The following is a 70,995-nucleotide window of genomic DNA, read 5'->3' on the forward strand; positions in this document are numbered from 1 at the left end:
TATACACTCAAACTACTGTTCTTTGTTTCCAGTACACCTTACTGAATTGGCTTCAGGCCAAATCACGAGGTCATTTCCAACGGGAAGATGTAGCGTAGAAAAGGCCCTAGGTCTATTATTGGGAAGGGGTGGGGGGGCAGAGGTGGCAAAGGAACTACAGGGAACTACTGCTCTCTAACACGTACTGTGCCCCACGCATCATAAGTACCAACTCATCAAACCTTCACAGCAGCTCTGGGAGGTAGGTACTGGTACTAGGAAACCTCGAGCCCACAGAAGGCTGCTTCACATTTTGCCTTCATTGTACTTTGAAGGGAAACATTCCTCCAACTTTACCAAGAGCCTCTTCCAGATGAAATGCTCACCTGGCAACTGCAACAGTCCTTCTGTGCTGTTCCCAGCCACATTCGAGCTAAAAAGAGCCTGAAGTTTTTAGTGCCAGCTAACAAGAGCCAGGAAATGCTGAACCAGACCTCTGAGACTACCTGGTACAACCACCTGCACCCCCACCCTCTGTGCTCTTCTCCTCTGTCGTTGCCGGTGATAAGAAGGAGGCCTTCGCGTAGACAATGCACTCAGTCTGGAAATAAAGCAAAGTACGGGGTCAACACCGGGAGAATTTGATTCACAAAGTAAAGAGAGTGAGGTTAATTCCAGAAGACACTCGGGGAGAATGGCAGTGCTACCTGAGAGGTGCCGTGACCTGGAGGACACAGTTAGAAAGCCAGGCAGGCCAGCAGGAGCCAGGGGCCCCGGGCAGTCCCTAGCCTCCAACGAGCAGCCTCTGATCCCACCAACTCTTAGGGGACAGCCTGGGCCTTTCGGTCTAGCACTCGGGAGGAGCTTCCTGAGAAATGACTGAGTCAATGTGTAAATTAAATTTCAGCACACAGGGTCTCAAAAGCCTCTGCTGTTTGTGTCTCCCCACATGGGGGAAGGAAATGAGCACACCAACATTCCCCATGGGGGAACTAAATGATTCCCCAGGAGTCCTGGTCTCACGTGCTCTATTTGCTTAAATGAGTTTAGGGCTACAGGCAAATGTGAGCTTGAAGGCTCATTTGCCAAAGACCTCCCTCGGAACTGACAAAGGTCATGCCAACTTCTTTGTCTGCATGCCATTCCTCAACCCTGGGGAGAAATTAGCCCAAAGTCAATTAGTCCATTAGTCACCACCCATGTGCTTAGCAGCAGGCTGAACAGAATTAGGGACATAGAAAAATAAGAGGTGGTCCCTGCCCTTATTCAGTCATTAAATATTTCTTGAGTGTCTATCTTGTGCCAAGCATTGAGCTGCGCACTTAAAAATCTAGTAGGAAAATAGGAGTCATTCACTTGCAACCATAGAGCACACGTTGCAAAGTGCACAATGAAAGAAAGAATAGCAGGACATGGGTGTGCTATTTGATGGCACTTCAGTGGGGTGGGCCTGGGGGATCCAGGAGGGATGGGTCAAGGCTTGGGGAAGGCCTTCAAAGACACTTGCATTCTGGCTTGAAGGAGGGCAAGGGAACAGAGGTGGAAGTGGCCTTGAAGGAGGTGAGGAGGCAGTGTGGAACTGAGGAGACATGATGGAGAGGCAGGGGAAAAGGGATGAGGTGGTAAGGACAGGGGCACACTGTAGAGGTGTTTGAAAGCTAAGCAAAGAAGGTTAAACTTGATGGTAGAGGCAAAAGCTGCTGTTTATCTCTTGTGCTTACTGTGGTCCTGGAAGGATCTGGTTTGGTTTGGGGTTTCTAGCCTTGGGTAGAGCTGATAAGAGTCAACTCTAAAGAGACAGCTGGAACAACAGAGAGAGTGAAGGCTTTGGATGGACCAGTATACCAGTCCTTTTTCCTTCGTTTAGTAGTGGTGGAATTTGGAACACATTACTTAACCACTCTGAGCTTCCTTTGGAAAACAGAGATAATGATTTCTATGATTGTTAAACAAGATACTAGAGATAAAAATGTCCAGCCAAAGTGGTACGTAATAGGCAGCAATGACTATGCTTCTCCAGGGCTTTCCCCTTTCTCCTCAAAGACAGAGATGAGATATACAGGTATGTCCCAATATCTGCTGCACCCCAACCAATTGGTCAAAGCCAACCACAATAATCTTGAGTTTGCCAGTGATTGTCAGATGCTACTGCCACGCCTGTCTAGAGTCAGCTGAGCCTTTTGGGGGAAGGTTTCCTTGATCCTAGGAAAGACGTAGAGGAACAAAGGTCCTTTATTCCTCAGCCCATTGCTGATTCTGGGTGTGACAACTAGGCTGAGAGATCCAACCTGTAGTCTGTAGTCATGAAGCAACCATCCTGAGGGCAGAGCCTACTCTGGGAACAGCAGAACAGAGAGATGGAAAGACCTGATCTCTGATAACATTGTGAGGCCAAGATGTGAAGTAACCTGGGAGCTGATTTTTTCATTCATTAATTCGTGAGATTCTTTTTCTTTTGTGTAAGCCAGTCTGAGTCAGGCTTTTTTGTTAGTTATAAGTGGAAACATCTTCCTATTTCACAGCTTTGGACAAACTAGTCAAAACTACGGAAGAGACAGATTCCAGAACAAGTGATAGGTCAAGACCTTTCAGAACTAGGATGTTGAATTAGAAATAACCTATTGCATCCTTTTGAAAATTATGTTTGGGGTTGGGAGAGTCAAATTAAAATACTTCCTTCTCATTTCTCCATCCTCTAGCTCAACCCTGCATTTACACTGAAGGGATTGTTAAATGATTGTCACATCAGCCTTGTCAGCTGGTGGTTGAACAAAGTCTGTTTGAATTGGAAGCTAGTTAGCGCCATTTGAACCCTGGTTTTGCATTAGCCAAGGTGGCTGGTTCACTGTTCTGTGCTCAGGGCTGCCTGCTTATGGTCTACACTGCCCAAACCAAACCACACTGAGGCATTGCATCAGCTACACGGTTTCCGAGGAAGGTATAGGATACATGACTTAGAACCCTGGGGTCCCAGTTCCAGTGAACGGGGCCCATTTCTTCTCTTGCTCTTTAACTCAGTTTTCCTTTCAATGAAAGAGTGGACATATTTCCTAAGGTAACTTGAGTGTGTCAGTGGGAATGAGTCATCCTTGAATAGGACTTCTGAAGTCAGCAAATTTTCCCCAGGGCCCCTAAGAGTTTGTTCCCTTACAACTTCCCTGGTGACTTGAACCTGAATGCAGGTTAAATACTCAGTATAAAGTTATAGGTAATCGTGCTACTGATGGTGAGGGTAATGATAACAATAAACAATTCCTGGAAGTCATGTAGTACTTTCTAGGAAAGGAGAAACACTACTTGCATTTTATCTCAGTTAACACCCCGAGAAATCAAGGAAGAGATGTTCCTCCCAATGCAAAGGAGAGTTTACTGAAGTCCAGAGAAAAGAGGTACAAGGTGCCCAGGAACATACAGGTAAGAAAGGTAAATTCTGGTTATAAGAGCAACACATCCAGGGCAATTCCAGGGGAACTGCTTTCTACCTGGAGGGAGATGGGACACAGGTCATCATCCTCTAAGATCAGCAGGCATTGGCTCAGCCTTCAGGAAATGCAGCCTTCTGGTACTTTCTTGGAGTAGTTGAGAGAGAGATGGAGTAGTGACAGCCAGTTGATTCCTGGAAGCTTTACTCAATGACCTAGCATTATAATATTTTCTCGTCTCCTTTTGGAGATGACCCAACAACCTCAGTTCAATATTGTCAGTCAGCCTTTCTTATCTTCCAACACAAGGCCCTGGATTTTTAGACTTAAAATAATATTAAACAATTATTTAACATTTTTGACATTTCTTACCACATTGGACTTCGTTGATTCTTTTCATCTTTGCATTATTGCCACAAGACAGATAGGGCACATGTTCCTAGGCCCATTTTACCAAAGAGCAAACTGAGTCTTGCAAAGATTGTGACAGGACCGCACGTCTGAAGATGTGGGAATAGTAAATGTGGGTCTTCTGTATGTGAGTCCATCCTGCTCTCCGAAACATCATCTTGTCCCCTTCATAGAGTTCATTCAAGGATTCTTTGAGTGCTTGCCATATACCAACAATGTGCTATGGATTCAATGCTGAATAAGAAAGAGGTGGTCTCCAATAGGAAACCTCCAGAAGAGTTGAAGACAAACAAGAAGGCAGGGAATTATTTAAATTTTGATAGGTGAAAATCCTTGTAAAAGACAGAGGTGTTTCTAATCCACACAAGATTCTGGGTGGGCCATGGGCCTGGTCCTATATAGCCAATCTTAGGTCCTAGAGATGAAACACAAATAAGTCAGGACACTGAGCCATTTGAATCTCAAGTAATAAGTAGATGAGGATGGCGGACATTTATTTTTATAAGAACATGCTTTGTGACCCAGCTTTCTAGACTCTGCTCAGACAAGGGAGAGCCTGAGGGATGCAGAGGTCCAAACGGGAAACCCGGGGCTCGGGGAGGGCAGCACTCCTTCCTGAGACAAAGGAAAAGGAGCCACACTGAGAATCTTTCCAGGCGTTTTAGGGGCAGACACACCCAGTCATTGCATTACCATACCCAACAGCTGAATCAGGGAGCTAATTATGGCTTTGTACTTCTGGAGACCACATTCCTGAGGCTTTTATGAACACATACACACACACACACCACACACACACACCACACATGCTATACCATCACAGTTCTACTCCCCCATTCTGCTTCCTTACTTCCACCTCCACTGTCAACGTACCCTTTAGCTCTGAAACATCCCTGCACAGGATGTTTCTGTTGTTCCCCACTGGATCTGGGTTCCACCCCTTGCACATACACCAACACACTGCCTACACCCTTTGCCTAATTCAGTCATTATAAGAGGGCTGCATGTCATGCCCTATCTTCTACCTAGAACATCTGACAGAGACCACAGTATGCCGGTCTGTGCTGCAGGAGGGCCCTTAAAGAGTTTCATCCAAACTACCCACTTTGCAGATGAGAAAACTGAGGCCTAGCAGGGGACATGGCTTGTCCACAGCATTTAAATGGTCATTGGTAGGGCCAGAACCAGCAGCAGCAGCCCTCCAGGAGCCTTTTGCCTCTTTCATGGATTTCCACATCTGAAGACACAAACATGAGTTCCCGGAGGCCACCAGATCCCTTACTCTATTTTGCAAGAGTCTACCCTTTATTTAAGGGGCTGGAATGTTTGATCTATATTAACCCATTCAGCAAATATTCTTGAGAAACTCCCACCTGCGAGGCACATCTGTCTCTCAAGGTAGATGTAGAATCCAGTCCCTGACTCCAGACCTCTCAAGGGAGACAAACCAGCAGTCACAGCACCATGCAAGCAAGCATACATATAGTGTGTCAATGACTGGGACACAGGAGTGGGGGCTTTAGAGGAAGGAGCATCATTCTGTCTGGGATGGTTAGAGAAGACATGAATAAGGATTGCATTTTAGGTCTCAGAGTTTGACAGTGAGTGAAAGACTTTTCAAACTGAGGTACAAGTACATAAAAAGGTGGGAAAGAAGAGACGAAGTTCAGAGAAGTCCTTTGGAGTTGACACAGAGACGTTGTAGGGTTTGTTACTTGTAAGAGCTACCATGTGTTAGTACTCACCACAGGCGAGGAGTTCTTATTTAACCCTCACAACAAGCTGTAAACTAGAAATTAATTTCATAACTATTTATTGAGTGCCTACTACGTGCCAGGCAAGTTCTAGGTGTTAGAGAGATACTTGTGAACAAAACAGACCAAGTCCCTCAGCCATGAACGCAAGAGAACAGTCTCTTCCCTCTCGGGAGTTTCCATTCTGGGACTTGTCACCCCCATTTTATAAATGAAAAAGCTGAGATATAAGGAGGCTAAGGCACCAGTCGGGGTCACACAGGTAAGTAGCACAGCCTAGCTGTGCTCTCAACCGTCATGCTCTGCTGCCTTCCAGGAAGCCTGCAATTGCAAGTTGGAGTCTTCAGGGCCAAGATCTGGAGGTGGTGAGGATCTCCTACACGGTATTGAGCAGAGGGGTGGCAGAAACAAAATGGTGTCGCTTCCCTTGGGCAGTCTCCTGTATTCCATTAGGTCGGTGCAAAAGTCATTTTTTTTTTTGTAATTTTTAACCTTTTAAACCGCAATGACTTTTGCACCGACCTACCACGTATAGTCAGAGGTCAACCACCTCAGTCTTCCCCCTACACACACACACACACACACACACACACACACACACACACACCCCTCTTTTGGCTGAGCCTGATGCTCCCTGGGCAGAGGCATGCATGGGTTTTAGAGGATTAGCCTCAGTGCACCTCCGGACCAGAGCCTCGTGCAACACCTGGCACCCCATTTAACTGTCCCTCCAACGCTTGTAAGTTTGGTTTTACTCATAGCTCAACTTCTGGAAGTTGAAAATGAGTGTGGTAGAGAAAATGATAGTGTTAGAAAGGTACTGGGTGAGATTAATGGCTATAAATTTGAAACAGGCCCCAGCTTTTCCCTGAAACTTAGTCCCTGGGAGGGAGGATGCTGAAAAAGTTTGCCTTTGAAATGTCTTGGGAATGGGAGTGACAGTGTTCTGGGTTCTGGTCTGTAATCCTGACATGGTGAAGTAATGCACCGTATAGGCTGGGAATCGGGTCTTTGGACCTAGAAATCCAGCCTTTTTTGCGGGGTTTGGGGCTTGGAGTGCAGAAACGTGATTGGGAAAAGGAAACTGGCGGATTAAAAGAAGGGATGATAGAGAAGGAATATGGAAGAAAATGGAGAACATGGAGAAAAGGAGAAAAAGAAGGAATGGATAAAGGAAACCTGAAGGAGTGAGAATGGAATGCAGGTAATAAAAGGGGGGAAAGGAGGGGATAAGAGCAAGATGGGAACAGTCGGAGAAAGCGAGAGAGGAAGGAGGGAAAGACAGCAGGTAGGGTCGCCCGAAGGGGTTTGCTGGAAGTCAGAGCAGAGAGATGGGAGTCCCGAGACCCAGCGCCCGCAGCGGGCGCAGAGGAGAGGGGAGATCGCGAGCAGCTCCAGCTGTCAGCTAGAAACAAAGGCGGCCGAGCGGTGAGGGCGAGGCTGCCGGCCGCGCCTCGGCCAATGAGCGGTGCCGGCGCCAACCACGTCCCGCCTCACCCTCCCTAGGCTCCGCCCCTCTCTGTCCCCGGCCAATGAGAGGCCCCTCCCCGCCCCGCCCGCCGCGCTATGCCCCACCCTGGCCAATGAACGGCGCCGGCTCCAGCCCCACCCCGCCCCGCCTGCGGCTCCGCCCCTCCCTGTCCCCACCAATGAGCGGCGCCGGCCCCGCCCCGCCTGCCCACAGCCCCGCCCGCCCGCCCGCGGCTCTGGGACCCCGCACAGAGGCCGGCGCGCCGGGAGCGGGCGGGCGGCGGGCAGCGCGCGGGCGGAGCAGCCGAAAGTTTCTCCGCTCGCCTCGTCCGGCGAGCCAAAGCCACCCGTCAGCTCTGGGAAAAGAGACACGAGAATACATTGCAAAACACACTGAAAAATAATTCTCAAGTCAGCCCGAGGCGCAGGGGGCAGGTAAGGTGCGGTGGATGAGTGGTCTCGCTCACTCCCAGCAGGGTCTGCTGCCACGGCAGGCGTCCAGGGTCCGGGGACAGCGCGCTCCCCGCGGCGTGCAGCGCGTCTGTAAGTCTTTGTCTGTGCCAAGTCTGTCTAGGTGTCTTTGTCTCTGCAGGTAACTGTCAGCGTCTCCCCTCTGCCAGGGTGGGTGCTGCTGGCTGGTCCCAGCCTAGAGGACCGAATGGACGTCTGTCCTTCTGTCTTTTTGTGTCCATCTCCTGCAGACGGGGTGTATGTACTCCCAGCCCCGAATCTGATCTCGATGGACGTAAGTGTTGGGTGACACGGATGTCAGAGATGAGGAAGCCTGAGGTGTACATGGGGCTGGAGGGGCCCTGCCCCCAGTCAGTGGGTTTGACAGCTGGAGCCGGCCTCCGAGCTTGGGCGGTCTGGAACTTTGGAGGCGTGCTGTGTCCGCACTGATGGCAGGGACACTAATGCAGTTCGAGGTTTGGAGTGATTCACTGAAGGAGTATGTCACATGGGCTGAAGGGAATGGGGGGCTGATGAACCCCGGAATTTAAGTGGCCCCCTGAAGCTGCAGGTCACCATAATCAGCCCTGGACATACAATTCAGCCAAAGTAATGCACGCACACACGCACACACACTCACACCTCCACACACACCACATTCACCTCTTTCTCTCACCCACCAGAAACAACCAGCCCCCCACTACTTCCACACACACACATCCTTCCACATGCTTAAGGCACAGAAACATCAAGGGCCAGGTGATCTTTCTCTCTCCTGCTCCAAGTGGAAAGGATTGAACTGTGGAGCGCAGGAGTATTCTGCTCGCCCACTAGGGTGTCAGGCCTAGGAAAGTGCCCCAGACGTGTTAGCTTCAGAGCCCTCAATTTCTCAGGAACAAGGAGTGCCCAGGGTTCTGATCATCTGAAGTTCATGGGTCCTTCCTCTTCCCTTCCATCCACACTGTCCTGCTGCCATCAGCCCCTCTGCTCTGGCCTTGGGTCCTGGCAAACAAGTGAAGAGGCACCGAGTTCTGGAGAACTCTTGTCAGGAGCTGTGCCAGATAAGGGTCTCCTGCTCTGCGGGAAGCACGGCCTAATTATCATCGTGGGAGCCGAGGAGCCCAGCCACAGACAGATGAGCTGTCTGCTTGGCAGTTCTTGAGAGACCCTTGAGAAGAGTTTGTGGGTGGGAGCAAGAGAGTGTAACCTGAGCTTCCTCGAAATTCAAAAACCAATTTTTCTGTGGGCATGCTGGGGAAAATACAGGTGTTGGAAGTATGCATGTATATGTGTGCACATGAAAATGGGTGTTAGAGACAGTGTTCCTGGGGGAAGGGTGTTTGCGCTCAGGGTGGGAAGAGCCGAGTCTGTGGGTGGAAGTCTGTGGGCTGAGGCATACATGCTCATGAGGCGTGGTGTCTACACCTTATATTTATCCAGCGCCTTTCTTCTGAGGCACTTTCTGCACATCACAGATGTTATCTCCTTTGCTATCTCCATTGTCCTCGAAACATAACTACCACGTCGGTATGAAGTACGGTTAACTCTCTGTGTTTACCAGTAAAGACACTGAGGCACTGGAGAGGCAGGGCTTTCCCTGAGGTCTACAGCCACCGGGAGCAAAGTTAGGCTTAGCAACCTGGGGTTCAAGTACAGGATCTCAGCTAGACAGATGTGAGTGGGGGACGTTCACTCTGCTTGAGGTGAGAAGAAACTCACGTGGAGCAAGAAGGGTGTCTCTCAAAGGCGAGCCAGAGAGAGGGTAGGATGGTTGAAATGGTTATTATTTAACATTGATGGCAGCCTCTGCATGCTGCACTAGGTGAAACCTGTTTCAACCATTCAGCTTGTGCATGTGTGTGTCTGTAAAAGGTCTCCGGTCTGTGTATGTGTCTTAGTAGATGTGTGGCTGGGTGGCCGCCATCAAAGGTGCGCTGCTGTGTAGTGTGTGCTGGGAGAGCCTGTGTATTAGGCATGTGCCAGGGGAAGATTTGCCAGGCAGTTTTGAGAAGCCATGTGTCTGCCTGTATGGGCCAAGAGGTAGATGGGCACCAGCCATAAAAAGATGCCTTTCTAATCCCAAAAACTTATTTATATGCCTTTGCAATTCACTCAACATTCAGTTAATAAATATTCATTGAGTGCCTACAAAATTCAAGGCTCTGGGCCAGGCAGCGAGGCTTCGAAGAAGAATAAGGTAATGATGGCAAACCTGTCATTAAGCAGCTTACAGACGAGACGAGCGTAATGGGTAATGCTGTGTTTCCCTGAAAATAAGACCGGGTCTTATATTAATTTTTGCTCCATTAGGGCTTATTTTCAGGGGATGTCTTATTTTTTCATGTACAACAATCTACATTTATTCAAATACAGTCATGCCATCTTCTTCTGGAACATTGTCATGACGTACTAACTGCGTCCATCTGACTGAGATCTTAACTGGGGCTTATTTTCGGAGTAGGTCTTATTTTCGGGGAAACACAGTAGTTCACAACATCTAATCCCATCCACTACGTACACTGTGTGCCCAGTACTCTTTCTTCATGATCTCATGTAATTCTCAGCGCAGCCCTGCAGGGTATATATGCTGATGGGGGAGGAGACTTAAATAACATAGCTGGGATAGCAAATGGTGGCGCAAGGATTTGAACTCAGCTCAGCCTCTGGCTCTTCCACTTTCTCCTGCTACCTCTGAGCACAGAAATACGTGTTTCTTCTCTGTAAAATGTTCTTGCCCTGTCCCCGCACCTCCATCCACCTAGTCGGGGCATGGGCCTTCCTCTGAGTTCCTGCCATCATTCCATGGTATCTCGCGTTTACCGTCTGGTTCCTGAAGAGCCCACAACGTTCTCAGAGTCAGAGATTGTGTTGTGAATTCCCAGGTCAGAGGACAATGTCTGGCTACTCGGCGTAGGCCCTTCGTGAATGCTTGTTTAGTAGAGTGATGAGAGAGCAAAGAGCTATCAGGGACCCTTGGCAGGGAGCATTTTTCCCAACAGTGGCTTTCTGCAGGGGCACACATTGCCCTGACTTTCCTGCCTCTGTTATTGGCCCAGCTCCTTCAGTGCCTCTGCCTAGACAGGGCTTCTCCATCCCAACTCTTGCCTCTCTGACAGTTCAGGTGCTTAAGGAAAACCTAGCCCCCACCCACCCTGCCAATCCACACACTCCATCTCCAGCTCAATCAACGGACAAGTACAATTACAAAGGGGGAGATGCCAGGTGTGATCTAGATTTGAGGTTTTAAAATCGCGCACAGGGAACCCTAGGAGCAGTGGTTTCAGGGCAACGATGAGGTGTTTCTGGGGCTTTGCCAACAAACAAGTGTCCAACTGCCTGGGGAATCTTTAGGCAATTTACATGGTAGGTCTTTGAGTTTGTTTTTGAATAGATCTTTGTGTTGCTGCAGTTTTGCTGAATTTGCTGTGTTGCTGAATTGGACTCTGCTGCTGGGAGGGTGAATTGCTTCCATGTTTGGGGAGGTCATCTGGCCATGACTTGCCCAAGGTCACACCGTCACAGACCCGGTGACTCTCTTCCCATGCTCTTTGCACCACCCATTATTTCTCATATCAGGTTTGCCACATGCCTTCTCAAGAATCATGATGATTTTAATTCACCTTTCAAAGATCAAATTTGAAAAACTCTGCGTTTCCCTATTTGTTCACTATTTACCCATGCCAGACCCCAAGGAGATGGGGGATTTTTTTTTAATGGCTCAATAATGGTCTGAGATTAAACTCTGTGATGAGATTTGGGAAGAGGAACCAGCACATGTGAATCAATGTCAGGTCCAGTGACAACTGGATTGTACTACCGTGGAACATGGCAACTGCTCAGCGTGAGGGAAGTGAGCTTGAAGACACCAGGCAGGACACGGTCGTGGACTGAACGTCAAGAAGGTGTGAGAGGGTAGACGTAGTAGCAGCAGCAAAATGCCAGCTGAGAGCTAAGGAGATGGACTTTCTCTTCTAGGGAGTACCCTCCTCCTTCCCCAGCTCAGCCAGTTGCCCAGCCCAGACAGAGCCAGGAATGATGGGAGGGAGGGCTCACTTCTTATAACTGCCTCCAGCCAAACGAGTGTGCACACTGGCCTTGTACCTCCTCCTCCGAGGGTTTAGAGCAGTGCGTGGGCATGTGTCAGTGGAGCAAGGTTGAGCTGGGCTTCGCGTGAGCTGCCGCTTGGCACAGCTGCCCCAGTATCTGCAATCTCCATCCTGCTTCTCTCACTCTCTTGCTTCCTGTCAGACACAGACTTCCACCAGACGGCCAAACACCATCCCTAGGCTTCCTGTAGTAATGATTTTAATAGCCTTTTTTATCTGTACAGGACTTTACACTTTAAAAGAGATGTCGTTGTTGTTGTTGTTGTTGTTGTTGTTATTATTATTATTATTATTATTATTATTATTATTATTACCAACTCTGTGGGAAGATCTCTTCTACAGTTTGACAGATGAGAAAACCAAGTGCTCCTGTCTGAGATAAAGGAGTTCACCTAAGATTTGAAGTGGAACGCTGGGATTGGAGCCCAGCCATCCTGTCTCCCAATCTGGGGCTGTAACGACCCAACCATCAGACTTCATTAGTTAAACAGATTTAGGTTCACTGAATTGTTAACAAGTGTTTAATGTGCAGAAAACAAAAAGAATTTTTTTTTTAATTATAAGAACTCAGTTTACTTTCATAGGTATTGTAATTCAAGTGTGCTGAGTCTTGGAGTTTTCTTCACTTTTTTCTGCACGCCCCCCTTATCCGTAAGCACTTGTTATGTACATATGTTAAATCAATAAACAATAAACTAGGAAGTATTTAGCATATGGGAATGTCTACTTGAGACTTATGTGAAGGAATGAACTTTATCTTGTGTAGGTTCTTTCTTTACAACTAGTCAGTTCACAAGGTTGAAATTATAGCAAGCTTTGCCTTCACAGAATCTGAATTAACGACATTTCATTGGAATAACAACCTTTATTCCATTATCTATTTCAGTGTTTCCACCTTATCTCTGGGCAGCTAAGTTCCAAACTAAAATGAGCTTTGCAGTCTCTTCCCTGGTAACATGAGCAGTGTGTGGAAACCAGACTTGGGTGCTGATCACACACGGGGGCTGCCTTCCGATGAGGAAAGGCTCTGATGGAGTGTGGACGGGGAAGAGGGTGCGGTGGGTGTGAGGGAGAGAGAAGAGGCAGGAGACAGAGTGCGCGTGTGCACACAGCACGCATGCGTACACACGACCAGCTAACATTAATTGTTCTAATCAATCCAGCAGAGAGGTGATTTTTCCTATTAAGTGATAGGCCAACTAGGTGTCGGAACAGATGTGATGTGGGTTTCATCCAGTACCTGGAACAAAGGCAGTAAAGAGCTGCCCTGCCCAGATCATCCATAGATTTTTTTTCCATGTCAGTTAATCACTGTGGGAGAAGATAACTAACTGCCTTCAGGATGGCTGCCAGCAGACACACACACACACACACACACACACACACACACACACACATTCATTCATCTAGTCTTGTCATCTCTGTCTCTCTCTGAGACATGCTCTCCTCCCAGTCACTTCCCATGAGAGGTGTCCTCAGATTCTCCATGGCAGGACCCGCAAGACCCACACCTGGCTCTCCCTGGATTGGCCTCTCTGTGGCATGATCTGAAGTGCGCTCGGGCAGCCCCCTCCCAAGCTCCCCAGAACCTCCCTATCTGCCATGCCCAGAGCAGTCTCCCTTCAGAGCTGCAGATGTCCCCAGGCCGCAGCATCCCCCAGAAGAAGAGGGAACAGTCTAAATGAAACTCTGAGCCCAGGGTGTATCCAAGGACACAGCCCCTCAAGGATGTCAAAAGTGGAGCCGAGATCCGGGTGGAGTGGGCATCACTCTGAAAATCCACTGGTGTCTAAGGACAAACCCTGCCTGCCCCGTGTATGACTCTCACCTGGTGCATAGACTGCAGGGGGGCTGAGGCAGTGCGTGCTGGGCCCCAGGCTAGGGCTGTGCACGTGGCTCACTGGCCTGCTGGTTTGGGGGCACCTGCACTCTCCTTGCTGTGGCAAAGCCGTTTGCTGCTCCGTCAGCCTCCTCCTGGCACCCTGGACTGCTAAATTGGTCTCAACTTGCTGTACTTCCACCCACCACCTTAGTCATTATTCACTGGCAGCATTCAGAGAGTGGGTGTAAAGCAGCCGAACATTATATTCCTGCAGAAAAGAGAGATAGTTGAGTATAGGCAAGCGAGGAAAAGACAGAGGGAAGGAGCTAAGAGAAAGAGAAGGAGGTAGAGAACAAAGCTTGGGTTTGCCAGTACCTTTCCCCGGGGACCCCAGTAACCCTGGATGGTGGGGCAGTGGGTGATAGTGAGTGGCTCCTGGCTCAGCAGGAGGAGGGACAGGCATTCTAGGGTGAGAGGGGTACACTCACAACTGAGGGGCTGCACCTGCCTGGTCTGGACAGAGGAAAGGCCATCAGCTGTGGGGAGAGAAAGACCCGACCCTCCATCTGCTACTTAAATTCTGCAGTAGGTGCTGTCACGCCCAGGGTGCACCTGATCCCATGAATCAGTATTTCATTCTCATTTCTCTCCTTCCTCCCTGCCTAGACTATAAACCCCTTGAAAGAGAAAGTATGTCATGCCACAGGTGTGTAGCCCCAGGCCCTGGACACAGGGCTCAGCCCCAAATGCCTGAGACTGATGCTGGTGAGGCCTGCCATGGCCCTTCCTACCCAGCCACTTCAGATGTCCCTGTGCCGCTCAAGGGCCCCCGGGGCCAGGAACCCAGGCAGCCAGGAGGAGAAGGAACGAAGATGGAGCTTCCAGGCGTGGCCTCCCCTCTTCGTGAGGACGCTTCGGGGGCAAATGGGCACAGCACGGGACAGACCAGCAAGGGGAGCAGATGCTCAGAGGCCTGTCCAGGCTCAGCGGCTCCGTCCACAAGCTCTCCCGCCCACGGATGGGGTCTCCCAGATGGCTCATGCAGCGCCGACATTGCACTGGGGCTGGCAGGAAGTGGAGAATAGTGGTTCTCCTGTCAGACCGCAGAGACAGTGTCAGTCAGAGCAGACTGACCTTGACAGGAGGTTCCCTGAGTCACTGATAATATTTGTTTGGTCTCCCAGGGAGAGGATGGAAGGGGAACACAGCAACCACCTAAGCTGGAACTTGCTGAGCCCCCAACCCAGTTTCTTCCCTCCCACCCTCTTCTCTGGTAAGATAATGGGAAAACCCTGAGAACAAAAGCTGCCACACAGCTAGGCAGGCAGGGACACTGGGGAACCATGCTTAGAATGTCAAGGGTCAGAAGTCTGGGGAATGAGCCCTGGGGCTGCTCTTGACCTTCTGCCAGTCGCTAAGAGGCAGCCTGTCTGAGTGCCTCAAGGACGCTGTGCAGTCTGTCCTACCACCTCAGCAGTGAGGTCAGGGTTTCAAAAGGACACTTAAAGCCCTCACGACCCTCCCTTATGTATTGCCATCTTCAGACTCTGCAGTTTCGGCTCCCTTCTGCTCTTCCCTCTGGGGAAGCGCATCTCAGCAGGGCCCAAGGAGGTGGGAAGGATTAGACTGGGCTCCTATCTTAGGGAGACAGCCTCCCCCGCCTTGCTGATCAAATTCCCCCAGCCCCAACGCCTCAGTGGCGCCAGCAGACAAACCGCACTGCAGGCAGGTGGGGAACACGAGAGCCCAGGCAGCCCCCAGCCTCCACCTGCACTGTAAAGGGAGCTCCGCTGACGGCCAGGAGGACTTCCAGCTGCCTGCCTCCTCCCTGGCTGGGCTAGCAGCTGCCCCTGCCCAAAGGCTCTGCACAAGCTGGGGGGAGGAGGGTAGCTGGGGGCAGGATGCGAGGCTTTTCCTGACATTTCCTCATGCACCAGGACGACTGGAGCACCAGGCTTTCAGCTTCCCCAGGCTTCCTACTAAGACCTCAACCATCTGTTGAATTAGAAATCTTCTCTTGACCATGGAGTTACTTCTGTGCTACAACAGGGACCACCAAGTCCAGGGTCCCAAGATTTATCAGGAAACTAACGAGCCTGCGTTCAAGGAATGACCAGTACTCTGCATAGAAACACAAAATCTCAGGGTTGAAGGGATCCTTAAATACCATTCTATCTGCTTCCCGCCCAAAAAAACACCTTCTCCCCCCCCCCATTGTCTTTTCTCTACTTCTATTCACCTCCAAGAACTGCTGTTCTGGACCCCAGGAATACAGTTCTTTCTATTTTAGTTCCATTCCTTTAAAGTCATTGACCACTGAGTTCATGTCCAGTGCTCTGCCTGCCACAAGGTGTCACCAGCCTGGAATTGGGGGAGGTGACAGATATATCTTTTTAAAAATCACTACACAAAGCAGTTCAGGTCTAAACAGTCTTCATGGAAAACGTAGAATTTGAAAAGGGCCCCGTGGGTTGGATGTGATTTTAAAAGATGGAGGGAGGGGGCTGCAAAGGTCCAGGACAATAAGTGGCCAGGGAACAAAGGCGAGTCAGAGTAAGGAGGACCCCTCTTACCCAGTTCAGAGTCCGCATGTCATTTGACAGGTGGTGGAGAACCACTGCAGCAATGGGAAGGGACCAGCTCATAGCTGACTTGGCTTTTAGGAAGTTCCTCTAGCAATGGAGTATAGGATAGATGTGAGGATGGAGAACCTTCTTTCTAGAAATGACATCATGTATTAGAAGGCCTTTCTATCTTCCTCCCTGTCTCCTAGTTGATGGCACGCGTTCCCAGAGATCTCGTGCTGGTCTGGAAATGTGGGGGAGCACAGGCTTCAAAGAGAGGGGAGTTCCTAGTCCAAGGTCAAAGGTCAGGGGTTAACGGGCTGCGTCGAGGACTTATTTGTAACAGGAGACATGACTAACACCTTACTTTGGACCTGGAAGGAATCACAGCAGACTTAAAAAAAAAAAACAAAAAACAGATGACCCAGAGGCGAGGCAAGACTGGGGCGGGCCTTGCCCAGGGTTCCTCGGCTGCTTAGTGGCAGAACCAGGGACCCTGCTCCCAGCTCAGAACCTTTTCCTCGCCCCCGCTGTTAATTGCAGGGCCAGTGGAATTCAGCAGCTCCTCCAACCTGAGCGCTCAGCAGGTGTGCCCCAGGGGGTGGTCTCAGTCTCTCTGGATTTCTCCCCACCCAGGTCAAGGGGATGTCCTGGATGGCAATAACAGCTGATCACCATGGCCTCTGGGTCTCTCTTCTGTCTTCTTTCTTGTTTCTCTGGGTGCTTCAGGCATTTTCTTTTCCTCCTTCCTCTGCGTTTTCCTTTGCTCTGAGGGTTCGGAGAAATTCCCAACTAATGTGACAGGGAAGGTTTACATGTCAATCGCAGTTGCTACCAGTGGGCGCCTTTCAAAAATGAAAAACAAGTTCTCTGCCTCAGTCTCCTACGTGCTAGGTATAAACCAAGTCCAAACAAAACCAAAGGTTGCAAATGTCAGTCAACCGTGCTAACTGCCCAGGGCATTGATGCCACTGGGAGTCGGGAAAGATTCCCAGACAGGAGGCAGGTCTCATCAAGCAGGGACCTCCTTCACTCTCAGAAGAACAGGGTGCCCGGGAACCCCTGCCCACAGCCATGAAGCTCTCAGAACACCATTCCCCATCTTCCTCTGGAAGGCTCCTCAGCCTGGTACCTGCTCAAGAGCTTCCCTCTTGCCTGCTGAAAAGCCGGCTAGCCAAGGGAGGGCAAGGCAGGCAGAGTGTCCTGTGAAGTCTCCAGTGAGGTGACACCTGGAGACCGGGCTTTCGTCCGGAAATACTTCTGTCCCCACCGTGCTCTCTTATTCTCCCAGAGGAGTTGATCCTCACCTGGTTGGCAACCTACAGCTCTGGCAGAGAGAGCAGGTGAATCCTAAAGGTGAGGCATGGGTTTTGTCATGTTTGTCAATCCTGTGTGCAAGTTTGGACATGGACAGTGGAACATGGTTTTGGGAATCAGAGAAACCAGTGTTTGGATCCTAGCTATGCTACCTATTTGCTGTGTGACGTTGGGCAAGTCACTGAGCCTCTCTGAGCCTCTGTTTTCTGATCTGTAAATTATATTGGGTCCCATATAGAATTTTTAAGAAAATTCCACGAGCCAATGTAAGTAAAAGTGCAAGAAACATAGTAGGATTCTCTTTGTGTTAGCCTCGGCCCCTTCCCATCAGCTCCAATCGAAGGAGACTGGGCATAAGAGTGAGTTGTCTGTGAGGGAGGATCGTGAGCCTGTGGTCCAGACACACGTCCCAGGGATCAGGGAGGGACAATTTTGGAGTCAGGCAGTACTGGCTGTGACAACTACCTTCTTATCTGCTTACTCTGCAAAGGGAGACAGTTGTAGCAGAAAACAATACGGGAGGGAACCACTCCATCTTTGTCTCTCTGCGTTTCCATCCACACTGCCAAGCTGACGAACTTAAAATTGACTTATGAAATTATGTAGAACAGTAAGTGTGACATCATGGAATGTCCTGAAGTTGAGACTCGGCGCTGAAAGTGGATCTCTTGCTCAGTTGGGCTTACGCCACATGTGTGAAGGAGAGGAGGAGGTGAGAGGAGCAGGCTCAGAGGCCCAGGGTCAGCTGGGTGTTCCCTCCGCCTCAGGAAGGACCCCACAACACCATCTCGAGGGCTTGTATGGAACAGAACAAGGGGGGACGATTTCTCCCCAGGGTGAAGAGCTGGCTAGAAGGGGCGTACGCTGAGCCTCTTTCTTCCTTCCTCCTGCCTCTTGCTTCAAAGCCAATGTCTTTCCCATCGGGATCATTTTCTGGATTACGTAGCACATAAGGTCAGGAAAGAGGGAAAAAGAAAAACAAATAAAATGAAACATTTCTGTGCATTCGGTTTACGGGGGATGCCCAGATGTGAGAGAGCCCAGGTATGGCCGCATCACACAGGAGAATGCAAACGACTGAATTCCAGTTCTGCCTTGGAAAATTAGAGAGCAATTATTCCACCTAACTGGCATTAAACTAGACAGAGGCAGGAGCCTGGGTGGACCAAGGAGAAGCTGTTCTTGTTTCAACACACATTCCCCGTGTGAAACAAGCAGGCTGGCGTGGAACGCTCCTTCCCCCTGCCTTCTCCTATTCCTCTGTGTTCTTTTTTTAAGTGGAGGAAACTTTCCACTTTAATGGTGAGGCCCCCAGTTGAGGTGATTTCCTCCACGGTGTGCAGCACACAGCTGTTAGTTCTCTGATCCCATGTCTTCAGAGTGCAGCGATTTTCGGTCCGAGCATGTTGGTACCTAAAATCTGAGAAGGCAGTACCTCCACCAACGTGGGGCTCTCACAGCTTTTAGGACTGTCTGGGAAAGGGGGTGCCAGCCCAGTTGCAGGGGCCTCTGTTCTAGAACTAGGAGAGCTTGAAGAGACCTCAAAGGGCTGCTCAGGAGAAAAGAAGCCATGGGACTTGCCTTGGGCAGTCTCTGCACTCCCCCGTCCCCTGCCCCTTTTTAAATCAGGCAGAACCTCGTACAGGATGGAGAGCTCAAAGGACTGCCCGAGGCACAGGCCCTGGGACAGCAGCCATGAATCTCCCTCTTGACTATGCTCCATGGATTGAGAAGCTGACAGAGACGTGGAACAAGAAGCACAAGGCAGTCTGGAATTAGGCCTTACTCTCTTGGACAGACAGTGGTTTTAGAGAAGCCTGCCAAAGGTCAACATTAATGGTGTATGTTGAGGTTCTTGCTTAAGATGTCTCCACCGAGCAGGTCCCTTGGGGGGTTCGTCCCAGGACAGAGAGACAGGTTGAAGAGATGGCAGCACAGACTCAGAGCCCCTCTCCCTCCCCCCCTACCCCGCCCACACACACCTTTCTTTTACACCAGTGGCTGAGGGAGAGGGGCAGGGAGGCAGGTGGGGATTTCTGGGAGCAGCCAATTGTGGATCCGGTCTCATGGAAGCGCGGTCTCCCTGCCTTGCCCAGACCTGTGCTGCCTATACCGCGCCTCTGAGGCAGCCAGGGCACCAGCTGCAGGGGCACAGTAGCAGGGGGACCCCAGGGATCGCTGCTTCTTTTGAGGACCAGAAAGGCCTTGTAGGGTCTGAATCTTCGCAGGCAAATATGTTTCCACATTAAGTTACAGAGAGGCGCCCGCAGAAGGTAGTCTGGCTTCTGAGAGTGGTTAGTGACTATTGCGGTTTCTCTTGCCAGAAAACCCAGTGTGTACCAGCCCTCGTGCTGCTTCACGGTCTCTTTTCCTGCCCGAGCCCCTGAGCTCAGATGAGACCCTGGAGCCCCCCACCCCCACCCCCACCCCCACCCCGTCCTCTCCTTGCCTCTCACTAGACTCAGGTGAAAGGACCACACACACACACACACACACACACACACACACATGCTCCTGTTTAATTCTCCTCAAGGAGGCAGGGGTGAAAAATGTGGGCTGAACAGTGGAGGCAAGAGACAGGGGAGGCCAGGGTCAGTGCTGCAGCCCACAGGGAAATCAGGGAAGCACAGAAATGCCTCTGAGGAGAGCCTGGGCTGAGCTGCTATTCCCCACCTGCAACTCAGAGCGTGTGCAGGGGACAAGGAGATGGCTCTGGCTAAACATACCCCAGCCTCTAACCCTCTGTGCCACCAGGCGAATGGCTGGGACTGCTCTCTCCTGCGTGGCCATGCTTCTGGCTGTCTGCTCCTTTCCTTGAGTGTCCCAGGTTCTTCTGCCTGGCAGGCTCCATGGGATTCCAGGTGTCCTCGGGGGGATTACTATCCATCGGTCTGATCAGTGATTTCTAGGCGCTTTAAGAGCAATTCTTACAAACAACTGATAGATGATTACTCATTTTTTAAAAATTGAATCTCTAGAGGCCCCCAGTGGAAATGTCCCCAGTTCTTTAGCCAATGCGAGAAAAGAAACAGAGCCCAGGGACCTGCAAAGTTGAAGAAAAATATATCAGGAGTTTGAGCCTCGCCTTAGAGCCTAGCAACGTCTTGAGCCACCAAATCCAAAACAAAACAGAACAAAAAAACTAGCTGCCATTTGGTAAGCTCTTAATTATATGCTAGCGCCTTTACAGGTAAAATTTACTCAATACGTACAGAAGCCCTATAAGGTAGGTAGTTAACACCTCTCTACAGAAGGAGGTAGAAGCTTGGAGAGGCTACAGCAGGGGCCCAAGAGTGTGGGTGAGCAGAGAGCGGGGGACAGGGGGTGAAGGAGGGGCTGGGCTGTGTGGCACAGTTGAGGTGGCTTAAACAATCAACATTCATTTCTCACAATCCTGGGGGCTGGGAAGTCTCAGCTCAAGGTGCTGCAGATCTGGTGTCTGAGGAAAGTCCACTTTCTGATTTGCAGATGACTGCCTTCTTGCTGTGTCCTCATGGTGGAAAACGAGGGTTCTGGTCTCTTCCGCTTCTTCTGAGGGCACTAATCCCTTCATGGGGCTCCAGGTTGGGGCTTCAACTTATGAATTGGGGGTGGGGAGGGAGGACACACACATCAGTGCACCTGTTGGGCTGCAGCGTCCAGCCCTATGCTAGGAGTCAGGGTTCCTGCCTCTGAGGGTGCAGAGCCTCACCGAGGAACTGAGTGAGAGAGAACATCACTGTAGTCAAGTCAGGAGATGACGCGGAGGAACCCACACTGGGTGTCTGAACCCTCTGCCTCTCATCCCCAGGGGACCCCGGCCCCGTTCCTTGTTCCCTCTGGGTGTAGTCTCCTCATTGATAAATTGGGAAGAAGGAAAGATCCACCTTGTGGGTTATTGTCAGAATTTTCTGTAAGTGAAAATTTTATTGAAGTATAATACAGAAATCATGGATGAACAAACAGCCAGATGAGTTTTCAGAATTCTCCTATAACTAGAACCCAAGGCAAAAGATAGAGCATGAGAAGTACCCCCAGGATCCCTTGTGTTCCCCTCCAGGTCATGTCCATCTCTCTCCATGACGCCATCACTTTGACCTCTGTGTAAACATCTTATTCATAGGCTCCCACAACGTGTGCTTCTTTGTGTGAGAGGCTGGTCCAGATGGTTGTGTGTTACAGTCGTTCCGTCATTCTCATTGCTCCGTAACAGGCTACTGTACGACTATTCCACTGTGGATAGGATTTAGGTGTCCAGGCATTTCCCGTGTGGGGCTGTTACACATGATGCTGCTAGGTCTTTTAGTAAACACAGGTGAGCATTTCTACTGGGTGTACACCTGGAAGTGGAATTGCTGGGTCATAAGGTCTGCATATGCCAACCCTTCTCAGTGTGGTGGAGCGTGACGGCAGTCCCCACAGCGGAGTGTGACAGCCTCGGTTGCTTCATGTCCTTGCCACCACTTGATATTGTCTGGCTTTTTCATTTTCCCACTAGTGGTTGCTTAGTGGTATTTAATTATGGTTTTAATTTGCATTTTCTTGATGATGGAGCATGGTGAGCCCCTATTTATACATTTTTCACCATTTGCATATCCTGTTTTATGAAGTGGCTAATTGAAATCTTTTCTTCATTTTTAACTTGGTTTCATTTTATTAGAGATTCACAAGAGTTCTTTTTTGCATTCTGTTGGGAGGCCTTTGCCAGTTATGTGTACTGGAAATATCTTCTGCTATGCTCTGGTTTGCCTTTTAACTCTTAATGGAAACCCCTGAGGAAGAGAAATTCTTAATTTATCAATATTTTTCCTTTATGGTTAGTGTTTTTTTATGTCCTGGTTAAGAAATGTCTGCCTATCCAAAGGCCAAGAAGTTATTCTTCTGTGTGTTCTTCTAGAAGCTTCAGTGTTTTACCTTTCACATTTATATCTAAAATTCATCTAGAATTCTTTGTGTGTAGTATGAACTAGGAGTCAAAATTCCCTTTTTTATAAGTGGATGCTGGTTAACCAGCAGCAATTAATAAAAATAAGATTATTTTCCCACTGCTCTGCACTGTCCCCTTTGTCATAAATCAAGTGACCACATACCAAGGGTGCCAAAAAAATGTATACACATTTTAAGAAAGCAAAAAGCTGTATTAAAATGACACTGATGGTAACCACTTTCAGCACCTCTTGTAATTGCAGAAGTCAAACATGACTTGTATTCATCTTTTGTTATCAGTATATATTGAGTATTACAATTTTAATACAGTTTTTTCCCTTCTTAAGATGTATATGCATTTTTTTTTGGCATATACATCTTTTTTATGCAGAACTGTTTCTGGACTCTCTTCTGTTCTATCAGTCAGTTTCTTTAGCTTTATATCAATTCTACACTGTCTTAATTACTGTTACTTCACAAGTCTTGAAATCTGATAACATACACTCTCCACCTTTGTTCTTTTTCAGGATGGTCTTGGTTATTCTTGGCCCTTTGCATTCTAATATATAAGCTGCTGGGATTTTGACTGGGATTGTATTGACTTTATAGAATGATTTGGAGAGTGAACATCTTTAGAATATTAAGTCTTCTGAGTTCATGAACCTGACATATGTTTGCATTTGTTTAGATTTTCTTTAATTTATCTTGATAATACTTTACAGTTTTCGGTATAGGGGTCATATGTAACTTCAGTTGTTCCCAGATAACATACATTTGCTAAATGGTATGATTTAAAAATTTTTTTTCTGTTTATTTGTTTCTAGTATATAGAACTGCAAATTTTTTTTTTTTTTTTGGTTTGGTTTAGTTTTGTTTTTTGTATACTGACTTTGTTTCCAGAGATTTTGCCAAATTTATTGCGAGGATTAAATGAGATAATGAGTAAACCACAGGCATATTGCAAGGGGCTCACTAACTTTTATTCCTGTGCAAAAGAACAGAGACGGACAGGTGCAGCACCAAGGATACGGTTAGTGAAGGAGGACATCAGGGTGGAAAGATCAGTGAGCCCTCAAAGGTAGCATTTCCCAGGCCGATTAAAGGAGGGAGAATCCCTATGGAGAGAAACAATAGGAGGTCCATCTTGAATGGACCTTGAGAGAGGTTCGAGAGATCTGAATGGATTGTAATGTTGGTACTACACTTTATAGTTTGTAAAGCCTTATCACATTCACTCTGTCATTGATTCTCACTGCACAACTGTGAGGTCACGTGGAAGATCTTTATGCCATTTTCAGAGATAAGGAAAGGACTCAGAGAGGTAAGAGGCTTGTTGGCCAGAGTCTCTCCATGAGGAAGTAAGGGGTACGATAGGTTTCACCACTTAATGGAGAGGTTGTCTAACCCTATCAGATGGTAGCCTTGGTCTTGATGAGATAGGCCATGGGGACAGAAAAGGTTATCAGAAAGATAAGTGATGACAGTGTTGAAATCTGTGTTTAGAAGACCTTTGTGCAGAATCAGGGGTGGCTGGCCATCTTGAAGGTTGTCACCACAGGCTGGACACGATGCAGGCTGTCAGGGAGGGAGGAAGGAACAGCACTGAGAAAGGAACCATGGGACAGGCTAGGTACCTACTGGGCTGGGCCCACAGTTCCCTTAGTGCAACATATACAAGTGAAGAATGTGCCTTTGGGTCTTTTGGATCTCAACTTCCCCTTCCAAAAAAAAGTGAAACCTTACCTGTCTTTTACCCTTTTTCAGCTAATTTCATGATTAAAACTAAAACCAAAACAAACAATAAACTTTCCCCCTCCTCTGCTCTGTTGGACTTGGGTGTGTGTGCTCTCAGCCGAGGACTGGGGGTTCCCAGTTCCTGTGACACACTGACCTCTTCATTCATCTTCAGAGGGAGACTCCCCTTGGGCCTCCCACAGCTGGCCCCCTTTGGCCTGTGTTCATCCTGTTAGCTCAGGACTTTCATCTGGTGACTCCCTTTTAAATAGCTCTGCTGCGGCCTGAGCTCCCTCAGCATGAGGCTGAACTTGGCAGTGGCGTACACCAACAATCCTTTCTCTCTTCTCAAAGCATGTTTGATCACCGACTGCACCAGAACCTCTCAAAGTGTCTCTATTGGAGAGAGCAGTTTCAGTGCTGCCCCAGAGAGATGATGAACCTGAGCCCAGGAAAGAATGACTCACTCAAGACCACACAACTCATCGATGGTCCAGAGGAACAAGTTCAAGCCCCTAGTCCATTGTCATTTCTACTCCACCATTTAAAAAGAAAAACAGAAGAAAAGAAATAAACAACCAGAGGAGGTGGGCTGTCTGTAGCTTGGGCAACACTGAGATTCCCTGTATTGAGTTAGGTTTGCCTCTCACACCACTGAGGTTTGGAGTTGGAAGATTTCCATGGACCCCAGCCCTGAAGGAAGTACCACCTCTAGAGACCTCTCTCCTTCCTCTGTCTTCCAGCCCCCAGGGAGAGGCCTGGAGCTGGGCAGGCATGTCGTGGCTACTGCGAAGGCCAGATGCGCTGCGGGCAAGGTGGCAGGCAGTCTGTCCTCTGGGGTGACAGTGACAGCCAGCATACTCCGAGTCCTTCCTTCCTGTATCCCAGCCAAGCTAGCATCTCTCCAGTGCCTTCCACACTGTCCCCTTGCTGGTACTAACTGTTATTCTGCGTAAGTCATCATCTCTTGTCTAGAAAGGGTCATATATCTCCTCAGAACAACCAAGTGGGGAGGAGGGATTGAAGCAGAAAACTGGCTGCCTGCTTGGAAAAGACTCTTTGTGGAAACTTTCTGGGCGTCCGGCTACACTACCCCTTTCCCATGAGACGTTTCTGAGACACACCTGAGCATCCATGAGACCAGGGAAGCCACTGGAGAGAACATTGGGCTCAGGCACCTACTGAGCTCTCCTCCAGAGCTGTCCCCACTCCACCCACTTCTGAGGTCCAGGGACACTCCATAGCAGGTGAGGATGGAAGGGAGACTGTGACATTCCATTGAAAATACCAAGTCGGTCTACCATTCGTTGAACCCCTAGTCTGTGAGTCAGACACTTTACACACGCTGTCACGTCCTCTATAGAACAACCCTAGCGTGTACATGTTAGTGCTGTTCTACTGAGAAAGACATTGTCCCCTCTCCCAGGGAGTATTTGACAATGTCAAAGACACTTCTAATTGTCACAACTGAGCAGGGGAGGGGGCCGAGGGTGAGTGTAATTGGCATCTGGTATGTAGAGGCCAGGGATGCTGCTAAACTTCCTACAATATTCAGGACAGCCCCTTCCAACAAAGAATAATCTAGTCCAACTTGTCAATGTGCCAAGGCTGAGACACCCGATTGCAATTTATAAATGCACAAAGAAACCCTGGATTTCAAAGCGAAGCAGCTTCCCTGAGGCCTTACAGCTGGGCAGTGGCCAAATGTGTGCAATCTACATCTGTCTGACCCAAAAGCCTGCACTTCTTTGGTTACAAAATGCTGTGGTCAAGAGCAACTGCCCACCAGGTCCCCTCTGTCCTGGGAGAGAACAAACGTCATTGTTTCTCACTCTGCAAGCAAACAACCATCTGTATCCGCTGACCAGAAGCTGGTGAGCTCAGGGAGCAGCTGCTTAGGTGCAGACCTTTCCCACCAGGGCTCTGGTGGGTTACTGAGGTATGAGCCCTGCCTCTGCCCTCCACAAGTTTGGGATCTCACCCAAGTGATTACAATATGTGCACAGGCAGGGGCCTGGTAAGTGCCAGTTGAGGGTATTGCCCAGAAGACTATGGGCATCAGGACTGTGGGCCCCAGGGGAGATCAGGGATGTCCCCATCATGGGAGGACAGGACTAGAGTAGGTCTTGGGAAGTGTGTAGTGGGACCTCAGTACTCGAGAGAATTGGGATCCTGACAGGAGGGAGAATGTGTGTGATTCTGAGGCCTGCCTGGGGACGGGGGCGGCCGGGCTCTAGTTTGGCAGGTGGGTGAGAGACTAGACCACTGACTCTCTTCTTTTGTATCTCCTACCTCGCGGTCTGGCACGGGCTGTCCTTCCTCTAGTGACTTCCTTCATGGCCCTAACAACCATCGTGTTAACCATTATCTTCAAAAATGTTGAAAGACATCGTTTCTGCTGAATTGCTGAGAGAGGACAACCGTTCTGCTTGGCCCCTCAGCAATGATTCAGAGAAGATGTAAGCAAAGCGTGAGCTGCAGAGCTGGATGGTGGGGAAAGATTCAGCGTAGGGAGGAGGCAGCAGAGAAGCCTGGAAGGTCCTTGAGAGCTGGCTGCGGGAGAGAGCCCTGAATGCCAGGCTGAGCATTCCGGCTGAGAGAAAGGCAGACATTGGGTCTCCAGAACTAGCTGGTTCTGGGAGGCATGGAAAGGGAAAGCCGTGAAATGTCTGGAGTGATGTAGCTGACGGTGTTTAGAGAAGGGAGCTGCCGGGCTGCCCCCACCCCTTCCTCCCCGCTTGCACTGCAGAGGCCCCAGTTCTCCTGGTGCTTCTTGAAATAACATTAGCACAGTAGATGCCCCAACTATTAGCAGGGGAGGGCAGATCCACCTTCAGGCAGTGCCGCCCTTTATTTCAAATGGCCTCCCTGCTAATGGGGTCTGAACACATGCGCACGCGCCTCCGTGCATGTGGCACGGGAGGAATTATCCCAATGAATGTCAATGAATGGATGGGGACAATGAGATACAGTGAATGAGCGAGTTGTAAGAGGTCTTTCATGAGGTCTGAATGACAATTAGACTCCCAAGGAAGGGTGCCAGCCCAACAGGAACCACACCCAGAAAATGAGAGGGGACTTTCACATCTGACACAGCAAGGCTGCAGAGGGAGCAAAACCCCTCCAATTAGCACTGTTCCTGGGCAGATTCAAGTGGGAGGGAGGCACCCCCTCATGTGAGAAGCTCTCAGAAGATCCAAGCCAATTCTTTGGGAGAAAGAACTGAGAAAGGAGGGAAATCTGGAGAGGGGGGGAATAACTAAGGGAATGAGGCTCCTTCATCTCCCCTCTTTCAGTAGCAATTCTATTTCTTGGGATGGAAGCTGAATGGGAAAAGGAAATTTATGCAGAATACAGCAATTTCTGAGGCAAATGGCTAGGTGTCTGCCATTTTTTATTTTCCTAACACCAACTCACTCACGTTTCTTCTTCCACCCTCTTTGAGCCTCTCTGGCTTCCCCACCCCCCTCCTTTTAAGATGTGTTTAACTGTGTATGTGGAGACAAATAAAACAGTGTTAGTCTTCAAGAAGCCCAAGGACTAGTGCAGGGTGAGAGATAAAGAACAAATGACTCAGGAGAGAAGATGAACTCAGCGCTGCGATAGCTTCAGGCCCTGTTGTAAAATGACAGATAAAGAAGCAAGGGAGACACAGGAAGCCTTCATGGAGGAAGTGGTATTTGAGTGGGACCTTGAAGAGAGTGGGTTATCGCGGGCTGAAGGCTGGGGTCACAGGGGCAAGTTGTGAAATAGATGCTAGGTTAAGCCAACAGCCTGAGCAAGGCTGTGAGAGTTGTACAAGTGGAGTGGTATTGGGAGAAATGGTGAGGAACCCGTGGAGGGTGAAGGATGGAACAGAACTGGAAAGGGGGACTGGGATCCAGGTCACATAGGTCATGAATGCTCTGGGACCGCAGGTCTCTGAGCAAGGAAATTAGTTAGGACATTTATTCCAAAGGGGAGAGGCCTAAAAGACCTCAACCAAAAGTGATCAGGTCTGTGTTTCAGAAACATAACTTCTAGTGCTGCCATGTGGCAGATCTGTTTGAGCTAGGAGAGCCCAAAGGCAGGAAGTTCATTGGTTCTTCATCCATTCATTCGTCACTGAATATTTTTCGAGGTCCAACTGTGTGCCAGGCACTATGCTCCATGAGACAAGCCAAGGGACTCCCAAAGGACGGAGCTGTTTCCACACATCTTTCCTAAGGACACTGGAACACTCCTGGTTGCATGGGGGGCTCCCACATATGTTGTCCTACTGTCACCTTCCCTCCAGTTCCAGAATTCCCAGACTGCACCAAGCCAGAACTGGCAACAGACACAGATAGGCCCTCTGGGAAATTCCCAGATTTCTGACAAATCCTGTTATTTTGGGTCTTACAGGAGATTCTTGGCTCTGTGGTAGGTAGACGCAGAGGAAAGGGTGATTTTAAGACAGTCTGTCCGCCTAAGGTTGCTGGGTTTTCTGGAGTGATCTCCAGTGTGAAAATCTCCAGTTAAAAAGCCCAATTCTTAACGATACTTTTCCTGGTTTTGTCCTGTTAGAATTAATACCAGCTTTTTATACTTCCCTTCACTTCTGATGTCCAATACTGGGGATGCCTTTAACAGCTATCCATTCTTCAAGCCATTGTATCTTAAAATGAGTAAAACAAATGTATCCCAGGATTATCTTATCTCCTGATAATCTACAGGCCTCTCACACTTTTATTTATTTTATTTTATTTTATTTTATTGGTGGTGATGGTGGTGATGGGGGAGGGCGTAGGTAAAACTAGCTTTACAGATGTTTTTCTTTATTAAATTGTGTTCCGGTCCCTGAAAGCTGCCTTCATTTCTGCAGGCTACATGATTTCCTCCACCATGCTAAAATGCACTCAGCCACATACCTCCTTGCTACTAAGCCCTGACTTCTTTTAGTTAATAACAGCTCACCCAGCATGTGACATCTGCACAAAAGAAATCAGATCTCCATAACCAGCAGCTATGATATAATCTCTGCATTCATCTCCACTGCTGTTTCTGCAGTGCACCCTCACCCTTCCTCACTTGGCTCCCTCTCTTTTCCCAGTCACTTCATTTACATCACAATGAAGGTCCTTCCCATCAGTGTCCCAGATGGAACCAACCTGCACTTTCTATCTTCTTTCCTCCTCCTCTCTTCTCCCTTCTCCTCCCCTCCCTCCAGATTTCCCTTCACCCTTTGGGAAGGCCCCTCCCAAATCCTCTTAGATCTGCCCCCACTCTCTGCTCTCCTTTCTCTCTGGGGTCTTCCGGAACACTTTTGGGTCAGAGAGGAGTGGGGATGGGGGCTAACCGATATGCTCAATTCTTCCTTTTCTTTTTACCCCCAACTTAATGAGTCACTCATCCCTTCCACACACATTCTCTGCCCCCTACAGACACTTCCCTCCGGGAGCCCAAGATCATATCTCTGAAAGGTAACCCCCACTGCCCCCCCCCCCACACACACACACAGCTACTCAAACTTTGTTTGCTATCACAGCACCCCAGGGAGCCACTCAGTGAGGGGCTAAGGGTCAGGTCAGGATGTCATTAGGACTCATTCAATCTTCTTTTGTACTAATCCTAACTTCTGACTAGATAAGGCCACCAACTCATCCCAGTTTTCCTGAGACTTTCCCTGTTTTAGTCCTGAAGGCTCCCATCCCAGGAATTCGCACAGTTCCAGGTGCAAAAAAGTGACAGCTGGTTACTCTATGAGTCTCAGATTCTTTGCACAAAATGGAGCTCAGAATGTAGATGACTTAGAAAACCCCAAGGCCAATGGGGATGTGGAATCCAGTGTACCCACATATGCCCCAGTAGGCCAAGTCATTCAGCTGTGCTCCTATGGCACGAAGAAGTACTAACACAGGCCTACACACCCCAACACCCACAGCCTGGGACGAGACACTCAGACTAGGGTGCTGCTGAGGCACAAATGCCACACAGAGAAGGCTTCTCTGGAGCGTGGTGGGGCAGGGGTTGTCACAGCTGTGCTCCAGTCTACCTAGTGCAGTCCAAGGAGCCTGCTGGGGTGGGGGGTAGGGCTGACAAAGTTTATAAACACCCGCTGTGTAACGTTTTATGGTGTTGAGCTTGGAAAGGGTGCTGCTCAGGGAACCCATGCACCACAAAATGGAATATTATTTTTAAACACACACTTACCCATTCACCTCACAAACATTTAATGAGCTCTGGGCCAGGTACTACGCTAGAAGTTAGGGATGCCCTGTTGAATCAAACACAGTCCTATTTGTTGAGGAATCAATATAAATAAAGAAGACCTGTGCTACGGTGTGACTGACGCTGTCATAAGAACAAGCAGAGGGTGCACTGAAGACATATCAGGAGGCCTCAGACAGGCAGCCCTCTCTCAGCAGGGTCCCAGGGACTTGGGCATAGGGAGCAGACTGGGGAAACTTGGGAGAGGACCAGTGGGAGATGACTACAAATCTACAGAACTGGAGTCAGTCAGAACGGATGGGGGCGCAGGGGGTGCAGTGGTGCCATACAATAGGAAGATGAAAAGATGAACAAATTGTAATCAGCAAGGCCTCCTCTGCCCTAGTAGGAAACGGGGACTTTATTCTTCGGGCAATCGGGAATCCTTGGGAGAGCTTGGAAAAGAGCAAATATCAGGCCTATTAATATCCCAAGGGAAATATGGCAGAAACTTAGACTAAGACAGCAGTGGTAGAAGTGGAGGGAAATGACGGTTTTAAGGAAAATCAATAATATGACAGGATTTAGTGATTGTTCAGCTATAGGTCTGAGGGAGAGGAAGGAATCAAAAGTTCCTGGCTTGGTCAGGTTTCTTGGAGTCAGATTTCCGGCTTAGTTGTGCCATTCTCCAAGACTAGGAGCCAGGAGGGACATGTTGGGGGAAGATGGCTGATGGCAGGGAAGAAAAACTGGCAAATTCCGTGTTGGACATCTAGAATGTGAGATGTGATGGACCATCCGAGGGAAGAGGGCCAGCAGGCAGTTGGGTGTTCAGGTCAGGAGCTCAGGAGAGAGGTTCAGGCTACAGACACAGATCCAAAACGCAATACTATGTGGATAGAGCTGAAGCCATGAAAAAGGATGGGCCAGCCAGGAGCAGAGGACAAGCCCAGGATGGAACCCTGTAGAGAACCAACATTTCAAGATGAAAGAGGCAAAAGCAACAGAGGAGGACAGGCCAAGGGGATAGGAGTAAACCAAGATATAGTAGCATGTACGCCAAGGAAATAGTGTCTTAAAAAGGATGGGATAGAAAAAAAATATGGAATGACTAAGAGGTCAAGTTTGATAACTATTGAAAAGTTTTGGTCAGATGTAGCAACATCCCTGGAGAGCAAGTTCTAGCGGGTTGGTAGGGACAGACGCCAGGCTTTTGTGGACTGAGGACAAGTGGGAAATAAACAAGTGGCAATAGTGAGTACAGCTTCTCTCTCAAGAAGTATGGCTGTGAACAGGAGGAAAAATGGTGGTTCCTGGAGGGGAAAATGGAGTCCAGGAACTAGTGCGTTCCTTTTTTTTCCCTTTTTTATTAAATTTTTTTTTGGGGGGGTGGAGGAATATTGGGGGACAGTGTGTTTCTCCAGGGCCTATCAGGCCAAGTCGTTGTCCTTCAATCTAGTTGTGGAGGGCGCAGCTCAGCTCCAAGCCCCGTCGCCGTTTTCAATCTTTAGTTGCAGGGGGCGCAGCCCACCATCCCATGTGGGAATTGAACCAGCAACCTTGTTGTTCAGAGCTCACGCTCTAACCAGCTGAGCCATGCGGCCACCCCTAGTGTGTTACTTTTGAATTGGCAGACTTGTGCATGTTTAAGTGCTCATGGGAAAGAATAAGAGAAAGCAGAAGGAAGGAAGAGAACACAATTCTTGGAGCAAGACCCCTGAGAAGGTTGGAGTTGATGGAATCACAGCAAGGCTGGGAGGCTGGAAGTATCTATGCCGGATGTGAGGGCATACCGTTGTGAGAGGGACAAAGAGGCTGGAAGCACTACAGCCACATTGAAGCTTGGAGGACATTCTCCCCAGTGCTCCCAGGTATCTCTGTATTGTACAGATGAAGTTGCCTACACGGCGTCAGGTGCAGAGGCGCTGCAGGCTTACAGAGTGGAGAAGACTTAAGAGACACGAGAAATACAAAAGGCAGCAGGAAGAGCCTAGGCTTCCTAGGAGATCTTGATTCTTTGGTATGCCCATCAGAATCTGGGCTCAGAAAGAGTTTACTATCTAGGTCACAAACGCACTACTCAGCAATGAGCAGGAGAAACCAGAAAGGCTGGATCTGGGAGAGGGTGGGGGACTGAGCCTCAGGTGGGAGGAGAAGGGAACGGACTTGATGGGCCCTGGAGAGTGGTCAGGGCTGCTGGCAAGGAGGTCACTCTGGGTGTCAGACGCAACACTGAGTGTCAACGATCCTGTGTCCTGGAGCAGTTGGCAAGCACACTAAGTTGGTGCAGCTTGTGATAGTGGCAGGTGAGGGGAGAAGAGGGGTAGGGGTTAGGTTATACAGGGCCCCGCATGCAAGCTAGGTTTGTCAGCCTCTGACAGGCTGATGAGCGCAGGCTCTGTTCTGCTCACTGCTGTGTCCATGGGCCTTGATAGTGAGTGCAGGTAATAAGTGCTAAACCAAATACTTGTAAGTGTTGAACAACGGGGCAGGTGCTCCCAGATCTCTCTACCCGTGAAAGCACTGCTGACACATGTCCTGGCAGGTGACATGTAGCTGTGTCTGCCCTTCCAGTCCTGCTCTCACCTTGCTTGCCCCACCACTGGGCTGTGTGGGCAGTGGATGAGCTCTGGTCTATGAGCCAGGAATCCTGGGTGCTAGAACCAGAATCTTCTAGCTGTGACCCTGGAGCACTGCTTATAACACCCGTCCAGGGTCATGGCAAGGACAGATGAGATAAGGACCCAGTGGGAAGGTGCTTGGAGTATAAGGAGCCACAGCACCCTACGTATCACTGTACACAGAGCACCTGGTAAGTGGCCCATGTCGCTGGCACTCACTAGCTCCTAGTTGCTTCCCTTTCCTTGTCCCTTGTCGTCATCTGAACACTAAGTGGCTGAGGGGAGGGGGTAGGAGGCCAAGAGATGCTAGGCCTCCCTCCCTGACATCTCCCGTGGCCTGGTCCTCATGGGAAGAGCTACGGCTGGTACGTAAGGTGACCCCCCATCCCATTTATGTCTGTTGCCCTGCTGTAAGTAACACCAATGGCCTCATTCACTCGTAATAGTGTCCAAATGACATGCTCGCCCTACTGACAGCCTGTGCTGTGTACAAAGCTTCCGTTCCTCAGAACGCTTATGTTTGCAAATCAGTCATTTTGTTGGACACAGAGAGAACCGAGTCTGGCTAGCACATACGTCTTTGGCCACCATCACCCCATTTTCCTGTTATACTGCCCACGGGACCTAGGGAGCGAGCCCCGTAGCCAGTACAGTGGAGATAGGGAAGATTTTAAAGGGACTTCCTGTGCCCTCAGCTCTTTTCCACCTGGCTATAATGGGATGGGTTACAATAAGCAGGCTGATTGGGATCTACTGGAAGGAATCTGTGTACAAGGGGGTTAGGGCCAGACTCCTTAGCCCTGGTTTTTCACATTTTGAGAAGACAGCTCAGCCCAAGAATTCTTTGGAAACATTATTGTGGCACGGACAGTATCTTATACCTCTGATTCAAACTCTTCAGTATATGGAGTTTCCTGACACTCCAGGAGTGCCGTGTACCCTTTCTCCACACTCGCTGTCAATTTCGTGAGCCCTGAGTGGCTACTTGGCGAAATGGAAGGGAGGGAGGCAGGGAGGAGATCTTCTCTTATGGAGGGAGGGTAAGCTTTTTTCCTAAGGCTTTGGGTGGGTTGGAAGGAGGGGGTGAGGGTGGGGGGGAACGCAAGGCTGGGAATTATTAAGATAAAATATAATTAAAATGCTCATCAAACTCAAATTCACAAGGACTTACCCAGCATTTCCTCAGAATATAAGACAAGGAGCTTATAATAATTCAAGTCAGGCTGTGATCAGTACAATGATAGAATACAAAGAAAATACCAGAACAATGGTTCTCAAGCTTTATCCTGCATCAGAATCCTCTGGAGGACAATTAAAACACAGATTGTGGGGCTCCAGCAATCTGGGTGGGGGTGGGTCAGGGAATGTGCATTTCTGACAAGGTCCCTGGGAACGCTGCTGCTGCTACTTTGAGAACCACTTCCAAACCGGATCTAAAGGTTGACAAGCCTTGAATTCGTGTGAGGAGCTCCACAGAGGAGGCAGTATTTGAGGTGGGTCTTAGCAGGTGAATAGGGCTTAGGATACCCAATGGAGAGAGCTAACAATTATTGAGTGCTTACGATGTGCGGGGCAACTTGCCGTGTTCATGTAACCCTCATAGGAATCGGATAATGTAGATAGGGTTATTGTCCACAGAGGCACTGAGGGATTAGGGACCCCAATGTGCTCGACCAGCTCAAAACAGTGTTGAGGGGACATAGCAAAGGAGCTGCTGCTGAGGGGTCTTTAAGATCCCCCCGCTGGCGGTCCCTCCTTCTGCCCAGATCTCAGCTTCTGCTCCGAGATCTCCAGCTGCCATGCCGTGTGCCCAGCCCACCTTCCCAGCAAAGTGCAGGGGATGGACATCTGTGGCCTTGGATTGGATTTCCCACCAGGCCATAGGACTGGCATTGCTTCCTTCAGACACAGTTGAGAAAGGAGAGGTGCTTGTCCACCTTTCCCTGCGAAGCAGCCAAGGTCAGGGAAGTCCTTGCTAGCAGAGGGTAGAGCATGTGGAAAAGCACTGACAGGCAATTTGAGGAACCATGAGCCATTCAGCCTCACTGGCGCATGAAGTGCAAGGAGGGGCAGGAGTGAAGCTGGAGTGACTTCGAGTCGCTGCATCTCCATGTGCTGCTTCACAGCTTCTTTATGTACCTCTGGTCCTGCCCGATGGTGACCCCTGCCAGTTAAAGTCTCCCAGAGGTGAAGGGGCCCATAAAGAGGGACTTTGTGGACAACCGTGGGCCAACCCTCGGGGATCCCTGGGCTTTGCAGTAATTATCTCACTGTCAGTGAGGGGCAGCGGTGGGGGCAGCAGGCTCCAGCAGGGTAGCAGGGTTCCTTGATGCTCACCAGAGTCTGCTTTGCTAAATGTGAGGCTTCTAGTTCCCTGACAGGAGCGTGGCCGGAAGGAGGACGGAGCGAGGCCGGAAGGGGGGAGGTTGAGAAATCGGGACAGAGGTGACATAGGAGTCAAAATTCCCCAACCAGACACACCAAGAGCAGATTAACTCAGGACATGTAGAGACACATCAGGAACGGTCACAAGATTCCCTGTTGTGCACACAAATCTCAGCAGATCACAGGCCATGCCTTTGAGCAAATAAAACACACTCAAGTGTGCATGAGTTCCAGACACCAAAAGCCACCCTCCCTAAGGGGCCAGGTTAAACTTCAAGTCACTCTAGGTCATTTCCAGCATCCAGAGTCTAGAGTCTGAGCTTTGCCCTCTGCCAGCGCTTCCCCAGCTCCAGCCCCTTCCTGACTTTTGAAAGCTACCAGGTACCCTCCCCGCACAATACTCACACTCACACATAATGGATATACTCGGTGCGTATCAAAGCCAGCCTGTAATTCCCAGGCTCAGAGGAGAGGTGAGGCGTGAAGGGACACTCTTTGGAACAAACACTGTTCATGGCTGGTGATGACACACGAAGGCTCAGACTGCTGGGATGTGAGGTGGCAACTTGATTTCATCTTTGGTCTGGCTCCTTTGATCTGGGTATTTCTAAAGCAGTACCTCTCAGCATACAGTGATATATCCACTCCAGCCCTTCCTTCTCTCTTATTGAAGAAAGACAGAAGTGGGAAGAATGCTGGCGAGGGGGCCAGGAGGCCAGGCTCCTAGCTCCAGCTCTGCTCCTGCTTTGCTATGTGGCTTTGGACAAGTCACCCAACCTTTTTGGGCCTCCGTGGCCTCTTATCATGAAGCACTGAAGCAGCATTCTGACCTTTAAAAGCTTTTCTCCATTCTGTTGTTCCTCCTATGACCTAGCATCAACTTGCTTCTCATCCTACTGATTGTCCCGGGCTCCGGCCCCTCTTAGGACGGGCCTCACACATAGGTGGGTGTCTCTGGGATGCCACCAAAGTGACCTTAGAGCCCTGTTACTGTTCAACGTGGGCACACCATTAGTGAGAGGCTCTCTGCTCCTGGGATGAAATGGAAAGTGAGGTACCACACCTGTTGTATTTTCCTCTGACCAAGGAACCTGGTCTCTCCAGTGAAGAGGACCAGTGTGGAGATGGGGACAGGTGAAGGAAGGTCAGATGTTAAAGAGATCGAGCGACAAAGGCATTGCTCAGAGTCAGAGACCCTGAAGGGAAGTTGAGACACCTCCCAAAGCAATTCAAGATGCTGGGTTGTCATGTTACTGTGTGTCGCCACTCGCCTTCCCCAAGTCCGTGCTCCATATTGCTGATTAAACCAGATTCTTTCCTACGAAACCCGAACCTGGCTTCAGAATGCTTTAGACAGCCACAAAGATGGCAAACAGGTAAAACTTAAGCTTCAATCCCTCTCTAGGATTCACCCTTCTAGGAGGTGCCCACTCAGCCTGTACTGTAGGGTGGTGAGCGTTTGGCAGGTAAGCGGGCCATCTGATCTCTGCATTCTGGCCTCCAAAGTCCTAACTGGTCCTGGGCTCCTCACTCTGACCAGGTGAGATGGGAAGGAGTCCAGCCAGACCCCCCCAGCTGCTCTGGACATCTTACCCCGCCTCCCATTGAAGACCTGAATCACCATTCTTTAGAGGCTAACGGGGTGGGGGGGAGCAGGGGATATGGCACCCTTCACAGCGGCCCAGCTCCCGTGGGCCCTGTGCCCCGTGGTGCCCAAGTCATGGACTTCAATGAGGCTCGCCTTCTGCCACCTCACGTGAGAGCAGCTGTACTCACAGCAGCGGGGGTTAAATTTGCATGAGCTTTACATGTAACGGTGACTTCATTTTAGAAGGGAGAAGGACAGGTTGGGGTTGGTGGGTAATCATGTTCCAGAGGAGAACTGTCAATCAGGGCTGTTAAGACATGAACTGCCCACTGAGATGAGGAAGGCGGAGACAGCAGCTGACCGCTGAGACCTGCACACAAAAGGCTGCCAGGCAGAACGGCTTTTGACTCCTCCCAGCAGTGGGAAGCAGAATTGCTTCCGATTGTTCACCCGATGGGATGACTCAGCCTGCCAGTGATTTCCCTTTCACTTTCTGCCTTTCCACAGAACCCAAGGGTACTTAATTGAGAGCTGCGTGGGCCCCTGCTCCCAACCCACTGGCACCTGCTCCCCCTCACCCCTCTCAGGCTCTCCTGCGCTGCCCATGCTCCGCACCCCCTTCCTGTTCCATCCACACCTCTTTTTCATTCATCCATTCTCTCAGAGAATAGTATTGAGCTTTGCACATGGAACCTTCCAGGCAGCAGCAAAGCAAGCATTGGGAGGTTTGCAGACTAGGCTGAGATGATTAACCAGCTCCCACGCTCACCCCTGCCCCAGCCCTGGCCCCTGCCCGACCCTCATCCAGAGCAGCAAATGGCAGGAGAGGTCAAGGACAGAAATACAAACACTGGAATTCCAGATAAGCTGAGTCAGACAGTGTACTGGGGCAGGGACAGATTGTCAGGGGGAGAATCATCTTGAAAGGGGAGTCAAGTAACCCTGGGCATGTGCCCCATTTAACCCGAGAGAGACCTCTGCTGGGGAGTTGGCTGGGGGCCACCCAGAGCCCCTCCAGCCCCAGCTGGCAGCTACTACAGGCCTGTTCTCACACTCTGCAAGCCTCCCCCACCCCCACCCTTCTTGAGTCAGAGAAGCAGGTCTGGCCCTAGCCCTGCTCCCCCAGGGAGATGGGGGTGGGGATTGTAATCCTTCCCTAAAGACCTGCTCCTCTAACTTCAAGACAGGAGGATCTAGATTGAGCATCTTTCCACACTGCTTTATAATTTCACAAGCACTTTAGTGTAAGTTTACCCAGTGTATACCATTCTTCTTACTGTGGTCAAGCATTTTCATGTATATGATTTCATTTAATCCAGTGAATGCTAGCAGTGTAAGACCAATATCAGCTGTGCTTATCTGACACGTAAGGAAATAGAGATGTGGGAAGGTTAAATCTTATGCCGGATGACAAAACAGATCCACCAATGTCAAAAGCCTAATGCCACCATGCAGGTGGCACACTTGCCATTAGGGGCCTGCTGAATGGTGCCTGATGGGTCTCTCCTGTGGACCCACAGCTGTGCAGGCACAGACCTTGCCCTCAGGGGAGTTGCCTGAGGGGCAAGCAAGCCTGGGAGGTGGGGAAAGAACCAGAAGAAGGGCTGAGCTTTCCTGACTCCCACTGTCATGCGGGGTCTCAGCTCCCGCTCCCCACACAAGAACGCAGGACATGGTGAGGCCAAAAAGGAACACCCACGGAGCCATAGATAGGGGAGTCATACCACTATAGTCTGACTGGCGATGGAATTGGAGACACAGGAAGCAGGAGCCATACGATCCGCAACCTGCCATCTGCGTCTCTGCCAACCAACCAACCCCACTTGCTAACTGCAATCCGTGCTTACTAGCTCAGCCACCATCATCTGCTAGCGTAGCCATGGCAGTTACATTAGTGGCCAAAGACTAACTGGTTACAGCTGATGGCCATCTGATCACAGTTAATGGCTATTTACTACCTGAGCCAGCACCTTTCCACATGAGGCTGACAGCCTGGAAACTGTACTCCTGGCTGTGTCCCCGCATTCTACCCCTCCAGGGTCTCGCCTCACAATCTACGCGACAAGCATCTTCCGCGAGGGGCCCTGTGCGAGGAGCCTGGAGGTGAATGCAATATCCTGGACACAGCCAGGCTCTCTGGGTACAGCCAGGATTTCTCAGGGCACCACCAGTCCTTCTGGGCACAGCCAGACTTCCTGGGTTTCTTAGGGTACCACCTGTCTCCCCGGGCACAGCCAGGGCCTCTCAGGGCACCACAACTCTTTCTGGACACAGCCAGCATTTCTCAGGGCACCACCAGTCTTTCTGGGCACAACCAGACTTCCTTGGCACAGCCAGGGTTTCTCAGGGTACCACCAGTCTTCCTAGGCACAGCCAGTCTTTCTGGGCACAACCAGACTTGCTGGGCACAACCAGGGTTCTCAGGGTACCGTGCTGGAACAATAATGGCTCACAGCCAAGGTGCTTACATATTCTCGATGGCGGCCGGTCAAGATACAGGAAGCAAACATTCACCGGTTCCACTACATGATGGTACGTTCCCAAGCAAACAGTCAAAAGGTCCATTAAATCAGGGATGGAAGGCAATTCCCCATAGTCCACAGTCATTCGCCAGGGCTGTGCACCGGCCCCACAATGTGTGCCCTCTCCACAGGGCAAGGGCTCCAAGTCCTGCCCAACCTGGGGGTGAAGGATGAACTTCACCTCACCCGCATCTCTCACCGAGGACTCAACAAGCATTTCCTCCTGGGACTACAAGTCCCACAATCAGGCTGCCTCAGCAAGCACTTCCCAGCCCACAGGGCCGCAATGGCCTTCACTCTCTCCGGCCTGTGCTGGTCGGAGAACTGTCCACGTCTTCCCACCTCTCCAAAGAGGTCCAGCTCTCCGGCAGCTGCTCCTCCTGGTCTTCTTGAGACTGAGTGTTCATACACACAAACTGCTCCCCACCGTTCAGAGAGCTTCGGCCGGCACCGTACCCTGCTCACTGCACCATGTGTCACGCAGGGTCTCAGCTCCCGCTCCCCACACAAGAACGCAGGACATGGTGAGGCCCAAAAGAAACACTCATGGAGCCATTGATAGGGGAGTCATACCCCTATATTCTCGCTGGTGGCTGGGTTGATGACTCAGGAAACAGGATCCACACAATCTGCAACCTGCCATCCGCTTCTCTGCCAACCTACCAACCCCACTTGCTAGCTGCAATCCTCCATGCTGACTGCAATCCGCTCTTGCCAGCTCAGCCACCATCTTCTTGCTAGCCCCCATTTGCTGCTAGCGTAGCCATGGCAGTTATATTAGTGGCCAAAGGCTCACTGGTTACAGCTGACGGCCAACTAGCCACAGCTGATGGCATCCAATCACAGTTGATGGCCATTTACTACCTGAGCCAGCACCTTTCTATGTGAGGGTGAGAGCCTGGAAACTGCACTCCTGGCTCTGTCCCCATACCCACCAAGCATCTTTTCATTATAAAACTATCCCCAAAGGACAGCAGGTCTCCACACTTTGAGGCGGTCAGCACCATGTGACAGAGAAGCAGAAGGGAAGAATATAAGGACAGTGGCAGAAACAGGGTGACCTGACAGCCCAGACAGTGTGTTCTGCCATGGTGTTGGGTAGGGGCCAGGGGACAATGTCTTAGTCAGCTTGGGCTGCTAGAAAACAATGCCACAGATGGGGGCTTAAACGACACACATTTACCTCTCACAGTTCTGGAGGCTGCAAATCCAGGATCAAGGCACTGGCAGATTTGGTCCCTGATGAGACCTCTCTTCCTGGCTTATAGATGGATGGCCACCTCCTTGCTGTGTTCTCCCATGGTGGGAGGAGAGACAGAAGGAGAGGAAGAAAGAGAAAGGGAGAGAGCGATGGAGAGAGAGTGCTGGAGCTCTCTGGTCTCTTCTTATAAGAGCACCAACGCCATACTGAGGACCCCATCTACATGCTCCTCTCACCCTAAATCACTTCCCAGGCCCCCCTCCTGATACCATCCACTGGGGGTTAGGGCTTCAGCACATGGATTATAGGGGTACATAGACATTCAGCCCATAAGAGGCAGACAATAGAGTAAGAACTTTTACCTCACTTCTGTAGGAAAGAAAACGTGCTGGAGGCAGAGAGAGCTACAGCTGGCTGTCATCCATGCAAATTGTTGAATAAAACAATCAAGTTTGCAGAAGATTTCTCTTATATAAAGAGAAAAACAAAACAACACATTGAGTATTATGGTATGTTCAAAATATGTTTAATAATCAAAACACGTACCCACAAAATTCATGATAGGGAATCCTCCCCCCCACCCCGCCGTGGAGAGAGAGATGGGGAAGAGGAAAGGAACAGGAAAAGGGGATTTCAACTTAAATGTGTTCTTTCTAAAACAAATATAACAACCTTTTAACAATTGTCAATTCTGCATGAGTTACGCAAGTTATTTTTAGAGCATTTCAGTATTTTAAAAATCGATTACAATTAAAATTAAGTAGAAGAAGAAAGCTCTAATAGAACATCTCAGGACCCGGGCAAGCATTGGTGAAATGCCCACGTGGAGCCGTGTTTGTCACAGTCTAGGTGGCAGGCTGTCCCCTGACTGCCTGGCCCCTCAAAGGGGATCCTTTAGATCCCCTTTGAGGTAGGTCTGAAGTCTGTCGCAGTCCTGGGAAGGAGGGCTGCAGGGCCCTGGAGTCTGAGGGGGAGGGGAAGGCTGCACTGAGGTGACATAATTTCTTTAGTTTCACTCCCCAGTTCCCAAAAAGAAGCCGGGAAGTCATTAGTTAAGACAATAATCTAAGACCAAATTATTTGTTTCTCCCAGGAGCCCCAGAGCTCACATTTGATCCCCCAGAGCAGGATATATTAATCTTTTTAACTTGAGTCAACCAAGGGGCGTTCGGGGTCAAAGAACCCTGGGAAATCATAGCCAAATCTTGAAGGAGGGACATTTTTGGGAGGAGGGGTCAATAGCTCCCACTTGATTCTCAAGAGGTCTCAAAGAAGAACTGAACTGGACGCAGCCCCTCATGTTATGGTTGGAAATAGCCCAGAGAGGCCTCGAGGCTCTGCATCAATGAAAGGGGGGAGGGTTATGCCTGGCACCCTGTCTGTCTCTTCGTTTCAGGGCGTCTTGGGGAAGTGGCAGTACTCAGACCACTGAAGCAGCACTGGTGGCCGGCCAGGCTGTTCTGGGAGTGCAGGCCTGGGGTGCTGCTGCAACAAGCTGTCTATTGTATAATTGAGTATCTCAGAGAACTGGCCTGGAGAACAATGAGAAATAATACTAACAATAACCAGCACTGGTGATTATTTTTCAAATACTTGCTAAGCTCTCACTTTCTTTCATGTTCACAGTGAAGTCCTGTGATAGGGCAGGTGTGGTCGCCTCCACTTTTACAAGTGAGGAAACTGAGGCACGGAGAGCTTCAATCACTTGCTCAAAGTCAAACTGAGTCAATGGCAGAACTGAGGTTCTAAATATAGTTTCATTGGTTCCTCTAAAAGCAAGCTTCTCAACCTCAGCGCTCTTGACAGTTTGGGTCAGACAATTCTTTGTAATCGTGGCTCTTTGTCACAGGGGTTGTCCTGTGCTCCATCGACTAGATGCCAGTCATAACAGTCAAAAATGTCTGGTCTCAGATTTGCCAAGTCACCCCACTTGAGAAGCACTGCTCTCAAACACCACACTCTCCCTCAGGCCTTCGCACTTGCCGTTCTCCCTGAGGGACCATTCCATCAAACATGCTACACCAGCTGCCTCTTCCTGAATGCCATCTTCTCAGAAGCCTTCCCTGGGCATTGCCACTAAAGTAGTAAATGTGCACACGTGCACATACATGCACACACACACACACGGACATGTACACACCCAGACACACACGTACACACACAGGCCATAGACACACACAGACATGTGTGAGCACACTCACACACAGACATACACCACACCTGTTCTTCCCTATCTCTTTGACTTTTGTTTTTTATCCTATGAGCTTACTACTCTCCTTCTCTCCTCTCTCCCCCTGCACTATGCATACTTGGCCCTTGTCAGATGCTGAATAAATGCAGGGGGTGACAAAAAAAATGTATACACATTTTAAGAAAGGAAAAAACTGTATTAAAGTTACACTGATGGGAACCACTCTGAGCACCTCTTGTAATTGCAGATGTCAAATGTGACTTGTATTCATCTCTTGTTATTTGTATGTACTATCGAGTATTACAATTTTCATAGTTTTTTTCCTTTCTTAAAATGTGTATACATTTCTGGGGGCACTCTGTATTTGTTGAATAAATGACCAAATGAGCCGCGCGCGCACACACACACACACACACACACACAGCCCCATCATCAAGGCTCAGCCTGCAGGCGACACTGCGTGACAGTTACTAGGGACACACCCCACTGGGTGGGCTCAGTTGTAGGCGGCACAGCCCACGCCGTGTGCTGGAGGAGGCTGCTGGATGGAGCAGGCATGGCTTCCCAGAGCTCTGTGAGTCCCCGCGGGCTAGCACTGGGTGGTGGCACCTCCTCGGCTGGCGGGGGCTGGGTAGAGGAGAGCTACATGCCTGCAGCATGGCTGTGGGTGCCTATTTGACCCCCCCACGAGGACCACTCCCTGGGAGAGTGTGGAGAGGAGGAGAGATGGGGAGGGCAAAGGAAAGAGAGAAGGCAGGAGCAGGAAGGGAAATACCGGGGGCTGCAAAGGAGGAGGGGTAGCTGGAGGCCGTGGTGACATCTCCAGACCTTGGGGGAGAGGCAGGCTGATGTGCATCCTCACCCCCCCCCCCCCCCGGGGCCAGAAGTCTGGATTGGTGTGGACAAGGCCAGAGCTGCTCCTCCCCATGATTTGGGATGGGAGGATGAGTAGCATTCTTTCTCACCCTCCTGAGTCTAGACACGCCCCTCTTCAGCTCCATGCCTCCATCTCCATATTCCAGAAAGGGAGGGTCAGAGGCATGTGTTACTGTGGCGTCAGCCCTGGTTTCCTTTGGGAAGGAGGGTGCAGAATGGAATGGGGGAGGGCAGTTGCAGTGGGAGTAGAAGTAGCTCAAAGCTGAGGGCTTCCCAGGATCCAAGGTCATTGCCTGTCCTGGTGTAACAGCCACAGTCATTTGTGAAGGGAGGAAAAGGGACTGGCACTGGGTCTGGGGGAAATTCTCCTGAGTTCCCTGGGGCCACATTCTGAGAATTATAGGCTAGGGGCTCCTTTCCCCACCCCCAGCTTTTCTCTTTCCTCTCTTCTCTTAAGAACTGAAGTCTAATTCTTGCTGGATCCCTTCTGTCATGCAGGGCAAGTGGACTACACCATACTCAGTGTGAGTTTCCATGCTTCCTTCCCTTTTCCCTCCCCAGTCCTTCTCTCCTCTTCCTTTCCCCTGCTTCAGCCTCCAAGATCTGTATGGTTGCTTATTTCCACCCCGAGTACATATTCTGGCCAGTGGGAATTATTTCCCAGGAATAAAAATGTGCCCCTTCCTCCATCCTTCCTGAGGATAGGCATACAAGTCCGGCAGGGCTGGGTGAGTGAAAAAAACTAGGGCTTGGGAACTAGGCTGGACCATAGCCAACTTTTCTGCAATGCTCTCTCCAAGTTGAAAATGGAACACATCCAGACACTTAAAGGTAATTGGTTTAGCTCCAAGTGGATCTGGGGAAAATCTCAAACATCAAAGCGCCTCTGTGTGTCAAGACCTGGGGAGTGGAGAGCAGAGGATGGGAGCTAAGAACACCCTCAGAGGACTAGAGGCCACCATCCTTCTCCCTCTTCTCTCCTTCGCTCCCCCACATCATTCCCTAGGGTCTAGTGCAGTACTTGTGCTTCACAAGTCATCCAGGCTGCTGCTGAGATGAGCAAAGGAGCTCACCTGTACCTAAAACCCCCAAGGGAAATGAAGCTATGGCCAGAAGCCATGACCTTAATTTCTCCTTCAAGCATTCTCTCTCCCCTAACCCTGGAAACTCATGTTACTATCCAGGATGGGTCCCTAGCATCTCTGAGCCTCACCCAGCAGTGTGCTGTCACGTGGATTCGTGGAACTTGAGTCTAGGTTCCACGATGCTCATTGGCCAGTTGAACGACAAGGGCCAGGTCCTCTAACCTTTCGAAGTCTGTGCCTCGGTTTCCTCATTTTTGTCCTAGGACCTGTAGATGCAAAGTCTTTGCTCACACAGAGCTTATATTCCAGTGGAGACATTCCCAATACACAATTTTAAAATAAGATTATTACAGGTTAAAAGCAAGTGTTACAAGGGGAATAAACAGGTTGGAATAACAGAGAGAAACGGGGAGATGGATTTTTCCTGGGGTGACCAGAGAAAGCCATTCTGTAGAGGTGATATTTGAGGTGACAACTGAAGGATGAGAAAGGGTGTTCTTTATGAAGAGCTAAGAGAAGAGACTTGTTAGCAGAGGCAACAGCAGGTGGGAAAAAGCTTGGTGTATTCAACCAACAGAAAAGAGACGAGTGGTGATAATTGTGGTTCTCAACAAGGAAAGAATGGGGTGAGATAAGATGAGAGCAGCAGGCAAAAACCAGGGCCTGCCAGGGGCCTACAGGACTTAGTACGTTGTCTTCTCATGGGGAAGTGTGACGACTGTGATACTCCAGTTGGTTCCCCAAACATTCCAGTTTGGAGAAAGACAAATTGGGAGGCTGTCTCAAGGTGCACGTGAGAGGAGATGGCAGCAGGGCAGGGAAATACCAACAGCCCCATACAGCATGTCAGCCTGAGCCTAGTCATACCCCAGCTGTGTTCTACGCTTCTTGAGGGCAACACCCACCTCTCGACTGATCACACACACACACACGTTTGTAGAGCACCGACCATGGGCCAAGCATTGCACTTGACTTGTATTAATCTACTTCATCCTCATACTAGTCCTATGAAATAGCTATTATTTTTATTTTGTAAGCAAAGAAACCTCAGAGAAGTTGGATTTCAAATGTCTAATCTTCACAACCCTGTGTGTACAGATGCTCACAAATGTGTAAATGGATGGGCAAAACGTGAGTCGCCAGTTGCCCAAGGGGTATAATGTGCAGAGGGCAGGAGAGTCTTTTGGCCAAACACAGCTTCCCTACATATGGACAGCAGTGGAATGTTTGCCTCAGAGGACCTGACGGCCTCCTCTAAGCAAGAGATGGACGACCTGGGGGATGAAAAACACATTCTGCCGTTGTCAACTGTTAAGTGAGCAGAGAACGCAACCCTCCTAGATAGCGCTGTCAGGGAGTGGGGTGCAGGAAAGTTACATTTGGAAGGTCAAGAACTCATTCTGGAAAATGAGGTCGGGCGTTGGAGATGACATAAGGATGACAAATGCTGGCGGAAACCATGGTAATACCATAATAATAGATACAAATGAAAACGCCTACCATTAATTGAGTGCCTACTATGTACTAGGCATTCAGTAAATGTCCCAGGCCCATTAACTTACGGTGGCACCTAATACACCCCTCGTAATGAGCCTCTAGAGTAGGCATGGCTGTGATTCCTTGATTCTAAAAGGCCATCAACTTAATAAAAGCATTTCATCAGAAAACATACATTACACTCACACAACAATGTTTTATTGTGTTATGCTTTTACTGATGGAATGCAGGACATATTTATTCATAACATTACCACTTTATTCTTCCAAATAGCAATGCACGTTTGAATCTAAGGCTTCACATTCAGAGTTGAAGAGTCTTCTGGCTTCTTCCGTTGTACACACACAACTCTCCATAACCCGCCTGGGACTTTTTTTGCCTCTTCAGGATTGACAGTGTAATTTAGAGCACAATAAAGAGCACAGGGTTCCTTCCGATTTCCTACTTTATTAAACTTGTAATCGTTTTTTTCTTCCTTCATTGGATCAGCTGTCTTTTGACTGACTGAGAAATATCCTCCATGACGCATGACAACCACACAGTCTTTTCTTGCTTTGAAAATCACACCACCTGTGCTTACAGATTTCCCTACATCTGCAAGTGTGCTGGCATGGGTGTCCCAGGGTATTCCTCTATCTGGTGAGGGGCAAGGTCGTTGTTATTGTTTGCAGCATTTATTATAAGATGCATTCCGATTACTTTTTAAAAAATCAAGTGTGTCTTAGAATTAGCTTATGAAACTGAAGGTTAAAGGTATTCAAGAGTTTACTTCACAAGTCACAGGGGGCAGGGGGCATAACCAGGAATCCAAACCATTTATCACATCCCTCTTCATGGTCAAGGGCACAATTATTTCCCTCTTCATTCTCTCTTGAACCCTCTGCAGTCAGGCCTTTCTTCCCACCACTCTACCAAAACTGCTCTTGCCAAGGCCACTGACAACCTCCCTAGAGCCAAATCTACTGCCCGATTCTCAGTCTTCACCTTACTTCAGGAACTCTGTCACCTCCTATGAGACGACTTCTTTACCTGATTTCCTGAGGTCTCCTGCATCAGTCAGAGCCTTCTCAGTTTCTCTTCCTCATCCTCCTCACTTTTCTGCCCTCGCGAACCAGTCCTCAGATTTCTCTTGTCTTCCTGCCTTTGCTTCTTCAATGACCTCTTCTCGGCTCATAACTGGCTTCTCTACACACACAACTTTTCCAGGGAAATCTGCAGCTCCCACAGCTCTCACCCATCCTACTGCCTACCTACAGCACTCCTTAAGATCTTCAACCAAACTCTTCTTTGCCACCCCCATCTCATCCCAAACTGGCTTTGCATCTCAATGAATGGCAACTTATTCCTAGTTGCTGGGATAAAAAACAGTGGCGTCATCCTTGACTCTTCTCGTTCTCCTGCTCCCTGCGTCCGATCCTTTAGCAAATCCTGTCAGCTGAACCTTAAAATTACATTCAAAATTGAATCCAAAGCTACCAGCCTGGCCCAGCCGTGGCAGTCACTCACCTAACAGAACTGGCCCACCATGTCCACCCAGGCCTCTCAATGACCTCTTCTCCACCCAGCAGCCAGAGGAACCCTCCACAGCCTCATTCAGATCAAGATATCTCTGCTTAAACCTATTAGCGTAACAGCCAAAGCCCTAAGGCCACCAGACTCTCTGTGGCCGGCGTCTGCTAGCCCCTGACTTCTGCTTCTCCCCTTCCCTTCTGCTGACTAGTCTCCAGACGGCTGGTCTCCTCCCTGTTCTCACATGTGCCAAACACACTCCACTGCAGGGACTCAGGGCTTTGCACGCGCCACTGCTTCTCAGCTGCTTCTCTCTCCCCCAGATTTCCACATGATTTGCTCCCTCATTTTCTTGGGGTCTCTTCAAATGATACCCCAACAGAGAGGCCTCTCTTCTGCTTCCTGTATAAACAACCGCCCCCCAGAATACCATAATTCCATCCTATGCACTCTGCTTTATTTCCCTGTAGCACCTCGGTCACTTGAGATCATACACACTGTTTATGGCCCGTCCACACTACACTAAACACAAGCCCACAGGCACAGGGATGGTAAGTGTCTTAATCACTGTTGTATCCCCTTGCTCAGAACAGAGCCCTCCGGAAGCACGCCCTCAGCCATTGTGTGTCGAATTTGGCACAAAGGCAGGATGGAGAGCCTAGTAACAGAGACAGGCCCCAGCTTCTGTTAAGAGACGTATGCATTTCTCCGCTGCCCAGGCTCAGCGGTCAGAATAACTCTCTTCGAGTTACCACCGAGGTCTACAGTGACCGGGCCATTCCAGGCTGACCGCTGCCCTGTGTCTCCTTCCAGGTCTGCGCTCTTCCAGGCTCTGCGAGGCTTTTGCTATGACCGCAGTCTCCTCAGGGAGCCAGGACTACCTCTCGCTGCCACAGCCACACCAGGTCCTCACTCTTCCCTGCCTGTTCCCGGCCCCACGTCACCATGGGCAGCGTCAGTAGCCTCATCTCCGGCCACGGCTTCCATAGCAAGCACTGCCGGGCTTCACAGTACAAGCTGCGCAAGTCCTCCCACCTCAAGAAACTCAACCGGTACTCAGACGGGCTGCTCAGATTTGGCTTCTCCCAGGACTCAGGTCATGGCAAGTCCAGCTCCAAAATGGGAAAAAGTGAAGACTTCTTCTACATCAAGGTCAGCCAGAAGACACGGGGCTCCCACCACCCTGACTACACTGCACTGTCCAGTGGGGACTTAGTGGGCCAGGCCGGAGTGGACTTTGGCCCGTCCACCCCACCCAAGCTCATGCCCTTTGCCAATCAGCTAGAAATGGTAAGTGTGTGGGGGGGGGGAAGTCTCTGTTAATGGCAAGTGGGTTGGAATGGCAGGAGAAAGCAAAAGTGGGGTGGAGAGCACGGGGTCAGGGAGGGGTGGCAGTGGTGACCTAAGTGTTTAGATCTCCAAAAGGCCAGAGCGGTGTGGTGAGGGCAGAAGAGTCAGTCACACTGCAGAGATCAAAGGGTGGTCAGGGGCAGTGAAGCATTGGTCAGTCCCCTGCTCCAGGAGCCTTGGGGGAGCCCTTACACAAAGAGCAAAGGAGAAATGAAAGGCTACCTGAGCTCCCCTGGAATGTAACTGGATGATCAAGGCAGGACTAACAGCAAGCATCACTTTCAGGAAGGAGAGGGAGTTCTGTTTTCGTCTGGACGAGCAGATGGAGAGTCTGCTTGGAGAGCTGGCAGCTTCTCCTGATAGCGGACCCGTGGCACTGGGCCTTCCCCTCATTTGCTGCTCAAGCTGGGGCTGGAGGCATCTGGCTGGATGAGGGCCGTGAGTTTTTTACCCTTGTCTTTAGCAGAAGTGAGGGCAAAAGAGCCCTACGTGCTCAGAAATCCAGCCCTCCTGCCAGCCCAAGCTCACATGGGGCCCACCAGTGGATGCTGAAAACACCATGGTCCAGTCAGCCCCCTGCCCCACCCTGGTGTTGATAGATTAGGAGGTGGCCCTGCCTACTTGCACAGAACCTTAAGCATTTCAAACTAAAGGGCTTATAAACTGCAAAGTTCTCCACCAATGAAAATAACACTGTGTTAAGAAAAGGGTCGTTATGTCAAGGGATCCTCCCCAAGCCTTTGAGGAGGTCACAGTGGTGTCCTTGCACCCGGCGTACTGGAAGGAGCAGTGGAGGTGAAAAAGGGGTCGCCTTCTGCGGGGTCACCATGCTCCCCCAGCCCAATGTCCCTCCTGCACCACACAGAGACACAGCTGGAGCTGTTCGTCATCTTGGGAGGCTGGGACAAGCTGGTGACAGGTAATTCCTGAATGATCATTAAGAACATCCCCCCAGGCACAGAGGACTTTCTCCTCCTTGAGAGAGGTGCTGCTTCAGAGCACCAGGCGAGGTCTTCCGTGCCTATGACCAAGGAGGGTGCCGTGTGGCCGGGTGGGGAGGGAGACGGGATCAGTATGGTTCTTTTCCTCCCCAGGGCCCAGACAAGGGTGCCGTGAGGCCCACTGCCTTCAAGCCCGTGCTGCCGCGGTCAGGAGCCACCCTGCACTCCTCCCCGGGGAGCGCCAGCCACCAGCTGCACCCCGCACCCCCAGACAAGCCCAAGGAGCAGGAGCTGAAGCCCGGCCTATGCTCCGGGGCGCTGTCCGACTCTGGCCGCAACTCCATGTCCAGCCTGCCCACACACAGCACCAGCAGCAGCTACCAGCTGGACCCGCTGGGCACTGCCGTGGGGCCGGCCAGCCGTTTTGGGGGTTCAGCCCACAACATCACCCAGGGCATCCTCCTCCAGGACAGTAACATGATGAGCCTGAAGGCGCTGTCCTTCTCCGACGGGGGCAGCAAGCTGGCCCACCCAAGTAAGGCAGACAGGGGCTCCTCGTGCGTGCGCTCGCCCATCTCCACGGACGAGGGCGCCATCCAGGAGCTGGAGCAGAAGCTGCTGGAGAGGGAAGGCGAGCTACAGAAGCTGCGACACAGCCTTGAGGACAAGGAGCTGGCGTCCAGCCAGGCCTACGAGGGGCAGCGGCGGTGCAAGGAGGAGCTGGAGGGCCCGGAGCCGAAGTGCAGCAGCAAGCTGAGGCCCGCCTCGCAGAAGAGCCAGCGCACACAGCAGGCACTGCATCTGCAGGTGCTCCAGCTCCAGCAAGAGAAGCGGCAGCTGCGGCAGGAGCTCGAGAGCCTCATGAAGGAGCAGGACGTGCTAGAGGCCAAGCTGCGGGCCTACGAGAAGGAGAAGACCAGCTTTGCCCCCGCGCTGGAGGAGACCCAGTGGGAGGTGAGGCCGTGGGGCTTGGGGTGGTCCGTGTGGGGTGCCAGGCCCCCTCCCCGCCTCCCAGTTCTGGCCACTGCCTCAGCACGCTGGAGTAAAGGGCCAGCTTTATAAGCCAAAGAAGGGGCTCCCTTGGCACCATGTCAGGGACGCACTTACCCTGTGCCTCCCTCTGCCTGTCTCAGTGCCTGGTGGCCCCCAGAATTGAGTTTACTTACCACGAGAGGCCTAGCTGGGTGTCTGAGGGCCAACTCACTTTATCTACTCACAGGAGGCTCAGGAGAAGCACAGCCATGCCGGAATCCATGCTGGTCCAAGAGCCAAGAGAGAGCATAGGATTTGTTACATTTGAGGGAAGGGCACCCACCCACTGGTGAGCGTGACCCCATTTGTGGCAAGTTTCAGTGACAGAAGGGGCTACTCCCCATAGAAGTGTCAGTGGGGCTTCTAGTTGGTGTCTGAGAAAGAAACAGAAGAGAAAGAAAAGGGCCCACGCGTGCATGCGCACGCACACACACATACCGTCAGAAACAAGTGAGGTCTCCACTCCTGGCCTTGCTGGAGAACCAACTCAACACCCACATCCTGCTGCCTGAGAGCAGCTTTCCTCCCTGGGAGGCCCAGGATGTGGTTTGGGGGCAGGTTCCCTCACTTGGAGGGGCATGTGCACAGTTCTGTCGTTCACCCCAGGCAGACTCCACCCTGGGAACAGCTGAGGCGTCACTGTGTCTGGTTAGACCACCCCCAATAGCATACCCATCTGTTTGCACTGGAGCTCCCTGTGCTTGTCCTAAAAATTAGAGTGACTGTGTTACCAGGAATGGAGGAAAAGGATCCTTTCTATGGAAGAAATGGATGAGGGACTAGACACGTGAGAAAGGAGAGTCACTTCCTGTTTGCCAGAAAGAAAGGTTTCCCAGAGCAGAAAGGACATTAGCCAGTGGGGCAGTGCCTTTCCTCCTTCCCATCCATGTTAGCATATTAGACCCTACCCCAGCCATTGTTTCTCAGCCAGGGCTCAGGGACACTTTGGGGCATCTCAGAGACATTAACGAGTGGTGGCATTAGGCATCCATTCTTGTCCGTCCAATCTGGAACTGAGCTGGACGTTGCTGTGACCTCGTTCCAAGGTTCTCTGCTCAAACTATATAGTAAAACAATAAATAAATTAAATATTTATAATAGATATAGTCAAACATATTTGTAATAATTTGTAGAGCCTTTTTAAAGGGCTGGGCCCTCAGTTCTCTCCTCTAATATTTATAACAACGCTTAAGTAGCTATTGTTACTCATTATCAATTTACAGTTAGGGAAACTTGCCCAAGGTCACCACATAATAAATACCAGAGCCAGGGCTTGACCTTGACAGTTTGGCCCCAGAGTTCACAGTTTTAATCACTACACCATATTGCCACTGTGGTAATGGTCAGTCACCCAGGTCATAAGTTATAAACTCATGATCCTCAGCCGTACTCTGTGCCGTTCCCTCCATGAAACAAATACAGGCTTGGCCCTGGAAAGGCATTCTTGGTCCCAGTCGGGCCTCATGGTGGAAGAGGGGTTGTGCAATGCTTCCTAGGTGGTTCATCACAGCAAGGGAGGGCTCTACTATGAGAGGAAAAGTGAGGAATATCAAGGTGGCGTCCAGACTTGTTCCCACACTTCCTCCTGTAGAGCCAGGCCCTGGCCTCATTCTGCCAGCTTTTGCAGAGCAGCAGGCAACGCTCTAACACATAACTAGACTGGCCTTAGTCTTCTTCTGAGCCACCCAAGACCCCGAACGGCCAAGACCCAGAGATATGCTACACGGGTGTGCTTCAGCGCCTTTGGTCCTGTTTGTGGCTCTTGGCCACCTTTGGATGGGGAATAGAAGTGATGGAGGCATGGGGCGGGGAGAACACAGTAGCCCATCACTCGGCAGATGGTAATGGGGCCCTATCTCTGAGCCAGGCATGGGGTGAATGCCTAGATATAGTCTTCACCCCAGTGGAGGAGAAGGGAGCTGAGTATGTGAAGAGGTGAGGTTAGAGGGCATAAACATGGGTGACAGAAACATGGCAGACATGGAAATCAATACCATTGATGTTAAATGTGGATGATGGAGCTGCCAGCAGTGGGCAAATGAAACCACTGATCGTCGATTTACACGTGGCCACAGGCTTAGGTATAGGTTGAGATTTTGACTCTGAATTAGGGGTGAGACAGGCATGTGGACAGACCAAGCCAGACTACAGAAAGGAGCCTCCACGAGGGCTTGGCCTTCATGGGTCACCATGCTTGGTAACTCTCTGGAGGCTTCCTGTCAGGACAGCTTCATTCTGGGAGGCAGTAAAGATGTTACTTGCTCTGAGTGAGGACCTCTCACCTCTTGCCACTCTCTCTTCTCCCCGACCCTGACTCTCGGCAGGTGTGCCAGAAGTCAGGTGAGATCTCCCTCCTGAAGCAGCAGCTGAAGGAGTCCCAGATGGAGGTCAATGCCAAGGCCAGCGAGATCCTCAGTCTGAAGGCACAACTGAAGGACACACGGTGCAAGCTGGAGGGCATGGAGCTGAAGACGCAGGATTTGGAGAGCGCTCTGCGCACCAAGGGCCTGGAGCTGGAAGTCTGTGAGAACGAGCTACAGCGCAAGAAGAACGAGTCAGAGCTCCTGCGAGAGAAGGTGAACCTGCTAGAGCAGGAGCTGCTGGAGCTGCGGGCCCAGGCCACCCTGCAGTGGGACAGCGCATCCCGGGGGGCAGGGCGGGGGACAGGGCCCGGGCCCACCTTCTCCGAGGACATCCCCTCCCTGCAGCGGGAGTTGGAACGGCTGCGGGCTGAGCTGAGGGAGGAGCGGCAAGGCCATGACCAGATGTCCTCAGGCTTCCAGCACGAGCGGCTGGTGTGGAAGGAAGAGAAAGAGAAGGTTATCCAGTACCAGAAGCAGCTACAGCAGAGCTACCTAGCCATGTACCAGCGGAACCAGCGTCTGGAGAAGGCCCTGCAGCAGCTGGCCCACGGGGAGGGTGCAGGGGAACCTTTGGAGATTGATCTTGAAGGGGCTGATATCCCATATGAGGACATCATAGCCACAGAGATCTGAGGGGCCTTCTGGGAGAGGGAGAGCTGGGACCTGGCATTAGGAGGCAGGGGTGCTGAGCCTGTCCAGGAGAGCTCCCCTCTTCTTCCCCCCCTGCTCAGGAACTCAGCCTCTCTGAGAGAAGCTTCCCGGACACAGACCCGGGATCCTCAAGAGCAGGGAAGTAGAGGGGAGAGGAGGGACTGCCTCTCCTCCCCATTCCCAAGGTCCAGCGCTCACCATTCTGCAGCTTTCCCAAGAGATGGGCCCAGGGGTTCTCCATTGTTTAGTTAAGGGCTCCCTAAACCTTGGCCTCTGTACAAATACTTAGAGATCCTCTCTCCCAGGGATGGTGGTGGCTGCCGTGAAGACCAGTGGCCACTTCTTTTCCTGTCTCTTTTCCCATAACCTTTCTCCCACAGATACACTGGGATGCCTTGGGAATAGAAAGAAGCCATTTGTGACTAGAACGCGGTCATAACCTGAGCTCTTCCTCTGTCTCCAGACATGTAAGGGTTGGAGTGGGGTATGGAGAACCTAGATTAGCAATGTCAGCACTGTCCCGACCCTGGCAAGCCACAGAAAGGAAGGGCGAGCTGGGGCAGCCCAGGAGAATCTACCTTGCAAGGACAGGTAGGGCAGAGAGAGAAGCTTGGTAGTAATGGCCAGACCCTGCTGGGCCTCCTAACTGGAGGTGAGCAGCCTTGGGTGGATGGTGGCTTTTGACCTTGACCACGCTTCTTAAAGCCATAGATACTGAGGACCTGGGTGGGTGCTGGGAAGGGAAGATTGAACGTACTATGACACAGGGTGGGTGTGGCTTTCCAGTGGTCCCAGGGAGAGCCTCCAAATAGTTTGCAGTGCGAGGGGGAGGCAGAGCTTCCCCACCTGGCTCAAGTGGGCCAGAAGCTACTCTGAACTTGTTTTCTTCCCAAGAATCAAGTCTTTGCTGGATCCAAAATCACGTCTATCCACTGAGATGGGGCAGGAGGATCTGGGCAGTGGCAATGTCTCCCCTCACATCTCCAGTGCTGAGCTCAGACGAGAGTCCTTCTGGGTCAGGAGAGGTTCCCCAGAGCCCCAGGCAGGGAGAGTGAGAGGTGCAGACACAGCCTTATGAATAGTCCCAGGGCCACCGGCTGGCCTCCCTCCACCCAGGCCCCACAAGAGCTCTCACTGTCCAGAAGCCAGAAGCTGCAGCTGCTGGGGGCTGGACCCTTGCCTGGGGAGGCTGGGGTTTCTCTTCGGAAGATGTGGAGAGCTGGGGGAAGACAGAAAAGGTAGACTTTCTCAGTTGCTTGTTTCAGAAAATTTGTCTTCTTTTTTTTTTCCTTTCTGTCTTTTCAGAAGCAAGCCAGACCTAGCAGGCAGCCAGGCTGTTCCATGTTCTATTTTTGACTCAAGCTACAGCTGCTGTTCTTAGGACAGCCAGCTCTTGCTGGGTTCCTGCGCCTTGCGCCTGCTTGCTGAAAGGACAAAGGGGATGAGAAGTCTGGGTACTTAGCAGTCCCTGTCTGCCTCCCCGACCTCTGACCTTTGACCTTAAGCTGCAGACCCAGGGTGGGAGTGGAGCTGCTCCTCCTCCCTCCAGGGCCCGCCATGTTCCTTCCCTGAGTCTCAGCTGAGGGCAGGGCCACCTCCCTGTGGGTGGCTCTGCCTTCCGGTCCCCAGGGTTAAGCCATGCCTGTCCTGCTGCCTTCACAGGACAGAGGAGCATTTCTGGAATTTGAAGCCATGACTCTTAGTCATAGGCTAGATTTAAACCTGGAATCCATAGGCCACGGGCCCCATCGTCCCTGGAGGGCAGTGTGCTCCCCTGGGCACAGTACAGACCCTTAAGTCAAAGCTGTCCCTTTCTGTGTGCGATGGCCCTTAGGCCCACCATCCCCACCAGTCTGTGCCTTGTCTGAGTCCTTCCTGTGAGACTCCCCATGGTACAGAGAAAGGGGCTGTTGCCCCCTCTCCCAGCTGGAGACACCCCCCGACACCCTTCTCAAAGAGCAGCCCCTCACCTCAGAAGAGGTGGGTGCTAAGGCCGGGAGGTGGGTGCTAACCATGGCATGACCAGGCCCTGCACCCACATGCCTGCTGCCGGTCAACCCATAGATGCCCTCCCTGGGCTGCCACCAGCCCCAGGCTCCAGGAGAGCCCACAGTGGCACCAGAGTGCCTCTGTGTCCTGTAACATAGGGACCTCGCCACCATGTGGTTTTTCTTCCTTTCCCTGTGAAAAAATGTCCTTACTCCTCCTGGAGCATGCCAGACCCAGCCTCTCCAGAAGGAGGCGCTGAACAGCAGAGGCTGAGCAGGGACTGGGGAGTTCTGCCAACACTGCCTCGGAGCAGGCGGCCTGGCCCCCGGCCAGCGTGAGCTCGCTGTCCTTCCCTCTGAACATTCCTGCTGGCATGTTTCCTCGCTCAGGCAGACCCACCTCCTCCGCTCCCTAAAGGAAACCAGGCCTGAAAATGCTCCAGCCGTCTGCAAAGAGAGAACAGTATCCAGCAGCACCTCACCAAGGAGGAGATTCTGCCTCTGGGACTTGGAATGACCAGACTCTCACAGGGCGTCCACTGTGGGTGTCTCCTCTGGCCTCTGTGTAGTTCAGGTGACTCCTGCTGGGCACACTCAGCCGATATGGGCACTGAGCTCTAGGGGCACTGGGGGCCATCTCTCCCTGAGAAGCACCGCCTGAGCCTCTGCCCCTACCCTCTTGTCCCAGCCCAGCCGGGACTGCTCTTGGGTGAGAGGGCTGCCCAGGGGTAAGCCAGGCTGGGCTATTGGAGCAGCAGCTTTGGGAGAGGGTGTTGCTGTGGAGCCTGAGTTCTGAGCAGGAGCCATGCACCCCGTGCAGGTGGACACTCCCCTCACATCCGTCCACGGTGGTCTGTTCACTGCATCTGCAGGCAGAGCCGGAACCCCCCGCCGTAGCTGCCTTTGGACGGACTGGCATTTGGAAGAATATGTACACAGTTGTTTCTCTCTTGGTTGTTTCTTGTTGTTTGGTTCGCTTTGCTTTTGACAGCTTCGTTTTATTTTATTTTCTATGCCACGTGTTGGCCGTGTAAACTATTACTGGTAATTTTATGTTTTTATTTATGAATAAAGAATGCCATGTCTCAGGCCCTCCCTAGTGACTCCCAGCCTACCCTCCTTCCCCTGGCTGTGGCGCGGCAGCTCCTTGGGGTTTCTCTATTTGGAACAAGAAAGGTGACATCCTTCGCACCGGTCAAGGAGGTAGGGACGGCCTTGATGAGGTAGCACTGACTGGTCGGAAAGCACGGGCTTTGGCATCAGATAGACCTCCCGCTGGCCCCTGCCACTCACCAACCCTGTGGTCTTATCTGGGAATGGGCCCCAGGCTGACCCTGAGGAGGAGGAAAGGAGACCGAGGGACATGATCTTCTGCAAAGGCAGAGGGGCCTCTCCAAAAGACCCTGAGGAGGAGGAAAGGAGACCGAGGGACATGGTCTTCTGCAAAGGCAGAGGGGCCTCTCCAAAAGACCCTGAGGAGGAGGAAAGGAGACCGAGGGACATGGTCTTCTGTAAAGGCAGAGGGGCCTCTCCCCAGCCCAACCTGAGGCCTCGCCTGCCTCATTCTTCCAGCTGCTCACCACCCCAGCCAACCCCCCGGCCTACTGCACATGGCCTCTTTGGCAGGAGACCAGAGTGGCTATTGCTGCCACAACCCAGGGCCTCCCAGCGGGGAAGGTGCAGTCACCACAGTGACCATCTGTCCAGCCGGCTCACGGCCAGCGTGCCTTATTCACCTTGACAAGTGTTCCCTACGGCCCCAGGCTCAGATTCTAGGCTCAAAGGGCTTCTACTCAGGTGGCAGGTGACAGAAGGGACATGGAAAAAGGGAATTAAGAGCATGAGGTAGCCGATGGAACACATGAGGGGTAGATGACAATGTCTCTGGGGTAGGAACAACCGGTATCCAAGGAAGGTGGCAGGTAGGAGGGGCCTTGGGAACAAGGGTGGGACATGAGAGGAATGAGGAGGAAGGGACAGACAGGACACATCCCAGGGCAGGCATTCCCACCAGGGAGGATCCCTGCCTGCCACAGGGGTGCCAGGGGCAGCCACAGAGGCTGGAGGGGTAGGAAGGCCCGGCGGCTGGAAGCCTCCAAAGCCCAAGGATGATCAGGCAGCTGAGAAGTGACTAAGCCGGGAGGAGTTCCCATATCTGTCGAGTTCCAAGGCCTAGCATTGGGGCAAAGGGGTCATGTTGGGCTTTAGGTAACCCTTTCCATTCTTCCTCCTAGACCTGGCCCATGCTGCTAGACTGTTGTCCCCTGAAATATTGCCTCCCACCCACACACCCCTGCATGGCCCCTCCCCTTGAGTTCTGGCAGGCCCTGGGCTTGCTTTAACCAAAGTCAGCAGAAGCGACATTCCTCTGGCAGTTCCAGCCTAAGCTTAGAAGGTTGGGCAGCTTCTACTTGTATACTTGAGCTGCCTTGTAAAAGCACCCCTAGTCTGCTAGCGAGACCCCAGAGAGCAAAAGGGATTTTGTTGTCCCAGCTAGGCTCCTGCCGCGTGCAGCTGAGCAAGTGACCAGGATCCAGCCAACCCCCATGGAAGAGATTTCCTCCTGCTTTCTCCCCTTCTAGAATCCTGACCTCAGAACCATGCACCCATTAAATGACAGTGTCTTTAAGCCCTAAATTCAGGGTGATTTATTATGTGGCTTAGAAATAGATAAGCAAAACACTCTGTGGCAACCCCCTTACATTCCACTCCAACAGCCCCTCTCCATCCCAAAGTCCAGGGATAGGAGGGAAGCAATGCCCCTGGAAAGGAACAGGCCCTGGAAATGACTGCTCAGCTGCAAGAGGGGCAGCAAAGTGGGAAACAAAGGCTTTCCCCACCCTGCTTCCTCTGGAGTGCTGTTGGGGCACAAGCCTTCCTTGAGCCCCAAACCTGCTTAGTATTTTAGGGGGAAAATAAGAACAAAAGGGAAATGAGTGAGAGAGAAAGAAAGAGAGAGGTGGAGGCAGGGTGTCATGCAGGATGTCACGGGAGGTCTCAGCTCCCACTCCCCACACAAGAACGCAGGATACGGTGAGGCCAAAAAGGAGCACCCACGGAGCCATAGATAGGGGAGTCATACCACTATATTCTCGCTGGCGGCTGGGTTGGAGAGACAGGAAGCAGGAGCCACACAATCCGCAACCCGCACTCCGCCGTTCTGCCAACCAACCCCACTTGCTAGCTGCAATCCGCCATGCTGACTGCAATCCACTCTTGCCAGCTCAGCCACCATCTTCTTGCTAGCCCCTATTTACTGCTAGCGTAGCCACGGCAGTTATATTAGTGGCCAATGGCTCACTGGTTACAGCTGACAGCCAACTAGCCACAGTTGATGGCCATTCAATCACAGTTGATGGCCATTTACTACCTGAGCCAGCACCTTTCCACGTGAGGCCGAGAGCCTGGAAACTGCACTCCTGGTTCCGTCCCCACACAGGGGCTAGCATGGTCAGCACAGAGCCGTCTCAGGGTATCCTCATGGGCCGCAATACAGACTGTTCTGCTGTGAAGAGGGTCGGCAGCAGGTGCTTTCTGAGTTATGTGAGGAGAGTCATGTTATCCCCAGATTTCTCCCCAATGCAGATATCACAAAGGGAAGCATCAAACATCATTATCTCATTGACTCGTGTGTACACATGGATTCATTCAGCAAATATTTACTGAGCTGCGACTTGATGCCAAGCTCTGTTCTGGACACCAGAGATACAGAGGTGAACAAAAACGACTGCGGTCCTTTCTCTTGGAGGACCTTACACTGTGGAAAGTAACAACTAAAGCGGATTACTTTCCATTCTGATAAGTGCTAGGAAGGAAATTCACAGGTTGATAGCAGCTGTGCCTAGGGAAGGGTGTGTGGGGTGGAACGATTGGAACAGGGAAAGGAAGGCTGGAGAACCAAAATGTTCCTTTATTTCAACATGTTGGGAGACGGTGCCAGTCACTGTTTTTTTCCTAACTTGGACCTCTCCCTCCCCACCCCCCAAGTGCTCTTGGAAATCTCACCTTCCCTGGGGCCTCAGCAGACAGCTTCCTAATGGATGACTCACAGCTGTCCTCTAACCTCAGCTTCTCTTATTACTGCCCCTGAATGGCTCCTACCGCCCTGACCAGCCTGTAACCTCACCTTCATGTCCCACAGACAACTCTGCCCATCGCTGCCAGCGAAGACCACGGACAAGCGTGAAGCATTCAACATCACTCTTCCACATGTGAAACTGTAAAACACAATTTTGTGGAAGGGCACAATCCTTATATGGAGGCTTTAGTTAAAATAGCATCTTTCCATGTAACTTGATTGAGAGATGTTCAGCTTCAATGAATTTATCCATCTGTACATACATTTTGTGTAACGTCTGTTTGTTTGGGTGGAAGGGGCCTGCTTTACCAGGGCCCCGGCAGAGGTTTATTCAGCCTACTGTGTAATCCAGACTGCTTCCCCAGGATCGCTCCATTCCACCAGTCTTGCCTTGCGAGGGTTTGAGCTGTCATTGGCCCCCTGCCTTCACCCTCTCTCTCCAATAAAACCCTCGATCCTGTCGACTCCACTTTTTAAAGCCCTGCCCTCCATCCTCTTCCTATATCCACTGGCCCTACTGAAGTAGTCAGAAAAGTCTCAGAATGCCCAAGACATCTTTTTTTTTTTAATTCAAGTTGATTGGGCTGACAATTGTTAGTAAAGTTACATAGATTTCAAGTGTACAATTCTGTAATACATCATCTATATATCACATTGTGTGTTCACCACCCAGAGTCAGTTCTCCTTCCATCACCATATATTTGATCCCCCTTACCCTCATATCCCACCCCCCACCCCCCTTACCCTCTGGTAACCACTAAACTATTGTCTGTGTCTATGAGTTTTTGTTTCTCATTTGTTTGTCTTGCTCTTTTGTTGTTTTTGGTTTACATACCACATATCAGTGAAATCATATGATTCTCTGCTTTTTCTATCTGACTTATTTTGCTCAGCATAATAATCTCAAGTTCTGTCCATATTGTCGCAAATGGTCCTATTTCATCTTTTCTTATGACAGAGTAGTATTCCGTTGTGTATATATACCACAACTTCTTTATCCATTCACCTATCGAAGGACACTTTGGTTGTTTCCATGTCTTGGCCACCGTAAACAAAGCTGCAATGAACATTAGAGCACATGTGTCTTTATGGATAAATGTTTTCAGATTTTTGGGGTAGATACCCAGGAGAGGGATTGCTGGGTCGTATGGTAATTCTATTTGTAATTTTCTGAGGAACCTCCACACTGCCTTCCATAACGGCTGCACCAGTCTGCATTCCCACCAACAGTGTATGAGGGTTCCTTCTTCTCCACAGCCTCTCCAACACTTGTTACTATTTGTCTTGTTGATGAGCACCCAAGACATCTTCTAATTCCACCCACCTCAGTTTGACAGATGTGCTAAAGAGACCAGAGAGGAGAGAGGACTTCCTCAAGGTCACACAGCTAGTGAATGACAGACCCAGTCGTCACCTTGACGACTCTGATAACTCTGCTGGTTTCTTTGCCCCAGTCTGGTCCATTAAACCCATCGACACACAACAGTCAGGTTTATCCTCAGTGCTGCTCCCACCATGCTCTTCTTTGCGCAGACCCTTTGGGGGCTCCCCACTGACCTCAGAATAAAGTTTGATGCCCTCAGCTGGCTTCAAGTCCTTCCACTTTATAGTTCCAACACCTACCTTGAAAAACCTGAGTCTAACCACAGATCAAAGCACATTCCCTAAAACATCACATCTGTCATCAACATGAGCTCAATAAATGTCGAGACATTCCTCTTGTCAGTCACGATCTTCGTGAGAAAACCCCACACTGCTGCTCTGCCAGTCCTGTGTCCCACCCTGAGTCCCAGCCCCTGGTGGCTCAACGGGAGGCAGTGTGGCCAGGGGTCAATGGCTCAATCTGTGGAATCAGAGCTGGCTGCACTCACCTCCAGGCTCCTCTGCTACTGCGCTGTGTGAGGTTGAATAAGTTACTTAACCCCCCTGTGCTTCCGAGAGTTGTTTTGACAAATTAATAATTTTTAATTAAAGTAAGCTAGTGTATTGTTAATTATTATTATTACTATTGATACAGGATCGTTAGCATGTCCCTTGGGGACTCACAGGAAAATATTCCTCCATTACTATCATAATTATCATTACCAGTGTTATTATTTGTTAATACAAGATCTGACAATTCAGTTCACAAACTCATCCTAGAAAAACTGCTACATACCTCTTTGCTGAATGTCACTACGGACGCCTTCGAAGTTCTTTCTTGGGAAGCTGTGCACTGATGCCAGCGCCTAGTCCACCCTTCAAAGCAATTTTGGAATTCTTTCTGGAATGGCCATCAGAGCTGCCCTCATATTACCCTTGATGTTCTGAATGTCATCAAAATGTCTTCCTTTCAATATTTCCTTTATCTTTGGGTAAAGAAAGAAGTCACTGGGGGCCAGATCAGGTGAGTACGGAGGGTGTTCCAATACAGTTATTTGTTTACTGGCTAAAAACTCCCCCACAGACAGTGCCGTGTGAGCTGGTGCATTGTCGTGATGCAAGAGCAGTGAATTGTTGGCGAAAAGTTCAGGTCGTCTAACTTTTTCACGCAGCCTTTTCAGCACTTCCAAATAGTAAACTTGGTTAACTGTTTGTCCAGTTGGTACAAATTCATAATGAATAATCCCTCTGATATCAAAAAAGGTCAGCAACATCGTTGCAACAAGTTCGCGAACTTAATTGTCAGACTTCGTAAATCACTACTTCAAGCTGTGATGAACTATCATGGTTCCCCAGGCTCCAGCAGCCCCAACAAAGCTCCAGCCCTTGGGGAACAGCTGACTTTGTTCTGGTCATCTATCTCCCCTTCCCCCACCAGCTTCTTCTCCCCAGCTCTCAACTCCAGAAGGTGAGCTTGTGGGGAAAGCCCCAGGGGGAGAGGGCGCAACTGGGAGAAGAAAGGAACAAAGAGAACTTTGCTAAGGGGTGTGGTGGAGCAGGCCTGGGCCTGAGCCAGCCTATGTCACTGACCAAAACCCCTGCCAGAGGGAGCAGTTATCACCCTGTTCACCTCCCCCAAGTTCAGCCTTTCCTCACTCATGGCCCCTCCCCCACCCCTGCCTCATAGAGCCAGCCCGAGGGCACACACACTCATGTACACACAGGCACACACTCAGGCACATGCACACACATGCGCACAGAGGCACAGATTTCCCCCTGCATTCTCCCTGCTCCTCCCCGGCCCCCATTGCCTCAATTAGGGCTAATTGAGTGGTAAGTAGCTGGAGACAGCATTTGTCATCAGTGACAGGTAGGCAAATGAAATTGCTCACACCAAAAGTAACAGGATGATGTGCCTGCCGTGATCCATCACGGTGGCACCCTCTTGGGCCTCAGGGCCCAGTGATGTCATGTGCATGCAGCCTGGGGGTTCAAGGACAGGGCTCCCTTTGCTGGATTGGTTCTTCCCAGCAAGAAGACATGGGCACAGCAGAGCAGGCCAAATGGGCAGCACTGCTGCCCGGAGAGAGGTTAACATGTCCTAGGCTAGGGCTGGATGGCTTCCCAAATCTGCACTTGAACCTACCGCTCCCAGGGCCCTGCATTTTACAAGGGAAGGAGCTGTGGTTCAGGGAGTATAGGCCCCCAGGGTGTGAGGCCTGGTGGTAGGCATAACACCGACACTAGGCTGCCTCTTCCTTCCACCCTTATTACAGCCCACGAGCCACGTCCCTGATAAGCCATAAAAGGTTGTGTCTGCTCTCCTCTTCCCCACCTGCCCACAGCAGCAGAGAGGCCTGCCCTCCCCTCAATGCAGCCCCTTTCCTTCACAGAGTCCTGAAATTCCACCATTAGAAATGCATTCTTTGGGCTAAGCTTTCAAAAGTATGTCTATCTGGGAGAGATGACCCCTAAGTGAGTGAATGGGATTCTGAATGGGATTTCCCAAACTACTGAAAAATGGGGTCCCATGAGATTTCTGAGCTCCAGGCATGGTCACAGCAAGGGAGCAGGAGTGAGTTAATGCATGTCAGTTAGTCCAAAGTCCCCTTATTTTTCTCCTCCACTGTCCATCAGAGTGGCTCAAGTTCTCCAGGGCCACCTGTCCTCCAGCTGCTGAAAATGCCAGTCTGAGCAGCTCGGAGCTTGGCTTGCTCTGGCCCCAGCTTTGGTCACCATCAGACTGGACAGAGAGGACTGCCCACTCAGGCCTCAGAACCATCCATCCAAGCCCATCCTGTACAGATAGGGAGCCTAGGGAACCAGGCCCACCCAGGAAAGGAGAATCGTGGATGTGGCTGAGCACCTCTGACCGCCCTACAGCCCCACCAGCCTCCTGCCCAGCTTTCCCGGCCAGGCCCCTGTGAAAGCAAATGCTTTCCAGGGAAATTCTGGCTCCAGCTCCTATTTGGCTGGGCCTCAAAGCCTATACTTAGAAAGCAGGAGGGGCTACGGCAATGCCCACTGGAGCTCCAAGCCAGAGCTGGCATCACAGAAAGGCACCGCTGTGGAAAAACCAAAGGTCTCCCAGCCCAGGCCCTGTTTTCCCAGACAGTTGCCACCTCGCTCCTGCTTCCTGAGCCAGAGAAACACAACACATTCTCAGGCTCAATTTCACACTGCCATCTTTAAATATCTTGGTTTAGTACAGTATTTTCCTATGGTTTATGGATTCCCAAAGGGCACAACTACACCAGAAAAGACAAAAGCCTATCAAGCTACTTTACTTTTCTTGTACACACACACTGGGAAAACCAGCAAAAAAGCGGTGCTCCTTTTCTCTAATTTCCAGACAGTTTTAAGTTGATGTTGAAAATCAGGACTTGTGAGGTGTGGATGTGAGTGTGTGTGGTGGTATGAGTGAATGTATACATGGGTGTGGGTGGGAAGGGGCCGGAGGGTGCTTCCATGTGGGAAAGGGCACTGCACCATTTCATCCCTACCCCTCACCAAGGAACAGGTCAACCTTCAGAAAGTGCCTCAGACACTGGTAAGTTTCCCCTAGGACAGACGCCTGCAGCCATACCCGGGAGAACCTGCCCTGGCATCACCTCAGGGACAGGAAGCCAGCGAGAAGCCATAGGGACTGCGTAGAGCGAGGACGTCACCATGAGGGCTCAGCTGATCCTCATGCAGAGCAGGTGAGAGGGCTGGGCCTTCATACCCCCCTCACCTGTCCCCATACACCCGCCACTGCCTGTGGCCCTCTGGGAAGAGGTGTGGCTGTGGGCTCCAGAGCTCTCAGAGCTGACGGCAAGTCTCAGCGGAGTGAGAGGGGCAGCCACTACACTCCCACCGCTGGGGAATGCGTCTGCTCCTGGAGGAGGGTCCAGGCCCCCACCAGGGCCTCCCTCTCATATTTTTGCCCACCCCACCTGTGAACCCTGCAAGGAAACCAGAGCCATATGGATGGGGGCCTGTCTCTGAGCTTGCGCCACCTCACCCTCCAAGCCATCATGAATGGTACCAAGACCAAACCAAGAGTCCTGGGCAAAGCTGAAATACAGATGACTCGCACAATAACCCTCTTCCTGCCCACCAAAGACAGCCGTGCAGATGCAGCTATGCCCCCTACCAAGAGCCAAGCTAGTAGTTGTGAATGTGGGCACGTGACAGAGAAGGAACATTCATTGAATATCTCCGATATGCCTAGGTGACGGGCAATTTTAAAGACTCCTTGGATGTCCCCAGCAAATCTCCAGTGGTGGGACTTAAGGCATGTGGAGGACAGCTGGTCCCATTGATACAGGTTAGCTAGCATGTCCCTAGGTGGACAGGGAGGTCCCTGGTGGAATAAACAAAAGACAGCCATATCCTAAAACTTCAGGTTTTGCAATCACTCCTTCGCTCCAGGACATAATGTAACAAGGCCTTGAGGTTAATCATAAAATTCCTTTTGGCCTGACAAATGGAGCAGATCTGATAGATAAGAGTGGGTGACTTTGCTAATTCCTTCAGGACAGGCAAGCAGAACAAACCTGGTAGAGGAATTTCATTAGAAGGTGTCAGTGCTCTTCCTCAAAGAGCTCCCCTTCCCCAAACAGGCAAGGGAAGGTATAAAAGTAAGAGCTTTTGCCTCAGTCACGGGGCACCCCAATTTGGGGCCCCCTTTCGCTTGGGAGCTTTGACTCTTTGCTTTCAATAATCTATCCTGTTTTTAAAACTCTTTGCCTCTCCTGGGTCGGTGTGTCCATTCTTCGGTCTCACGAGACACGATCCCGGCCCACACCCAGAAACTGCCGGCAGATCCAACATCAGCTACATCATTTGGGGACTCACAGGAGAAATATTCCTCCATCACCATCAGAATTGGGGCTGGCAAGGGAAGGAGGCTGGGGGCATGCTGTAGTGTTCAGAGAATGAAATGTGTAGCTGTGTAGTTCTATGTAGGAGTTGCCCAAGAGCCAGTCAGCCAGTTCAGCTACCGATAACCTCAGAGCCGTGGCCCCAGAAGCCAGCCCAGGACCTTGCTGGCCACAGTGGGTACTCAGTGCTTGGCAGGGGGCCCTGGATGGGGAGTCAGACTTCCCACAGGTTCCACTGCAGGTTTCCCCAGCCGACCTTGAGCAAAGCCCTTTACCTCTGAGGTCCAGCTTCCCATACCTGTATGTCCTGGTGACTGGTGATTCGGAGGGTCTTTGGTGAAAGCTCTGCATCCCGGGCAGTAAATGACAGAGAAAGTGGACATTTCCAGGCTATTGTGCTCTACACAAAGGGAGGAGAGGGAAGAGGCTGGAGACAAATAGCTGCGAGGATGGAGAGGCTGAGGGCTCACCATTCAACAGCCTAGAGGCAACAGCCCCCAGAGCTGCTTCAGCCTCCAGAGCGCGAGGCTGGGGCAGGAAGGGTGGGGGGTGGGGGGGTTTCCGCTTTGTGTCCTAGCAAGGGCAGGCACCGTAACTGGCCTTCCTTTTTCTCAGAGGCACCAAGAGGAAGGAGGCAGAAACTCTGGATCCTTGGAGAAAAAAATCACATTGGTTACGTGGCTTCCAAATGATCAGGAAGAACCGCCCATCCGCCAGGGCAACCCCCATGGCTGATGGCCGTTGGAACAAGCCTTTCTCGTGATGCCCACTTGGTACTCTATCCCCCTCACCATGCTCTAATCTGTGTCTCTTGAGGCAGCAGGACAGGCAAGAAGGGAGGGTGACATCTCAAGATGATCCCCCTTGCCCCACCCAAATGCCAGCAGCCTCCCCCTCTGCCGCTAGAGTGGGGGTGAGGTTTGCTGGATGATCCATGAACTGGCTTCCACCCCGGGGAGTGCTGCCAGCCAGTGTCTCTGGAACTGATGAGGCTGTTCCATTACGACTGGGGGCCTGGCACGTGGTGGGCACGGATACCAGTGGCCTTCATTCTGACCCATGAGGTTGCCCACGGCCACCATGGGTGGGGTCTTACAGTGCCCAGCCGTGCAGCAAAGAGCCTCACCGACGGGCCGGCTGTGGGGATAGAAGTGGCGCAGGGTCTGCGCTCTGAACCAGGCTAGGCCTTGATACCCAGTGCTTCCAGTAGGGCCGGGAGCTGCCCCTGCTCACACCTCTTCCTTCATGGTGTCCTCCAGCGAGGGTGCTCAAGTCCTTTGGAACCCCCACCCAGTGCCCAGCACAGGAGGCACCCCCAATTCGATCTGCATGTACTGAGCAGATTGGGAGGAGTGGGGAAGAGGGCTGAACCCAAGCTGCCCTCAGGACTGGCTTTCTGGTCATGGAGAGGCAAACATGAGTAATTACAAGGCAGACTGTGCAAACAGTGTGGGGAGCCAGGAGGGATCTTGGTGGAGGAGGGGTGCTGTCGGCTTCTCGTCCCGTCTTCTTTCCGTTTCATTATGGGGTTTAGGTCTGTGGTCACACCTTAATTATCATGGGCTTAATTATGGGGAGGGGTGAGGAGGTGGTACAGTACTAGGGCTGGTCTGCCCTCCCCCAGCCACAACAGACTGCCTGGTGTCAGAGAATGACAGGGGGCCCCCCACTGTTAGCTTTCTGCCCCTGGGGAAATGGGGGGGGGGCTCTCAGCCTGTCTCCTCTTTAGTTACATTGGGACAACGCCACCTACCTTTCAGAGGTCTGTTAGTGTCCTAACAAGTACCTAGGACAGGGCAGCTTTAAACTACAGAAATTCATTGTCTCACATTCTGGAGGCCAGAAGCCCGAAATCAAGGTGGGGGCGGGGCCGTGCTCCTTCTGGGGGCTCTAAGGGCTGGTCCTTCTGCTTCCCCCAGCTCCTGGCGGCCCCAGAAGGTCCCTGGCTTGCCGCACCATCATTCCTACCTCCACTTCGGCTTCCCCTGGCTGCCTGCGTGCCTCTATGTCTGCACGTCGCATTGTTCCCTCTCTGTGTCCCTCTCCTCTTTTTGTAGGGACACCAGTCACATTGGATAGGGGCCACCTCATCTTAACAAATTACATCTGCAAGGATCCCATTTCCAAATAAGGTCTGGTTCTAAGATACTGGGGGTTAGGACGTCAACAGAGCTCTAGAGGGACACCGTTCAGCCCATCACAAGGGTGTTGGGAGGCCTGACACTGAAGGGCGACAATCGGGAGTCCCTGGGCTTAGCACAGACTGAAGCAGGCCCCTGGGAGGAGAGCTGCCAGACAGCAGGGGCCGGGGCGGGTCTGCTGGGCGGCCTTTAACTCCTCTGGTTGTTTAAAGCCGCCCTCGTGTTAAGAAGGGGTTGGGCCCGGGAGAGTAACTCACTCAAAGGCAACTTGATTTTCCCCAGAATAGACCCAGGTCCCGAGGGTGGGGAACTGGGGCCCGACCCCTTTGAAGTGCAAATGTCAGCCCCTGGTGCAGCCCTGGTGGAATAATCCGGCCTCACATCTGCGGCTGCCACCGGAAGTGCGCCCACCAGCTGCTCCCGCTATCTCCCCAGCCGCCGGTGGCAGTCAGGTGGCTGGAGAATCAGGCCCCAGGCAGTCCCCGAAATCACCACTTAGCGGCAGGGGGATTAAGGGGAGTGAGTGTTCAACGTGCTGGCAGCAGCTGCGTCCTCCCTCCCCATTTGCTGGGATACCTGCTGTTCCAGCCAGGCGGTGTGATGACAGGGAAAAGGGCACATGTGGCCTTTTGTTTAACAGGCAGCCCTGGGGCTCGGTCAGAAGCGGGGACAGGACCTTCGGTGGTTATGATAAGAATCAGAATGAGCTTGATGAGGAGGAGGTACAGAGGTCTCCTGTGGCAGAAGGGGTCCCTGCTGGCTGCTCCAGTGACACTGGCTGGCTCCACCTCAAACCCAAGGCCAAAGCCAGTACTCAGACAGGGAGGTTCTGCTCCTAAAGCTGGGGTTTGAGAATCAGATGGATCTGATGTGCTGTTGCTTGTCCTCAGCCTCCGTGGGCTTTGGTCAAGTTAGCTAACTTGAGCCTCAGCTTTCTCCTCTGTAAAATAGGAACCATAATGCCTACTCATGGATTATTGGGGGCGGGCACGAGAAAGCGTAGGCAAAGCACGTGTCAGTAACATTTATCAGGTTTAAGTCCTGAGCGTGGGCTCCGTGAGGGGAGAAGAAAACACAGGCAGTATCGCTCTCAGGAGACCGTTGGTGCTGAGAACTTGCTCTAGAAATGGTGGTTCCTTCCTTCTTCCTTCCTCAATCCTATGTATCTCGTCCTTCTTGGCACTAGTCACGTTACCAACTCGCAGGCTCGCTTACCTCTTTCAGGGCCCCATTTCCTATCTGTCTGAGCCGAAGTTAACGGGGCAGGGTCCTCGAACAGCTCCCAGCCTGAGGACAGACAGGCATCCGCTGAAATGCAGGGCCCACCCAACACCTGCATCATCACTGGAATTCTCACTGCTGCGTACCTGCCTGTCTGCCACCTGGGGAGACATGGCAGGCCAGCCTCAGTTTGGGCTCTGTTAGGTGGTAATTGGGAAGTACTGAGAGTTTGCCTGTGAGTGATTTAAGGACACAGCCCCAGCCACTGGTGCGCTGCCTCTGAGGAAATCACCCAGTAAAGTCCTGGCCCAGGCTTCTGACCCATGTCACCGACACCTACATCGCTGCCCTTAAGCTTTTTCTCTCGCCCCCACCACGTCCTCATCTGTCAAACAGGGAAACTAGTTGTGCCTGCATCACAGCATTGTTTTTGATAATTGAACTGAATGGTTCAAATACATCTTTCTATCTTAGCCTGGCTCATAGTAAGTGTAAGTTCCGGCTCTTGCTACCCAATCCTAGGGGAGTGGATGTCCTGGAGAGAACAAAAGAAGGCATCTTTGGGTGTAGACAAGTTGGGACTACAGGGAGAACCAGGGGTGACAGGAGGGGCGGGAGGGGAAAGGAGGCACTTGGATGATTCCCACTCGGGGCGTCTAACAGGACTGGAAACGGAGGGCCCCTCTTCTGTGCAGCACACGGACAGGGGTCCTCACCCTGTTCCTAAGCACATCTTCTTTTCTTGTGTGACTCACTGACACCATGTGGTCAATATTGGAAATGCAGTGAGAATCGCGGGGCATTTTTTTGTTTGATTTAGAGGATTGAAAGCACTGCCACCTACAGATACATATGCCCTGCTAATAGCATATAGCTGGTCGCTGAAGGACTGACAGGGACCTCAGACTGATGAGGGGCTCAAGCCATGGCTTATGGTGGTTTTGTACCTGGGGGGCAACTCCCCTCATGATTGGGGGTCAGGCTGATCCCAGAGCAAGCCTCAGAAGAGTCAGTCCTCTCTGTGCCCTTAATAGTTCCCTGGTGTCGGAGCTGCCAGGCCTGCCTGGCATAAGCCCTCCCCACCCACACCCTCCAGCTAGCAAAGGAAGCCCAGGCATCCCCAGGGCTGCAGCGTTGGCGTCCCCTGGAGATGCCAGGATGTTGTCTGTCAGTCACATAGCTAGGAACTGAGATTCGGGCCCTCTTTATAAGAACACGGATGGACCCCGAGGGCATGATGCTAAGTGAAATAAGTCAGACAGAGAAAGACAAATGCTGTTTAATCTGACTTATATGTGAAATCTGAAAATACTGAGCTCATAGAAACAGATCAGATTGGTGGTTACCCGAGGCAGGAGGCCAGGAATGGGAGAATTGGGTGAAGGGGGTTCAAAGGTACAAACTTCCACTTACAAGATAATTAAGT

General features: G+C 51.0%; 1 protein-coding gene across 1 annotated transcript; it reads left to right on the forward strand.

The window, feature by feature from the left end:
• The first annotated feature begins 7,304 nt into the window (after positions 1-7,304).
• Positions 7,305-56,998, forward strand: LZTS1 (leucine zipper tumor suppressor 1). Its single transcript, XM_081076427.1, has 4 exons — positions 7,305-7,471; positions 48,391-48,867; positions 50,022-50,822; positions 53,225-56,998. Exons 2-4 carry the CDS (start codon positions 48,523-48,525, stop codon positions 53,894-53,896), a joined length of 1,818 nt encoding a protein of 605 aa, XP_080932553.1. The 5' UTR covers positions 7,305-7,471; positions 48,391-48,522; the 3' UTR covers positions 53,897-56,998.
• The last annotated feature ends 13,997 nt before the right edge of the window (positions 56,999-70,995 follow it).

This window comes from Rhinolophus hipposideros, assembly GCF_964194185.1.
Source record: "Rhinolophus hipposideros genome assembly, chromosome: 16".
Lineage (NCBI taxonomy): Eukaryota > Metazoa > Chordata > Mammalia > Chiroptera > Rhinolophidae > Rhinolophus > Rhinolophus hipposideros.

Excerpts from the sequence above, each read along its gene's own strand:
- LZTS1 (XM_081076427.1), top strand. The coding sequence starts at position 48,523 with ATGGGCAGCGTCAGTAGCCTCATCTCCGGCCACGGCTTCCATAGCAAG. Across the intron at positions 48,868-50,021 it reads TTGCCAATCAGCTAGAAATG|GGCCCAGACAAGGGTGCCGT; the intron begins GTAAGTGTGTGG and ends TTTCCTCCCCAG. Across the intron at positions 50,823-53,224 it reads TGGAGGAGACCCAGTGGGAG|GTGTGCCAGAAGTCAGGTGA; the intron begins GTGAGGCCGTGG and ends GACTCTCGGCAG.